Source organism: Salmo salar, chromosome ssa11 (genome assembly GCF_905237065.1).
Source record: "Salmo salar chromosome ssa11, Ssal_v3.1, whole genome shotgun sequence".
Taxonomy (NCBI): Eukaryota; Metazoa; Chordata; class Actinopteri; order Salmoniformes; family Salmonidae; genus Salmo; species Salmo salar.
The window spans coordinates 77,480,607-77,552,695 of NC_059452.1; the positions used below are offsets into that span (position 1 = coordinate 77,480,607).

The following is a 72,089-nucleotide window of genomic DNA, read 5'->3' on the forward strand; positions in this document are numbered from 1 at the left end:
ATCTGGAGTAACTCCACGCTTCAGTGCTCTCTCTAACAGGAAACCCCCACCAGGAACGCAGCCGGCCGTTACTTCAGCTCCTGGTCAACAGGCTGGCCTGGCCGGGAAATAAAACAGCCAGTCAGTCACACTGAGAGGACCCAGAGCTGCCCTCTGCTCCACTACGGTCATATGGCCACTATATGAGTTGGTTTATAGCCAGCCTGCTGCTGCTTAGTTAGAAGGACAGGCTGGCATTATGGCAGGAGATCATGGGTCTCTGGGGTTAGCAGATTCAACAAAGGCAAGTTGTGTCAATATGAAATGACAGACAATGCAGCAGGTCTGCAGATGGTCTGAAGGAACGTGGAAATGCAAATGACACACCCCTTTGATACAAAGCTAATGATGGCATTTTATCAGTTCTCACAGATACTTATTGTAACCTAATATCATATTAAGATGATAATAAGAATTATGATATTGATTGGGTCTATGGATGAGATCCATAGCCAGAACTAGATACAGACAGTCTGTGTGCCACTGCATTTATTTGTATTTTTAACATTGCCTCATTTGTTGTGAAATAAAGTAGCACCACACACTGAAGAAGATAGATTAAAATACACTACATAGAGATAGAGATGGAGCGAGTGTGTGTGTGTGTGTGTACGTCTATGTGAACATGTACGTGGAAATAATTACTCCCTTAAATTTGTATTCAAAAGAGCTGCAGAGTTTCAAATGGAAATGACAGACTATCTCTTCCCAATAACCTGCCAGGCAGCGTTACAGTACTCAGCAACAGTGCAAGGAGATGAAACAACAGAGCTTATTGTTACAGTGCAAAGATTGGTACCGCTTCACAACATTCTCATCAGTTAACTGCGGAATATTGCTGGGAAATACAGTAATAATAAAAGCACCCAGATTAAACTTTGTCCCATATAACGGATATAAATTATAAATAGGCGCATGCTCAGTGAGTCACCCAAATGAAAAATTCTGTAAACATGTCGATCCATCAAAAAGAATACCTAACGACTTGCTGGGGCGCTGTTAATGCAGCCTCAGTAGGCAATTACAAACTTTACAGACCTTAAATATATAACCTATTTTCAGTAATGTTTTATTCCCCCTCCGGTGTACCCCACACAGCCCCTTGTCTTTCTGTCTGATCTCCATTCTCTGGGAAAACTCATGAAGATATTAGATTTATTGTCAATTTGGGGAGTCTGAGGAGAGCTCAACAGCTTGCAATCGATGAGTCGAGGAGACAAGAGGATTTCCCTCTTTCCCACATCCTATATCCAGGTGTTCTGTCTGAAGTTGTGGGGCGCTCCCGGGAAGAAGCTTTGCGTGGCCCTCGGAGTCAGAAGAGGACAGAAAACAAGTGTTGATGAAAAGGAAAATGTTTAATTACTCCCTATGAGAGGCGGCTCTCTGAGTAAATGCCACAGGTTATGATTAAAATGTTCAGACACCAAGTTAACCCATAAAACCTGAGATGTGAATCTTATTCCCTTGTAAAGGAGGGCCTCCAAGTGCCAAGTTCCAGACAGTTGCCAGCTGTGAGTTATGATAGCCAACCTTGACAGTGAAACAAGTAGGATAGTCTGTAGAGATATACCTGTAGTGTTGAGGAATAGAACCTCTTAATTGAGGGAAAATCTAAAGAAACATAAAAGCTATCACTATTTCATACTAATATCACTGTCTGTTATTGTATATAGTTGAACAAATGAAGACTTTTGGTGCCCAGTCCCTGAATACCCACTAATATTAAAATGTTTACTTTGATAAGCACACACAAAATGAATCAATAAAAATTATCACTTGGTAGCCAGGAAAAGTTGAACATGAACAACAGTCAACAACTCTGCGGGGCTGACACACTCTCCACGGGGGCCACTCTCTCCCCCTCAACATAGCCCATGGATAGGAGAGCGAATACACCTGCCTGCTTGTTAGTGAGCCCCAATCAAGTCAGGTACCCCGCAGTGCATACTGACTGAGACTATAAACACTTATAAAAATAGTAAACACACACACACACATGCACACATGCTGACATGGGGGCAAATGATGAGTCAAGCATCAGAGCTCAGATTATCTATAGTTATCACACAAACATCAAACTCCAAGCGGTCTTCCATCCTATAAAACAATCATAGCCAGAAAGCTCAATAATGTTATAGATTATGTCATGGGTGGAGCAATGAAATGTTACACCTCAACCAGTATAGTGAGATGTGGGAAATTGTGACAGGTTTTTGTCAGTGCATGTGGATGGAATCATCAATCATTCTACAAATGTGGTTTTGAGCTGATCCAAACAATGTGTCTATAATGAGATCCTGAGTAGATGTGTGGAAGCTGAGAGCTGCAGGGACAGAGATACAGAGGTTTACAAATGGGAGGAATAGTTGGTATTCATCATGTTGATCATTCTTCTTTTCTACCCTCTCTAGAATCATGAGTGGGCTAAGTGAGAATGGCAGATTTGACAGACCTGAAATTCTTTATTTGTCCTCATGTTTGACAGTGCTACTGCATTGCAAATAAGAGTGGAATGTGTGTGTATGTGCGCGGGTGCGTGCGTGATTGTAAGATAGAGGTAGAGAGAGTAAGACTGATAAGAGAGATGTGTGGCCCCAGATAGAGATAGATTGCTGGACATGGACATTGTCCGTTTGTTTGGTGATGAAGTCATCAGGGACCGCAGTCGTCCACTGTGTCCATTAGAAACTGACAGGCTGCTTTCAAAGAGACACAGTCGACTGGAGATGTAACATTCTGAAAGGAAGAAGGGAGAGGAGGACCTCTAGTGCCTACTGATTTCCCAAAACGGATTAAATATAAATAATGCAAAAATCGAATTTTAAGCAAGCCTACAGTATATGATTTAGCTTACATGTAGCTCAAAAACGTAACTCCCTTCCATACTTTACATAATTTGACTCAGCAATGTACAATATGGATTGGGAAAAGTTGCCCACTGGGAATACCAGGTCGTTTCAACGAGGATAACTGGGTAATATTTGGTTGAGATGTTGATCAATGAGTTTACAACCTATATTCACACACTCAAAAAGACAGCCTAAAGTTTCCAATGTGTTATCACTATGCTTTCAACCATCTAAAAGCACAACTAAATTTCAATAGAAAAACAATGTCAGCTTTTTGGTTTAGTTTCACCCAAATGTCTATCACTGCACTTTTAAACGTTTATAAGCACAGCTAAGTTCAAATGGGAATACAATGTCAGATATATATTTTTTCTTTATAAAGCAGATTATATTAAAGTACTTGGGTGCAAGAGTGATCAATGCCGTTCGAGAGTCTGGGCAGATTATTAAAATCTCCATTCACCAGCTGTCACGTCCTGACCAGTATAAGGGGTTAATTGTTATTGTAGTTTGGTCAGGACGTGGCAGGGGTGTGTTTGTTTAGAGTGTTTCGGGGTTTGTTGGGTTATGTTCTTGTTAGTCTATTTCTATGTTAGTTCTAGTATGTCTATTTCTATGTGGTGTTTGTTGGGTTGACCTTCAATTGGAAGCAGCTGCTCCTAGTTGCTTCTAATTGAAGGTCCTATTTAAGAGGGGTGTTTTTCTATGGGATTTTGTGGGTAGTTGTTCTTTGTATAGCTGTAAGCGTTACAGGACTGTTTATCGTCGTTGTTTTTGTATACTTTTATTTTGGTTTTCCTTCTTTCTGCCAAATAAAAAGAAGAGTATACACATTCCCGCTGTGTTTTGGTCCAATCCCTACGACACCCGGGACACCAGCATTGACCTATGCATGCCATCTTAAACATTATTATTATATTACAGAAGAATAAATGCATAGTTACAGTAACCAAAGAATAGGACTAAATAAAATAAAGCCCCTGTAAGTCCAAGCCCTTGGTTTGCGACAAACAGTACCAGTCACAAGTTTGGACACACCTACTCATTCAAGGGTTTTTCTTTATTTTCCTATTTTCCACATTGTAGTATAATAGTGAAGACATCAAAGTATGAAATAACACATATTGAATCATGTAGAAACAAATAAAAAATATTATATATTTGAGATTCTTCAAAGAAGCCACCCTTTGCCTTGATGACAGCTTTGCACCCTCTTGGCCTTCTGTCAACCAGCTTCACCTGGAATGCTTTTCCAACAGTCTTGAAGGAGTTCCAACATATGCTGAGCACTTGTTGGCTGCTTTTCCATCACTCTGCAGTCCAACTCATCCCAAACCATCTCAATTGGGTTGAGGTCGGGTGATTGTGGAGGCCAGGTCATCTGATGCAGTACTCCATCACTCTCCTTCTAGGTCAAATAGCCTGTACACAGCCTGAAGGTGTGTTTTGGGTCATTGTCCTGTTGAAAAACAAATGATAGTCCCACTAATCCCAAACCAGATGGGATGACGTATCGCTGCAGAATGCTGTGGTAGACATGCTGGTTAGGTGTGCCTTGAACTCTAAATAAATCATAGACAGTGTCATCAGCAAAGCACCCCCACATCCCACCTCCTCCTCCATCCTTCATGGTGGGAACCACACATGCAGAGATCATCCATTCAACTACGCTCTGTCTCACAAAGACACATCGGTTGGAACCAAAAATCTCAGATTTTGATTCAGCACACCAAAGGACATATTTCCAATGTTCATTGCTTGCGTTTCTTGGCCCAAGCAAGTCTCTTCTTCTTAGTGGTGGCCTTTAGTAGTGATGTCTTTACAGAAATTCGACCATGAAGGCCTGATTCACACAGTCATTTCTGAACAGTTGGCGTTGAGATGTGAATGTTACTTGAACTCTGTGAAGCATTTATTTGGGCTGCAATTTCTGAGGCTGTTAACTCTAATAAACTTATCCTCTGCAGCAGAGGTAACTCTGGGTCTTTCTTTCCTGTGGCAGTCCTCATGAGAGAGTTTCATCATAGCGCTTGATGGTTTTTGCAACTGCACGTGAAGAAACATTCAAAGTTCTTCACATTTTCCATATTGACTGACCTTCATGTCTTAAAGTAATAATGGACTGTCATTTCTGTTTGCTTATTTGAGCTGTTCTTGCCATAAAATTTACTTGGTGTTTACCAAATAGGGCTATCTTCTGTATACCACCACTACCTTGTCACAACACAGCTGATTGGCTCAAAAAAATGCAAAACGTTTACTTTTAACAAGGCACACCTGTTAATTGAAATGCATTCCAGGTGACTACCTATGAAGCTGGTTGAGAGAATGCCAAGCATGTCTAAAGCTGTCATCAAGGCAAAGGGTGGCTACTTTGAAGAATCTCAAATATAAAATCGACACTTTTCTGGTCACTACATGTTTCCATATGTGTTATTTCATAGTTTTGATGTATTCAGTATTATTCTACAATGTACATAATTGTCAAAATAAAGAAAAATCCTTGAATGAGTAGGTGTGTCCAAACTTTTGACTGGTGCTGTATACTAAGCTAACATATGGAATTGTTATTTCATAGTTTTGATGTCTTCACTATTATTCTACAATGTAGACGTCACGCTCTGACCTAGGAGAGCTGTGTTTTCTCTGTTTAGTTAGGCCAGGGTGTGATAGGTGGGTGGGAAATCTATGTGTTGTGTTCTATGTTTTGTCCGGGTATGGTTTCCAATCAGAGGCAGGTGTCTATCGTTGTCTCTGATTGGAAGCCATACTTAGGCAGCCTGTTTTTCCTTTGTTTTTTGTGGGTAGTTGTTTTCCGTTTAGTTGTGAGTACCTGACGGAACTGTCTGCTGTCATTTTTGTTTAATTTGTAAGTGTTCATTCTTTCATTAAACATCAAGACGAACATATTCCACGCTGCACCTTGGTCTACTCATTTTGACGCCTGTGACAGTAGATAATAGTAAAAATAAAGAAAAACCCTTTAATAAGTAGGTGTGTCCAAACTTTTGACACATACTGTATACTAAGCTAACATATGGAATTGTTTTAAGATGGTCATACCATGGATAATTTGGTTATTCATTTGGAATTTTAGGACCCCTGTAGGTTTTAAAAATGTTGAATCAACCCGTTTTTTCCTAGGGGGTAGAAATGCATTGAATAACACATTCATAAATGGCAAAGCAGATAATAAGGAATAAGGTTGTGAAGTGTCTGTCCTATATCTAAGAAATAATTTGACCCATATTTAGTCACTTTGGTTATGGTACTTTTTAAACCCTATTCACTTTTGTGCCGAGCAAAACAAGTGAGTGCTAAATGTTCCTGTGTCACGTCCTGACCATAGAAAGCTTTTATTTTCTATGGTAGAGTAGGTCAGGGGGGTTAATCTAGTTTATATTTTCTATGTGGGGTTCTAGTTTAGTTTTTCCATGTTTGGCTGATTTGTATTATTCCCAATTAGAGGCAGCTGGTAATCATTGTCACTAATTGGGGATCATACTTAAGTAGCATGTTTTCCACCTGTGGGTTATGGGATATTGTGTTTATGTGTAGATTCATTGTCATCACGTTTAGTTTATTCTTTATTGTTTTTGTATGTTGCTTAGTTTCACTTTATATTAAAGATGTGGAATGCTACTCATGCTGCGCCTTGGTCCAATTATTCCAACGAACATGACATCCTGAGGGTCTTACCTGTCAATGTCTTCTTAGTTTGTAGCGCAAACGGTTAGGTCTGGACTGTCAGTTTTGTGAGAAGACTTCAAAATTAGGATGTGGGCGTCTGAAAGTTCAGACGACTGACGTAAAGTTTGTGGATGTCGTAAAGCAAAAGAAATGATACTGTTATGTTCACGAAAGTGTTCTCTTTCGACACCCACATTAAAAAGTATTTACAGTTTACTATAGTTTAAATACTGTAGTAAAAAAAAAGAGTTGTCACGGTTGTCGTCGGTGAATGAGGACCAAAACGCAGCAGGTACGTGAATGCTCATCTTGATTTTTAATTACTCTCAAAATGAACATACAAAATAACAAACACGAAACAACGAACGAACGACAATAACAGTCTGACTAGGCACACGGCTAAGCACAGAACAATCCCCCACAAATCACACACACAAACACACCCTAATATATGGGACTCTCAATCAAAGGCAGATAGACAACACCTGCCTTCAACTGAGAGTCCCAACCCCAATTAACCAAACATAGAAACACACACACCAGACTAACCATAGAATACAAACACATAGACCATCAACCAAAAACCCGGAAATACTAAATCAAACACCCTTTACACAAACACACCACTCCGAACCACATAAAACAAATACCCTCTGCCACGTCCTGACCAAACTACAAAAACAATTAACCTTATACTGGCCAGGACGTGACAAGAGTAGTATATATTATAGTATTTACTGTAGTGTTTTTGTGGACTTAACTGTAGTATTTACTTGTGTTTTGTTTTATTTTCTTTGATATAAAAGTGGGGGGGTTTCTCCTTGAACTTACTGGAGAAATACTGAAAGAACAAATCTTCCATATCCTGCAGGTGTCACGGTTGTCATTGGGAAAGGAGGACCAAAATGCAGCAGGATTGTGGATGCTCATCTTGACGTTTTATTTAACTCAAAAATACGAACACCAAAATAACAAACAATGAACTCACGATCAACACAACAGTCTTGTAAGGCTTACTCACGCTAAACAAGAAACAATCTCCCACAAATTACAAACACAAACACCCCCTAATATATAGGACTCTCAATCAAAGGCAAATTGACAACACCTGCCTTCAATTGAGAGTCCCCACCCCAATTAACTAAACATAGAACCAGACTCACTACATTAAACATAGAAATACATGAATATAAAACAGTGCCCAAAAACCCCGGAATACATAACTCAAATGCCCTACTAAATAAAACACCACCCCGAACCACATAAAACAAATACACTCTGCCACGTCCTGACCAAACTACAATAACAATTAACCCTTATACTGGTCAGGACGTGACAGCAGGAAGGTAGGATTGGGTTCTGAACATAGAGTTCAGAGCTTCTGCTCTTTTCAATAACCATGGGGAACCGATTCAGGAAACTAGGCGCAAGTCACGACTTCACAGGAGTAGCATTTGAACATAAACATTTTTTTTTATCAAAATGTGTTTTTTGGCAGAAATGCCTTCTCGAACATGTGCACTTTCATGTGCCTTAATTTCAAATGCCATCTGTAAAAATGAATAAAGTTGTTAAATTAAGGGCCTAGTTGGTTTAGCCAAAGAAAAAGTGAACAACCTTCCTGCTAGCCATGATTGGCTGAGATAATGAGTGGGCTGGACATGCCGAGAGATGCGTTTGGATTTGTCTGCCATATTGCACGTGTCTGTCTATTGGAGCTGGTCAGCATGTCTAGGTAATCTTGTCGAACGCGTCTTTTAAAAAAATGTATTGTGTAGTATAACTGCATAAACCGAATGTCAAGTTAAAGTGTACTGTTAACTAGCTAACGTTAGCTGGCTGTCTCGCTAGCTAACGTTATGTGTATGCTCTCCACTTTCTGAAGGACCGATTTTTGAAATCAGTGGAATTCGAGAATGATAGCTAAGGAGATGGAGAAAACACCAGTCTGGATTACATTGTCAAGGGCATCCATGCATGGCATCAGACAGGAGATGCGTCCAACCATGATGTATACTGGTAAGATAGTCTAGTTAGCTATATTTTCAGACATTACACCCTTCTAATTTTGACAGAAAGTGGTTTCATTTCAAGTGTACTGTTAGCTAAATAACGTTAGCTGGCTGGGTCACTAGCTAACATTATGTGTATGATCTTATTCTTTGTATCTCAGACACATTTGCTTGACTAGATATAGCCATAGAACCTGGTTGGTTAGCTACCTGCAGATTCATGCAGGGTAGTGACGTCATGAGTTGTGATTATGGTCCATTGTTTAGCTAGCTAGCTAACTGTCTTATTAACAAAAGACTCCACTCTAATTTTGACAAAGTATTTTAATTTCAAATTAAAGTGTACTATTAGCTATCTAGTTAACTTTAGCTGGCTGGCTCGCTAACTGACGTTGCGTCATGCGTTGGGATTCATTGTTTACCCAGCTAGCTATCTAGCTACATTTCTTAACAAAGTACTCTCATTTTAGTGTGCCAGAGCACAGAATAACTGATGAATTTTTGAATGCTCAACACCCGTTGAATATGTTCGGTGTCAGTAAACATCGGCAACAAAGCGTAATTCAATTGTTGTTAGCAGCACAGTTATATTCACCAACGCTCTGGATAACATGAAAACTACCTAACCAGCTATGCTTGGGTGAGTAAAATGGTCAGAGTGGGGTGTTCTCTCATTATGTGTCTGAAAGTAGCTAGCCAATGTTAGACAGTTAGCTTGGGTGCTTGACTGTCGTTGTGAGGTCAGAGCTTTTTGAACAACCCTACTTATTGGGCAGAGCTTCCAGTGTGCGCTCTGAATGCGAAACGCTCTGAATTTACGAATGGACAATTTGACAGCACCGTTGCAGTCACCAACGCTCTGGATAACATAACAGCCTAACCAACTCTGATGGGGCAAGTAATGTTCCGTGAGCTGTTCTCTCTCTCTTAGATGTCTGGAAGTAACTGGCAAGTTAGTACAGAACAGTCGGCTCAACCCTTAAAGAGATGGGTGGGGCTAACCCTTAAGAGGGTGTGAACAATGCTGAACGGCTGTAGACAAAGAAGGGCTCTCCAAAAGTTGTACCAAAACATTGAAAGACGGTTTCTCAAAAGTGAGATTACAAGTTGATCAACTTTCAAAGCAGAATTACTTTCCCATTATTTCCTTTAAATGCAGTTTATGATATACTGTACCATTTTGTAACTCTGAGTCTCTACTTTTGTCCAGTGTAAAAAACTGAAATTCAAATGTTGCTACATAAGACAGAATCCAGGTGATGAGTCACATATATGGTCTTTACTTGGCATTAAGGTTTCTCACTTATGGGACACACAAATGGGGATATGGGGGAGGGGAATGGACAGGGTATATGCAAAAATAAATACTGTAGTATTTACTATAGTTATAAAAAGTAGTGATTTTGCAGCCTGTAGTGTTTTTTGAAGACATTTCTATAGTATTTATGTTTTTTTGTGTGGATAACTAGTATCAACTATAGTATTCTACAGTATACTACAAAATTCTATACTAAGTACTACACGTGATCGAAGGATACTGTAGTGCGTAGTATAGTATTCTACAGTACACTACAGTTTCCTACAGAATTCTATAGTAAGTACTGTAGTATTCTATAGTAAACTGTACTATTTTTGTATGTGGGTGGTGGTGACTTACTAGTTTGTAGCTCAAACGGTTCGGGTTGTACAGACAATTTTGTGACAATTTTCTTGTCCGGTAGAAATGTTCTTGTCATGTGTAGAAAACACTGCTTTCACAAGTTCCATGTCATGGAATAGGCACAAGCTTTATATAGGTAGAAAGAGGGGACTGAGCTGCAGCCACTAAAAGAAACAGTATGTCTCTAGCATAAACACACAGGGAGCTAATACATATTCAAAATTACGTCACGTGTGACACATGGGCGCGTTAATCGACTCTAGGGGTATGCACTTTAAATAAAGTTTAAAGTGCTAAATATCATTACACTAAAAAGCATTACACTAAAGACCCAGGGCCACAAGCGTAATGATGAGCTTAGAGGGTACTATGGTGTTGAAGGCTGAACTGTAGTCAATGGACAGCATTCTTACATAGGTATTTCTCTTGTCTAGATGGGATAGGGCAGTGTGCAGTGCAATGGAGATTGCATCATCTGTGGATCTATTGGGGCGGTATGCAAATTGCGACGTGGCTGGTTTTACCTTTACAATCCGTGATTGTCTGAGTCCTTGCCACATACGTCTCGTGTCTGAGCCGTTGAATTGCAGCTCCACATTGTCTCTGTACTGACATTTTTCCTGTTTGATTGCCTTATGGAGAGCATAACTGGACTGTTTGTATTCAATCATATTCCCAGTCACCTTGCCATGGTTAAATGCGATGGTTTGCACTTTCAGTTTTGCCTGAATACTGCTATCTATCCACGTTTTGGTTTGGATCAGTTTTAATCGTCACAGAGGGAACAACATCCCCTATACACTTCCTGATGAATGTCAATATTATTCTCTGAGGCAACCCGGAACATGATTCCAATTGGTCAGACTAACATTGAATAGACCTTAGCACGGGTACTTCCTGTTTGAGTTTCTGCCTATAGGAACAGAGGAGCAAAATGGAGTCGTGATCTGATTTGCAGAAAGGGGGTTGGGAGAGGGCCTTGTAGACATCCCGGAAGGGAGAGTAACAATGGTCGAGAGTTTTTGAAGAGTGAGTAGTGTTGATAGAACTTTGGTAGCATTTTCCTCAGATTAGCTTTATTAAAATCACCAGCTATAATAAATGCTGCCTCATGATATGCAATTTCTAGTTTGCACAAGGCCCAGTTCCTTGACAGCCATCGTGGTATCAGCTTGAGGGGGAATATGCACGGCTGTGACGATAACTGAACATAATTCTCTAAGGAAGTAATGTGGTTGGCATTTGATTGTGAGGTATTCTAGGTCGGGTGAACAAAAGGACTTGAGTTCCTGTACATTACCACAATCACACCATGAGTAGTTAATCATGAAACATACACCTCCACCTTTCTTCTTCCCGGAGAGTTCTTTATTACTATTCGCAAGATGTTTTGTAAACCCGGGTGGCTGTAACAATGGGGAGAGTATATCCAGAGAAAGCCATGATTCTGTGAAACAGAGTATGTTGCAGTCCCTGTGTCATGTCCTGACCAGTGAGAAGGGTCATTTTGCCATAGTAGAATGGTCAGGGTGTGGCAGGGGGGTTGTTTTGTGTGTTTTGGGGTTGGTTTGTTTCTAGGGAAATTTATTCTAGTTTTCTGTTTCTATGTTTCATTTTCCTTGTGTGGCCGAGTATGGTTTCCAATCAGAGGCAGGTGTCTTTCGTTGTCTCTGATTGGAAGCCATACTTAGGCAGCCTGTTTTTCTTTGGGTTTTGTGGGTGTTTATTTTCCATTTAGTGATTGTACCTGACGGAACTGTTGAGCGTTTATTATTTTGTTGTTGAAGTGCATTCATTCAAATCCTAAGATGAGCACTATAAACGCTGCGCCTTGGTCTAATCCTTTCGACGCTTGAGACACCCTGATGTCTCTCTGGAAGGAGATCCTCACGCTGAGCTCATCTACTTTATTTTCCAAGGATTGAACATTAGCGAGTAATATACTCAGAAGCGGTGGATTGTGTGCATGCCTCCTGACTAAAACTATTCTGTGTGTATGTAGGGAAATGTCTTGTGGCAAATGGTAGGCTGTTCATCAAACTTACTACAGTACAGTATCTCATCCAAGGAAAGAAAAAGAAGAGCAAAGGCAATGTGAGTGAATAAAAATCCCACACCACTTTAACTTCAGAGTGTGTCCACACAGCATTGAGTGACAGGTGGGAGTTTGAACTTGTTTGCATTTCAATCCGCCTGTGGTCTTTCTCGGTGCGCCTGAGGAAGTCAGCCTGGGATGTAAATAATGAATAGGGCTTGGCTAAAAGCAACGCTGCTATATTGTGAGAAGCCAGAGCAGCCCTGTTATTAGCTAGGGTAAATAATACATTCCAGTGTGTGGGTTAAACAGAGATGTAATGTTGACCCCCGGGAACACAGGCATGGATACCTGCTGGGAAACACCGTAGGTTTCAGAGAGCCTCCACCTTGCACGTATACTCACACACTACACACTACGGTCATATCAAGCTGAAGTGATTGCAATAATCAGAAGGAATATTCATGCCGTGACCATGGTAAGGTGCATACTGAATAAAGGGGAATATAGTCTGAGACAGAGCCATATATTTATATTTCATAACTCCTCTACATATATGGCTCTGGTCTGAGGCATATATTCTGCAGTGATACTTGAATTGGCTAATCTTCTCATCAATAAGTAAAAACAAATTTTTATATCCTTTGGGTAAAGGTAATTTCACTTGTTTAAACGTGTCAACTATAATCAATGTGTTTTGTGGGAATATTCCAAACTGTGAGACTGCTCCAAACTGAAACAAAACATAAAGTTACCCGCTAAACTTTGAGAGAAAGTGGAGCTGCCACTGCCGCGAGGTGGGTCTTATTTTAGTTGTAAATTAAAGTGCTCATAAGAAGCGGATCTGATCTGAGCCAATGTGATTCGTAGGCAGAAAAGGCCTGTGTGATATCCGGTTTCCACTTTGAATGCACTAACAGCAGTGCATTTTCCCGTCACGGAACATCAATAATAAATGGTATTGTCTAATAGTGGTTAAAGATTCAGACCAACGACCAGACCAGCCTTTATCAATGTGACATCACTTCCTCTGTGTGAAAGAGGGGGAGGGAGGAGGGAGGGAAAGGGAGGGTGATTCATCGTTGTTCCAAGGGGGAAGGTGTTTAGGGTGACACCCACAGGAGACATAAAAGGCAAGCCAAACAGTAAAAAGGTTTACTATAGGTCCCAACTCCATTACTGCAGGGCGGTTTGATTTAATAAGGCCACAGTGACACGGCCATCTTCCTGCTTCTCCTCCACAAGGTTTCACTGAGATTGACTTTGTACAGTCCCAGTGATTAGATTATTCAAAGCCAGCCCTGGTAGGCAGCAGCAGGTAGGCAGCAGCAGCCTTTTGTCAATATCTCACATTGAAAAGGATGGACGTTTGGATTCAAGAAAAAGAAAATGTAGGGACAGAGACAAAATTAAAAATGAATGAGATTTGTAATAATATTTGGAAGATAAATACACAACGTAGAGTTTGAGAGAACTATAAACTAGAGTACTAATGGTCAATAGTGCATTGTAAATAGGAGTTGGATTTCAGTTCAACGTCTGTTAGGATCTGTGGAATGGCACTCCTAAACTCAGAGTGACGTGTTCTACGTTGGCCATGTTTTCATTGGTCTGTACATTGAGTCTGGAGTGGAATACTTGTTATTTGGCCATTGGCCAAGTTGTTCTGCAAGGACTTCTGATTGGTCAACCCCAGGCTAGGGTGGGGGGTTATAAGTGGCATCCTGTGCTTAGTTCTGGGGAAAAAGCTGAGGACCGTGAGACTGAACATCTGACTCTCAGCATAACATCTTGATTTGTCCTCTCTGAATAAACCAATTTTTCTCCCCCTGATTTGCTTTGGAGTTTGTGTTATTGAAGAATAACATAAATTGCTAACAGATTTAATAAAGAAGTTAGGTCCTTAACATTTAGATATATCTACTGACTCCAAGTGAAGAGCCTGTCAGCCAGTGCTGAAAAAAAAGGTCCAGTGTTACCCAACTCTGTGATGATCTGTATTCTGATTGGACAGAGCTTAAAAGAGGCAATCAGCATTTGCTACATCCAGTTTTGGACTTGGTCAGTCCTTGCATCCATAACTCTGTCTATGAATTTGAGACTGGTTACATTTCTCCAGCCCCATCCCTCAGCTTTTTACCGAAACGGGATGAGAAAAAGTGTTGTTATTGTTTCTACTACTGATTGCCACTTTAACAATGTTCAACAAGTTTGATTGAAACAGGAATATAAAGACAGTTATTGACAAGACTACATAGACTAAGGTGGTCATGTTAAAGCAGCATTATCAAGAGTGAACCTGCAAGTAAGCATTAATTGCACTGTGTTGTGTTTTGACCGGCTTACATATCACCAAGGGATCAGGGTTGGTGTTGATCTTTTATTCTCTCATAATGACAGGAAAAACGTTCATGAACAAATGCTTTGCTGCACTAATACGTCAAACTCCTCTCTTCCACATGGGTACAGTGGACAAGGCCAATAACAATAATGTTGTTTCACATAACAATGTAAAGCAAATGCAATGTACAGTTTTACATGTAAATGTACAGTAGCCTATAGGCCTAGGCTAGCAAACTTTCTCAATGACAGGCAGTGTTCCTCTCCTTGTTTGGGCGGCGTTCGGCGTCACCGGTCTTCTAGCCATCACCGATCCACCTTTCATTTTCCATTTGTTTTGTCTTGTTTTCCCACACACCTGGTTTTCATTTCCCTCATTACTTGTCGTGTATTTAACCGTCTGTTCCCCCCATGTCTGTGTGTGAAATTGTTTATTGTCATGTTGGTACGCTTCTGGCTGGTTTGCGCCGGGTTTTGTTTTATACCCGTGCTTTGTGGCAGCCAGTACTTTGTACTTGGTTGTGGTACTTTGTGCTGCCTCACTTGTTCTTTGGGCATTTGTTTTTGTGAAGCGATTGCATTCTGTTAAAATGATTGCCTCAGTAAAATGCTTTGTCCACTCATCTCTGCTCTCCTGCGCCTGACTTCCATGCACCAGCTACACCCACCGTTTGACAGGCAGGCGTTACGTACAGTACAGTACGTGCACTTGCGAACAGTTATGTCGTGTCTCTGACTGATTAAATTATATGACAGGCTATTTTATCAAATCGATTACCGAATGTTTGATTGATTACGTGATTGAATTAAACCATGCAACAACTAACTCTTTAATAACCTAGGGCACCATGGAAGAGTGTTTATAGAGCTGCTGTCTTCCAGATAAACTCTTAAATATCTGAAGATCTTTTATGTCAAAAGCAGTCAATTATTAATCATCACCTTATTCAGTCTCATCTGAATGTCGTAAAATGATTGGTTATCTTCACGAACCCTGGCTAACAAGTTGAATCAGCAATACAAAAATTGGCATAACCTGTTAGGGCTGGGGGGCAGTATTGACACGGCCGGATAAAAAACGTACCCGATTTAATCTGGTTACTACTCCTGCCCAGTAACTAGAATATGCATATAATTATTGGCTTTGGATAGAAAAGGCCCTAAAGTTTCTAAAACTGTTTGAATGGTGTCTGTGAGTATAACAGAACTCATTTGGCAGGCCAAAACCAGAGAAGATTCCATGCAGGAAGTGGCCTGTCTGACAAGTTGTGTTTCATCTTGGCTCTTTTTATTGAAGACTGAGGATCTTTGCTATAACGTGACACTTCCTACGGCTCCCATAGGCTCTCAGAGCCCAGGAAAAAGCTGAACGATATCGAGGCAGCCTCTGGCTGAAACACTTTATCGCGTTTGGCAAGTGGCCGATCAGAGTACTATGGGCTTAGGCGCGTGCCCGAGTCGACCCCATGCTTTATTTTCTTTCGTCTGTTTACCTAAACGCAGATTCCCGGTCGGAATATTATCGCTTTTTTATGAGAAAAATTGCATAAAAATTGATTTTAAACTGCGGTTGACATGCTTCGAAGTACGGTAATGGAATATTTAGAATTTTTTTGTCACGAATTGCGCCATGCTCGTCACCCTTATTTACCCTTTCGGATAGTGTCTTGAACGCACGAACAAAACGCCGCTATTTGGATATAACGATGGATTATTTTGGACCAAACCAACATTTGTTATTGAAGTAGAAGTCCTGGGAGTGCATTCTGACGAAGACAGCAAAGGTAATAACATTTTTCTTATAGTAAATCTGACTTTGGTGAGTGCTAAACTTGCTGGGTGTCTAAATAGCTAGCCCTGTGATGCCGGGCTATCTACTGAGAATATTGCAAAATGTGCTTTCACCGAAAAGCTATTTTAAAATTGGACATATCGAGTGCATAGAGGAGTTCTGTATCTATAATTCTTAAAATAATTGTTATGCTTTTTGTGAACGTTTATCGTGAGTAATTTAGTAAATTCACCGGCAGTGTTCGGTGGGAATGCTAGTCACATGCTAATGTAAAAAAGCTGTTTTTTGATATAAATATGAACTTGATTGAACAAAACATGCATGTATTGTATAACATAATGTCCTAGGGTTGTCATCTGATGAAGATCATCAAAGGTTAGTGCTACATTTAGCTGTGGTTTGGGTTTATGTGACATTATATGCTAGCTTGAAAAATGGGTGTCTGATTATTTCTGGCTGGGTACTCTGCTGACATAATCTAATGTTTTGCTTTCGTTGTAAAGCCTTTTTGAAATCGGACAGTGTGGTTAGATTAACGAGAGTCTTGTCTTTAAAATGGTGTATTGAAGTTTTTGTATTTTTGAGGAATTTGAATAACGCGCCACGGGATTACACTGGCTGTTGAGTAGGTCCCACCTAGCCCATAGAGGTTAATTATTTATTTACTAAATACCTAAATAATCTCACAGAATTACATATACACAGGATGGATCATACATCAATAACTAATCATGTCATAAAAGAAAAAGTCCCTAGCGGACGAAACCGATATGACGGCTGGTTACACAAAGAAAGGGGGTTGGGTTTGAAATAAAGAGCGGGAAGACTGAGGGTCAAAGGGGATTGGGTCTCTATCAGACCGTGAGAAGCTATGCTACCGTAAATACAAAATCTTATGCATTCTAATAACCGCCCATTCGGAAAAGGAAAATGCAAGATATATATTAACACTGAGCTGTGCTTCGATAGATGGGTCGAAGATGGAAGACTGGTTTGCCCAGCAGAGGTCGCCATTGTCCATTGAAGAATCTTTCTGGTCGTAGTGTTGTAGAGCGCATATGTTGTACCCTGTCGTTCTTATTAGGAGAATGTATGTCCTTTACTAGGCCACGCACGTTTACAGCTGCAGCTGCTAACTCGACTTCTAGGACGCATCACTTCTTCTTTAGTGAATAAGAGTTCAAAGTTCATACTGTTTTGCCATAATCTGCTCATGCTGAATTCTGGCTGATCTAGTAGAAATTCATCCTTCCAGCGTGGTGATCGTCACCGCCACGTGATCTGGTCTCATGTAAAATGTGTTATGTAAAGCGTACTGTATATTGAACCATTAGCAACCACAGCTCACGCTGGGGTTTGCTTAGTCTGACGTGAATTGGGTCACGGGGGCTTTTATACTGTTCACTTGGGCGTGGCCACCAAGTGAGCATACTTTACTTATGAAAACAATTCTCTCATTTAGAAGGCTAAAATTACAAATTGTTTCATATTTAAACATTTAAGTTGCACAACAATTCCATATATAACTAGAATGTGTAGAATTCCCAAGATACAATTTATGTTGTCCTGTCATCAGTAATAATGTCCCAGACAACAACTGATCTGATATTATATACTTTAAGTACAAATGGATACATTCAACTGGTTGGATTACAGAAATATTGTTCCATTCTCAACCTTTTGATGTTACTGTTTTTCAAAGCAACTCTCTGTGGTAACAAAGGATTTTCAAAAGTCCAATTTTCTGGAGTGGAGAGAGAAGGGGGAAAGGTATTTATGGGGGGGGTCATAAACCGGTGGGGGGGTAGAGAGGGTTTATGACCCTCACCCAACAGGGCAAAGTCATGACAGCTAACAATACAATATTGCCAAAATAGTACAACAAACAAAAACACATGACATATCTGATAATGACAGGAAAAACGTCCATAAAGAAAATGCTGTGTTGCCCTTATACGCCAACTCATCTGCAAAATACAAAGTTTCAAGTTTCAAGTTTAATGTCACGTGCACAAGTACAGTGAAATGCCTTTCTTGCAAGCAAAAAAAAATACAAAGGGACATGAACAGCCATGCAAGCCCAATGACGACATGTACAGTAGCTAGGTGGCACGTACAGTATTAAAAAATCTACAGAAAAGGTTCATAAATGACTAAAATGCATATATATAGATATATATATATATATCCCAATAAAATGGTGGGAGACCATTATTATACACTGTCAATGACCATATAAACTCAAGAGTGTTTTAATATATAGGATTGATTCTGATTTACATGGGAACATTTTACATAGCTACAGTAGAAAGGGGAGAGGTAAGGGGGGCAGTGGATATTTATGAGGGGGAATACAGAAGGAGAAGGAAGTCTGCAACATTCAACAGGGCACTTAAAACAATCAAATGAATGTACTGTAATATCAGGAACACTTAACATGTGTACCATGTTTATCTTGTGCATATGACCAATACCCTTGGTTTGATTACTTCTACTTAATTGGGTTCTGTCTCCACATTATTCAGTTAATATTGAAAGAACCCCTTAAACGACACCAATCTCTTAGTTACCGCCAATAGATTCATTAGCCTAATTATTTGATGAACTTGTAAATCTCATAGAAGCATAATTCACAACAGTGTGCATGAATGACTAAGCTCGGGCCAGTAACCGAAAGGTTGCTGGATCGAATCCCCGAACTGACAAGGTAAGAATCTGTCATTCCCCGGGCGCCAAAGACGTGGATGTCGATAATGGCAGCCCCCCCGCACCTCTCTGATTCAGAGGGGTTGTGTTAAATGGGGAAGACACATTTCAGTTGAATGCATTCAGTTGTACAACTGATTAGGTTTTCCCCTTTCCCCCTTCATTCATGCCAGTAAAACTAGTGGCAATCTAGAAACCAAAATCAACTCTCAAAACAATGTTTTCATACATACAGTGCAGCAGACCCACCAATATATTTAAAGGATGCAGTTTGTAATTTGCAGTGAATTAGTAAATCAAAGTGATTGCCTTGAGCAGCCTTTACTCCATTTCAATCACACACTAATTACTGTAATTAATGTCTAAAATGCATTTCACTCTCGAGTTGTCTCTACCTCCCACTCTTCCTCCCTCCCTCCCTCCCTCCCTCCCTTCCTCCAATTCTCTTCCCAAAATAACCATGACTTATTCTCTTTCTCCTTCTAAACACAAAAGGAAGACATCTTCTGTCACACAATTTCTGAAAGGTGAGAATTGCACACGTGTGCTTATGCACATGCATGTGCGCGTGCACAACCACACACACAATCACACACACACACACACACACACACACACACACACACACACACACACACACACACACACACACACACACACACAATCACACACACAATCACACACGCACCTACTCACACACCCAGTGTCACTCAAGAAAATTGGTTCTGACAGGCATGACATCGGGCTCCTCGTCTCTCCAGAATTCCTCTAATAAGTGGAAATGAAGTTTAGATTAGAAAATAACTTAACTAAAAGGTTATTCAAATTGGATGACATGCCTGAAAATCCCTGCAACCAGTCTGACGTAACATTGGGGAAGTATACACTCTTACAAAAAAAGGTGCTATCTGGATCTTTAAAAGGTTCTTCGCTGTTCCCATACGAGAACCCTTTTTGGTTCCACGTAGAATCCTTTCCACAGATGGTTCTTCATGGAACCCTAAAAGGTTCCACCTGGAACCAAAAAGAGTTCTCCAATGAAGACAGCCAAATAACCTTTTGGAACCCTTTTTTCTAAGAGTTTAGAATGAGCTTCCCTTGAGATCATCTTAAAAGACCAGGCAGATCACAGCATAAATGTCCTTTTCCTCTATCAAAGGGATAAAGTAATGACATGTCACAGGTTAATAGGGATAAGAGCCACTGGTAACTCCCATTCAGAACACTAATGACCTTATCTAAACATTGAAGTCACATGACCACTTCAAATCTTTCTCCCCTTACCACTATAGGACTAAATGTGCACAGTTGGCAGAGAGTCATAGTCTGCTGCTCATAGCTATCTATTGATTGAGAGCCACCTCTGCCCTCCCTACCAGCCTCCACCACTGCTAACAGGTGGGGCTAACTGAGTCGCTCTGGATAATCTCTCCCTCCATCACGTTCACCCACATCGTGAACTTTCTCTCTCACTGTACACTCTTAGAAAAAAATGTGCTGTCTAAAACCTAAAAGCTGTCCCCTTTGAAGAACCCTTTTTCGTTCCAGGTAAAAACCCTTTTGGTTCCAGGTAGAACCATTTTGGGTTCCAGGTAGAACCCTTTCCACAGAGGGTTCTACATGGAACCCAAAGAGTTCTACCTGGAACCATAAAGGGTTCTACATGGAACCAAAAAGGGTTATCCTATGGGGACAGCCGAAGAACCCTTTTGGAACCCTTTTTTCTAAGAGTGTAGTCCTGGAGGGGCCTCAGAACAAGCAGAGAGAGGATTGGTCAGTCACTCCACACTGGTGTGAGGTAGCTAGCGAGCATGGAGCTCTAACTCTCCGCTCAGCTGTCTTTGATGTGGGACCCGGGGGCACTCTGGGGCCTTGACACTGATGAGGCACGAGGCCTAGGGCAGACATAGAGCACTGTGTGAGGAAAATCAGCAGCCAGGGCGGTGAACCCCATGCCTCCCCAATTTCAAGGGGTAATAAATAAAAGAACAGAGAGTGGAAAATAAACACTCACTGGCGTGGTGTACAGATACACAGGCAAGCACGCACGCACACACATGCACACACACACACACTCAGTGTTAGCTTCCTCTATGCTATCAGTAAACAGTTTGTCATGTTGAGAAAGGGAAGCTGTCCCAGCCTCTGTGTCTATGTGTGTGTGTGTGATGTGCAGGATGAGGGGCAGGAGGTGACTGTGGCCATGGGCTAAATGCTAGGGTCAGAGAGAGGAGTGTGGGTGCATGTACACAGCAGCAGTCTGTTTGTGTTGGTTGGAATGTGTGCTCTCCCCTCATCACTCTCCCCTGAAGCCTTGTTGATAAGAAGATTGGAAATCAACTAATTCTCCATTAGTCTGTTAAAGGGTAGTGTCATCATGCCTCCTGTAGATGTTAATGACCTAACTGGTCCGGTACAAAATGATGGTGATGATATAGAAGATGAGGAAAACAATGTGATGACAATGACGTTGACTTAAATGACAATTATGTCAATGTTAAACACACATAAGAAAAACTGATGTGATGGGTGAAATCAAACAAAATAAACAGGAACACTGAAAGTTGAGTTGAATGTTTCTGTCTAGCCAACTAAATGCAGGCCTGTGACCCACAACTGTTGAAATATTTACACACACACACTTTGGCAGTTCACTGAGGAGAATGTCAGAAATTGCTGCTAGTGGAAACTGCTGAGCAACAAAGCAAACGGTGGGATATCTACTGACCATTGAAACCTAGAGGATAGAAACCTTAGAACCCTGTTCTTGAACCATCTGAATCCCAGGTGACTCTGCAGCACTGTTTAGGATTATCTTTCAAAGAAAAAGCGTTCCACGGAGGAAAAAGTGCTGAACTTCCAGGCTGAGGCAGGGTTCTGGAGCTGTCCAGAGATAAGGACGGAGGGAAGGGGAGAGGATGGAGAGGAGAGGAGTATAGGGTGCACTCGGGAGGCAGGTAGCCTAGCGGTTAGCTTCCCTGTGGCTCAGTTGGTAGAGCATGGTGTGTGCAACGCCAGGGTTGATTCCCACGGGGGGCCAGTACAAAAAAAAAAATGCATGAAATGAAATGTATGCAATCGCTACTGTAAGTCGCTCTGGATAAGAGTGTCTGCTAAATGACTAAAAATGTAAAAATGTAATGCCAGTAACCGAAAGGTCGCTGGTGTAAATCCCTGAGCTGGCAAGGTGTACAAAATCTGCAGTTCTGTCCTTGAACAAGGCAGTTAGCTCCGAACAACAACTGGTCTTCAGGTGCCTATGACGTCGATTAAGGCAGCCCCCCCGGATCTCTCTGATTCAGAGGAATTGGGATAAATGTGAAAGACACATCCTGGTTGAATGTATTTAGTTGTGCAACTGACTAGGAATCCCCTTTCCCCCTTAGAAAAAAAGGTGCTATCTAGAACCTAAAAGGGTTCTTCTGCTGTCCCCATAGGAGAACCCTTTTTGGTTCCAGGTTGGCGGTTTTTGGTTCCAAAAGGGTTCTATGTGGAACCAAAACGGGTTCTCCCTGGAGCTGAAAAGGGTTCTCCTATAGGGACAGCCGAAAACCCTTTTGGAACCCTTTTTCTAAGAGTGTGTGCAGGCATTCAGAATATCATACAGCACAGATAAGCCAGCGCAGGCTGATTTTTGCTTTGAAGGGGATATTGATACACACACACACACACACACACACACAGACAGACAGACAGACAGACAGACAGACAGACAGACAGACAGACAGACAGACAGACAGACAGACAGACAGACAGACAGACAGACAGACAGACAGACAGACAGACAGACAGACAGACAGACAGACAGACAGACAGACAGACAGACAGACAGACAGACAGACAGACAGGCAAAAGCTACTGTGAAAGTTCACTTATTATCTCTTTTTTCTGAAGTGCAATCTGATGTCAACTACCTTCATGTATTTACAGTGTTTATGTGTGTGTGTAAGTATATATGAGGGAATGTGGCATGGCAACCTCTCCACACGCTATTGCACTGTTATGACATTGCCTTGCAGTGGTCCTATAAATATCTCATGGCAGAACACCTGTTCTCAAAGGATACACACACACACATGTACACTCCTGAAAACAGCACAACAAAATGTTAAGATCTGTGAAGACTCATTAAATCAGAGCCAACATCAGGACTGTTTCTGGCGAGAGCCTCGGGTTTTGGTGCTTTGATTTGGTCTTTCTTTTTCTATTTCAAACTGCAAAACTTTTCACTGCCTTTATATAGAGCTGCACCTTTTCTTCAGTTTAAATTTTGATTACGATAGATTTTTCAGATGTTTGACATTTTTTCTCTTTCTGTCAGGTGGATGGGATGAGTGGAAAAACTGAAGTCCCACTGGTAACAGATATCAGGGTTGCTTGGTGGTTTCATCATATTCCACTGACACACCGTGTGGGGGCTATATGAAGTACAGGTATCCATTAAACTTGACCATTACAAGATATTTCACCTCAGTCAGGTTGTGCCTGAGGCCCACCATGGGTGTAAGGCATGATAATGATGGAGGATCACACACATTCTTGACGCACAAGCATATTCACAGACACACCTGCACCCACACCCACACCCACAGTGTTTTGATCTCTATATTGCACATGTTTTCTGCTTGCTTTGATATCTCTTTATCTAAAGCAGGCGTACCTAAAATAGGCATTATTAATCCCTCCCCATTCCTTTGACCTGTGGAAATTTTTTCTCCACGATTTTCTGAGGAATGAGTGCGTTGCTGTAGAATCATGCAGAGGGCATATAGCAGATAGGCAAAATATGTTTCTGACACAAGGTCTGACAAGGTCTGGGAGTTGGCATCTCTGTAAGGTGTATAAGGTCAGTCAGAGCAGAAAAAACACAGCTTGCCATCTATCCACAAGTTAACACTATTAGCACAAACACACCATGCCCAGCGCCAAAGGCCAGAGTTCTAAAAATCCTAATGAAAGTAGTCTTCACCAAAGAAAACTAAAGGTAGACTCTGACCTGGCATCAGTTAATAGGAGCTAACCCCCCCATCAGGGGAACTTTACCTGGCTTCTAGACAGAACCAGAATCCATCTATAACTGGACCTGACTGCCAACTGAAGGACTCCATGATTCAGAATATATGCTGGAGGCCAAAGGACAACACATTGCTTATCACTGTTTGTTCTTGTTGTTTTTCATTAATTGATTTGAGTAAAAATTCCTTTTTGAGTAAGTGACTTTTTGCAAAGAAGCCAAGACAAGAGACTTGATGCTGAATTGACCCTGTTGTTGTGAATTATAGATGTGCCAAAATAATCAACTAAAACATTCTCTTCTGAGGCCTCATCCCCATCAATACTTTAGTTTCCATCAGAATAATAGCTGTAATGTTTTTTAAGGGATTGTCGCAATGATTTATATTTAATATGCAACAGCGGCAGCATGAGGATAGTACAGTGCTTCTCAGCAATGTGTTCTTTATAGCAGATACATTGAAGAGGAGCGGAAACAAAAGCCAATAGAAAACCAGGGGCGCTCCTAGGATTTGAAGACATTGGGGGCTTGGCACAGAGCCAGTAGTTATTTTTCAGGTAACTTCACCTTCTCACCTGCCACCGCAGACACTGTCAGTACTCAATTACAGTAGCTACTGTGGGTCTCTCAACTCTGGAACACTCTTAACTCTGGAACATTCTCTACTCTCTACTCTGGAACACATACATCTACAGGGTATTGCCAAAAACCTCCATACCACTCAACAACTTCAAACATAGACACTGACCTGTCCAATGGGCCACACTGATTAAAGAATCCCAGTACTCAAACACCCTCACCCTCTCTTTCTCACACACACACACACACACACACACACACACACACACACACACGGTGCAGGAAGTAGAATCCATTGAGCAGATTTAAATGTTAGTCTGCTGTTTTCTCACCCCTCCTCTGCCTCTCTCTATCGCTTTCTCTGTGTCTGCTGTTGCTGTCTGTTGCATCCTAAGATGCTGGGTTCTTTTACTGAAGCGTGCTTATAATAAACGGAACAGATTTATTTCATGTTCTCCTTAATACATTCCTTAATACAACCATGTCAGGTAACCTAGTGGTTAGAGCATTGGGCCAGTAACCAAAAGGTTGCTGGATCAAATCCCTGAGCTGATGAGGTAAAAACCTGTTGTTCTGCACCTGACCAAGGCAGTTAACCCACTGTTCCTGGTAGGCTGTCATTGTAAATAAGAATTTGTTCTTAACCTGTTATGGCTAGGGGGCAGTATTTTCACAGCCGGATAAAAAACGTACCCGATTTAATCTGATTATTACTCCTGCCCAGAAACTAGAATATGCATATAATTATTAGCTTTGGATAGAAAACACTCCAAAGTTTCTAAAACTGTTTGAATGGTGTGATGGCTGGGCTATCTACTGAGAATATTGCAAAATGTGCTGTGAGTATAACAGAACTCATTTGGCAGGCCAAAACCTGTATAGTGTCTTGAACGCCGAACAAAACGCCGCTATTTGGATATAATGATGGATTATTTTGAACCAAACCAACATTTGTTATTGAAGTAGCAGTCCTGGGAGTGCATTCTGACGAAGACCACCAAAGGTAATGAAACTTTTGTAATAGTAAATCTGATTTTGGTGAGTGCTAAACTTGGTCGGTGTCTAAATAGCTAGCCGTGATGGCTGGGCTATCTACTGAGAATATTGCAAAATGTGCTTTCACCGAAAAGCTATTTTAAAATCGGACATATCGAGTGCATAGAGGAGTTCTGTATCTATAATTCTTAAAATAATTGTTATGTTTTTTGTGAACGTTTATCGTGAGTAATTTAGTCAATTCACCGGATGTTTGCGGGGGGTATGCTAGTTCTGAACGTCAAATGCTAATGTAAAAAAGCTGGTTTTTGATATAAATATGAACTTCATTGAACAAAACATGCATGCATTGTATAACATAATGTCCTAGGGTTGTCATCTGATGAAGAGGAATTTGCTAACAATTTACTAAATTACTCACGATAAACGTTCACAAAAAGCATAACAATTATTTTAAGAATTATAGATACAGAACTCCTCTATGCACTCGATATGTCCGATTTTAAAATAGCTTTTTGGTGAAAGCACATTTTGCAATATTCTAAGTACATAGCCCAGCCATCACGGGCTAGCTATTTAGACACCCGGCAAGTTTAGCCTTCACCAAAATCAGATTTACTATTATAAAAGTTTGATTACCTTTTGTTGTCTTCGTCAGAATGCACTCCCAGGACAGCTACTTCAATAACAAATGTTGGTTTGGTCCAAAATAATCCATCGTTATATCCGAATAGCGGCATTTTGTTCGTGCGTCCCAGACACTATCCGAAATGGTAAATCAGGGTCGTGCGCATGGCGCAATCGTGACATTCCATTACCGTACTTCAAAGCATGTCAACCGCTGTTTAAAATCAATTTTTATGCCATTTTTCTCGTAAAAAAGCGATAATATTCCGACCGGGAATGTCCATTTAGCTAAACAGAGGAAAGAAAACAAAGCTTTCGGTCGACGCGGGCACGAGCCTGAGTCTCACAGTACTGTAACCAGCCACTACCCAAACGCGCTACTTTGTTTCAGCCTGCAACGCCACGATTCAGCGTTTTGCCGCCTTCTGAGAGCCTATGGCAGCCGTAGGAAGTGTCACGGGACACTCTTCAATAAACAGAGACAAGAAGAACGACACCTTGTCAGACAGGCCACTTCCTGCATGAAATCTTCTCAGGTTTTGGCCTGCCAAATGAGTTCTGTTATACTCACAGACACCATTCAAACAGTTTTAGAAACTTTGGAGTGTTTTCTATCCAAAGCTAATAATTATATGCATATTCTAGTTACTGGGCAGGAGTAGTAACCAGATTAAATCGGGTACGTTTTTTATCCAGCCGTGAAAATACTGCCCACTAGCCCCAACAGGTTAACGCATAACACATTTCTCAGTACACCACACTCCTCCCCGGAAATTCTCACTTCCTCTGAAAACATCCTTGATGAACATTATGGGTTTTCCAAAACAGTTTTTCACATATCAACTCATATACAACCCGTTTACAGATCCAATCGGTCTGGAGGCCTTCTGACCCTTTTTGGCCTCTCATGATGCTCTGGACCCTCAGGCTCACTGCCTGGCACAATCTGTGTCTCTGTATGCGTGCCCGTCACAGTCGTAGTGTCCATGTCCCAATCAGAGATGTTCCACTCTGACACATTCAGCTCTTCTCTTTCATTGTGTTGCATCATCATTTGAGCCACATGCTTCTTAGACAATAGTTCCTCAGTCTGCACCAAGTAGGTTACAGGACCAAGTACCCTTTTCACAACCACGGGTACCCATTTCTATCTCTTTTCTCCCTGGTAATCTCGGACAACCACTGTTTTTCCCGATTGAAAAAAGTCCTGATGACTTGTCCTTCTCTAGAGCCTGCTGCGCGATTTGAAGCTGCATGATACAGAGCCGACTGGATGTGTTTCACCCCATTCAACTGAAAGAATGTCTCCATCTTGTTTGACACCAGCTGCGACCCATTGTCTGAAACAGACTCCTCAAGTAACCCATAGGCTGAGAACATTCCACAGAGTGTCTCTACCGTGGCTGTAGCTGAAGTATTACTCATACACTTTACTTCTGGCCAGCGTGAGTATGCATCCGGAACTACTAAGAACTGGTGCTTTCCCTTTTCAGCAAAATCAATATGGATGCGCTGCCAGGGCCTCTCAGGCCATTTCCAAGGATGCACTAGCGCAAGGTTCGGCATACACTATCGGTCACATGTTTTAGAACACCTACTCATACTTTTTCTTTATTCTTACTTACTATTTTCTACATTGTAGAATAGTAGTGAATACATCAACACTATGAAATAACACATGGAATCATGAAGTAACCAAAAAAGTGTTAAACAAATCAAAATATATTTTATATTTGAGATTCGTCAAATAGCCACCCTTTGCCTCGATGACAGCTTTGCACACTCTTAGCATTCTCAACCAGCTTCACCTGGAATGCTTTTCCAACAGTCTTGAAGGAGTTCCCACATATGCTGAGCACTTGTTGGCTGCTTTTCCTTCATTCTGCGGTCTGACTCATCCCAAACCATCTCAATTTGTTTGAGGTCGGGGAATTGTGGAGACCAGGTCATCTGATGCAGCACTCCATCACGCTCCTTCTTGGTAAAGTAGCCCTTACACAGCCTGGAGGTGTGTTGGGTCATTGTCCTGTTGAAAAACAAATGATAGTCCCACTAAGCCCAAACCAGAAGGGATGGTGTTTTGCAGCAGACTGCTGTGGTAGCCATGCTGGTTAAGTATGCCTTGAATTCTAAATAAGTCACAGACAGTGTCACGAGCAAAGCACGACCACACCATAACACACACCATAACACCTCCTCCTCCATGCTTTACGGTGGGAAATATACATGCGGAGATCATCCGTTCACTCACCACCCTACCTCTCACAAAGACACAGCGGTTGGAACCAAACATCTCCAATTTGGCTCCAGACCAAAGGACACATTTCCACCGGTCTAATGTCAATTGCTCATGTTTCTTGGCCCAAGCAAGTCTCTTCTTATTATTGGTGTCCTTCAGTAGTGGTTTCTTTGCAGCAATTCGACCATGAAGGCCTGATTCACACAGTCTCCTCTGAACAGTTGATGTTGAGATGTGTCTGTTACTTGAACTCTGTGAAGCATTTATTTGGGCTGCAATTTCTGAGGCTGGTAACTCTAATGAACTTATCCTCTGCAGCAGAGGTAACTCTGGGTCTTCCATTCCTTTGGAGGTCCTCATGAGAGCCAGTTTCATCATAGCATTTGATGGTTTTTGCAACTTTCAAAGTTCTTGAAATGTTCCGTATTGACTGACCTTCATGTCTTAAAGTAATGATGGACTGTCGTGTCTCTTTGCTTATTTGAGCTGTTCTTGCCATAATATGGACTTGGTCTTTCACCAAATAGGGCTATCATCTGTATACCACCCAACCTAGTCACAACACAACTGATTGGCTCAAATGCATTAAGAAGGAAAGAAATTCCACAAATTAACTTTTAAGAAGGCACACCTGTTAATTAAAATGCATTCCAGGTGACTACCTCATGAAGCTGGTAGAAAATAGTAAAAATTAAGAAAAATCCTTGAATGAGTAGGTGATCTAAAACTTTTGACCGGTAGTGTATGTCGATTAGACTGACACACCTGGCATCTCCTTACCATGTCTTCTATGTCTGAGTCTAACCTGGGCCACCAAAAGTGGCTCCTTGCAAAAGCTTTCATTTTTACCATGGTGGTTTTTACCATAATTTTATAACATATTTGACTGGATTTTTCTAGATTTTTTTGTTGTTATTCTGTCTCTCACTGTTCAAATAAACCTACCATTAAAATTATAGACTGATCATTTCTTTGTCAGTGGGCAAACGTACAAAATCAGCAGGGGATCAAATAAATGTTTTCCTCACTGTAGGTAAGTAAAGCCAGATATGTTCTGAGCTCAGTCACCATAGTTGGCACTGGAGCCTTTGCTATGGCTTCAGTCTTGTCCTGCACTGGATGTAGCCTCTGTTCGTCTATCCTGTGACCTGAGTAAGTGACACTGGACTGAAAAAATGCACACTTGACCCTGTTTACTCTTAACCCACGCTCTTGCAGCCTCTGTAACACTGCTTCTACATTCTGTAAGTGGTCCTCTGTCAATTTCCCTGTGATAAGAATATCATCCAGAAGGCACACAACCCCAGCTAAGCCCTGTAAGGCCTGGTCGATAATACGCTGGAATATAGCTGCATACTCCATAAGGCAGTCTATTCTTCTGGTAAAAACCCTTCAACGTGTTTATAGTCAGGAAATGCTTTGACTCTTGATCTACTTCCACTTGCTGGTAGGCCTGTGTAAGGTCTAACTTTGTGAACCATTTACCCCCACGCTAGAGTAGAAAACAAGTCCTGGGTCTTTGGTAAGGGGTACCGGTCCACATCAACCCATGCATTAACAGTCACCATATAATCATGACATGTTCTGACACCCCCGTTTGTCTTTGGAATGCAAACTATAGGTGCTGCCCATTCACTGGATTCTATGGGTGTGATCCCTCCTTGTTTTTCTAGCTCTGTAAGCGGTTTGTCTACTGCCTCTCTGAGTGCATAAGGCACAGGTCAAGCCTTACAAAACTTTGGAACAGCTTTCTCTGACACTTGAATTTTGGCTTTATTAACTCCCTTTACTACACCCATTTCACCACTAAACACCTCAGCATATTTATCGCACTGCTGCGCAACTGGGTGTGACAGATGGTTCACATTGACCAATCTAATTTAACCTGAATCCAGTTTCTCCCAATTAGCGTAGGACCCTTACATTCTCACACTAATAGGGATAGTGTTAACACCTGAGCACCACATTTCACTTTAAGCTCCAGCTTTCCCAATAACTGAATGGGCTGAGCTGAGTAAGTTCTCAAAACAACATCACATGGTTGCAGTTTATACTTCTTAAATCTGCTGTTGTACAGCTTCTCTGAGATAATAGATATGGCAGCCCCAGTATCTACTGCCATCTTTATCTTTTCCCCATTACATCTCACCATGACCATGTACGGTTAACATACTCACGATCAATACACACAGTAAAAAGTCCTAAGTCCTTTTCTGACTGGTGATTTCCGACTGTGCTGGACACTGAAGGCAATAGCTGGATTAGTGTGCTGTGAAATTCACAGGTCTGCTGTGAATTTCCTGTCCCCAAACAATGAAAACAGGGCTTTGACGTCTCCCTCCATCCACTGTTTCTCCCTTGAGGATCCGGGTTGATGCCCCTCCCGTTTTGTGGTCAACTGATCGGTTCTCAACTGAGACGGTGTCTGCTGGAATTTAACATCTTGCCCCGCAGCTCCATACTGGCAACTCCATAAACTAGGTCCCTCAGCTGAACCTCTAGTGCAGCCCCAAACTCACCTGTAGCCGCCAGTTCCTTTAGTGATGCTATATACACAGCTAATGTCTCTCACGCCAACTGTTTCCTATTCCAAAAAACATACGTCTCGCTCAACACGTTCCGTTTTGGTGCATACAAGTCTCTCAGACCTGAAATGATCTCCTGGAAGCTAGCCTCTCCCGGCGCTAGCAAATCTTTCAGCAGCGTAAACATCTTTGAACCCACGACTGATAGAAACACTGCTCTTCTTCGGTCGTCAGCTAACTCGTTGGCCTCAAAAACTGCAAAAATCGCTCCTCATATGTGCTGAAGCTGTCGTTCGCCTCCTGGAAACACAAACCGGTCTCACTACTTAAAAGTGCCATGGCTCTCATTAGCCCACGCGCCTTTACTTCCCAGATGACCAGCTACTTTACTAGTACAAACTAACTTTTTAGCTTGTTGACTCGTTGGGTCATCAGTAGTCAGAGGATAAAAAAAAAATCCGTTATCCTCGTCACCAGTTGTTGAATCTTAAGACGCTGGGTTATTTTACTGAAAACTCCGAAGCGTGCTTATAATAAACGGAACAGATTTATTTAATGTTCTCCTTAATACATTCCAGTCGACCATTCTCTACAGCTGTCACGCCCTGACCTTAGAGAGCCTTTTTTATTCTCTATTTTGTTAGGTCAGGGTGTGACTTGGGTGGGCATATCTATGTTTCTATTTCTTTGTTGGCCTAGTATGGTTCCCAATCAGAGGCAGCTGTTTATTGTTGTCTCTGATTGGGGATCATACTTAGGCAGCCCTTTTTCCCACCTGTGATTGTGGGATCTTGTTTGTGTGTAGTTGCTTTCTGCACTGCATGTAGCTTTACGTTCGTTTTCGTATTTTGTTGTTTTCCCCGGTGTCATTGTTAATAAAATAAAATGTACGCCTACCACGCTGCATGGCGGTCTTATTCCAACAACGGACGTAACAACAGTGTCTTCAGCCCAACTCACAAATGTATCATTAAACTTTACCTGCCCTTGCATCTTGTAATCCAATCACTTCAATGCCAGAACGGAAACCCTATTATCATTTGTTAATTCAAATAACTATGCTTACAAATACCAATGGCTCCTTGCAACCATTTTAAATCTAAACTCATTAACACATAATACATTTCTTAATACACCACACTGTCTCTTAGTCTTCTATTTTTCTGTCTCTTGTCTACCCTCCTCTCTCGCCCTGTCTTGGTTGTAAAAACTGTCAAAGTAAACAATTGTTTTAATAGTAATTTCTCAGGCTTTTCCAGCTCACCTGCAAATTCTTTGTAAACATGTTTTCTCACTACCATGTTTCTCACTACCATTGTAACCATGTCTTTTTCACTACCTGTGTTTCACTGGTTACTATTTTTGCAAATAAATATAACTAATTAGAATCTATAGAGCAGCTTGAAGTGATACAGTCTACTATGTGCTCAACATACCTCTGTTCTCTCTTCATCTGTCCTCTTCTATCACTTTGTCTGTATTGTCTGTTGCCGTCACAGGTTCTTGTTTGTTACTCTCCTTTGTCTATCCTCTTTTGTTATGGCCTGTTCTGTTCTTCTGGTGTCTACTCCATCATATCCCACTCTTCTGTTGCTATTTCTGTGTCTTGTATAGTGTGGTGTGTCTCTCCATAATATCCTCCTTTTCTGTTTCTATCTCTGTGACCTGTCTGGTGTCGCTCTCCATCATATCCTACTCTTCTGTTGCTATCTCTGTGTCTTGTCTGGTGTCACCCTCCATCATATCCTACTCTGTTCGTGTCTCTGTGTCATCTCTGATGTGTTTCTCTCCATCATATCTTATTCTACATGTTGCTGTCTCTGTGTCTTGTCTGGTGTCTCTCTCCATCATGTCCTACTCTTCTGTTACTCTTTGTGTCTTGTCTGGTGTCCCTCTCCATCACATCCAACTCTTCTGTTGCTGTCTCTGGTTCTTGTCTGGTGTCTCTCTCCATCATATCCTATTCTTCTGTTGCTGTCTATGTGTCATGTCTGGTGTCTCTCTCCATCATATCCTATTCTTCTGTTGCTGTCTCTGTGTCTTGCCTGGTGTCTCTCTCCATCATATCCTATTCTTCTGTTGCTGTCTCTGTGTCTTCTCTGATGTGTCTCTCTCCATCATATCTTATTCTGCATGTTGCTGTCTCTGTGTCTTGTCTGGTGTCTCTCTCCGTCATGTTCTACTCTTCTGTTGCTCTCTGTGTCTTGTCTGGTGTCTCTCTCCATCATGTCCTACTCTTCTGTTGCTCTCTGTGTCTTGTCTGGTGTCTCTCTCCATCATGTCCTACTCTTCTGTTGCTCTCTGTGTCTTGTCTGGTGTCTCTCTCCATCATGTCCTACTCTTCTGTTGCTCTCTGTGTCTTGTCTGGTGTCTCTTTCCATCACATACAAATGTTCTGTTGCATGTCTGCTGTCTCTCTCCATCATATCCTATTCTTCTGTTGCTGTCTCTGTGTCTTGCCTGGTGTCTCTCACCATCATATCGGACTATTCTGTTGCTATCTCTGTGTCTTGTCCGGTGTGTCTCTCTCCATCATATCCGACTCTTCTGTTGCTATCTCTGTGTCTTGTCTGGTGTCACCCTCCATCATATCCTACTCTGTTGGTGTCTCTGTGTCTTCTCTGATGTGTCTCTCTCCATCATATCTTATTCTGCATGTTGCTGTCTCTGTCTCCGACAAACAGTCAAACAGGCAAAGCGTCAATACAGGACTAAGATCGAATTGTACTACACCGGCTCCGACGCTTGTCAGATGTGGCAGGGCCTGCAAACTGTTATAGACTACAAAGGGAAGCACAGCCGAGAGTTGTCCAGTAACACGAGCCTACCAGACGAGCTAAATAACTTCTATGCTCGCTTCGAGGCAAGTAACACTGAAACATGCATGAGAGCATCAGCTGTTTTGGACGACTGTGTGTTCACGCTCTCCGCAGCCAATGTAAGACTTTTAAACAGGTCAACATTCACAGGGCCGCTGGACCAGACAGATTACCAGGACATGTACTCTGAGCATGCGCTGACCAACTGGGAAGTGTATTCACTGACATTTTCAACCTATCCCTGTCTCAGTCTGTAATACCAACATGTTTCAAGCATGCCCAACAACACTAAGGTAACCTGCTTAAATGACTACAGACACGTAGCACTCATGTCTGTAGCCATGAAATGCTTTGAAAGGCTGGTCATGGCTCACATCAACACCATTATCCCAGAAACCATAGACCCACACCAATTTGCATACCGCACCAACAGATCCACAGATGATGCAATCTCTATTGCACTCCACACTGCCTTTTCACACCTGGACAAAAGGAACACCTATGTGAGAATGCTATTAATTGACTACAGCTCAGGATTCAACACCATAGTGCTCTCAAAGCTCATCACTAAGCTAAGGACCCTGGGACTAAACACCTCTCTCTGCAACTGGATCCTGGACTTCCTGACGGGCCACCCCAAGGTGGTAAAGGTAGTTTACAATAGATCCGCCACGCTGATCCTCAACACGGGGGCCCCTCAGGGGTGCGTGCTAAGTCCCCTCCTGTAGTCCCTGTTCACTCATGACTGCACGGCTTGGCATGACTCCAACACCATCATTAACCTGTTAGGGCTAGGGGGCAGTATTTGCACGGCTGGATAAAAAAATTTACCCGATTTAATCTGGTTACTAATCCTACCCAGTAACTAGAATATGCATATACTTATTATATATGGATAGAAAACACCCTAAAGTTTCTAAAACTGTTTGAATGGTGTCTGTGAGTATAACAGAACTCATTTGGCAGGCAAAACCCTGAGACATTTTCTGACAGGAAGTGGATACCTGATGTGTTGTATTACCTTTAAACCTATGCCATTGAAAAACACAGGGGCTGAGGAATATTTTGCCACTTCCTATTGCCTCCACTAGATGTCACCAGCCTTTACAAAGTGTTTTGAGTCTTCTGGAGGGAGATCTGACCGAACAAGAGCCATGGAACGATGATGGCCCATTAGACACCTGGCGCGCGAGTTCATGTTGGGTACCCTCGTTCCAATACGTTATAAAAGAGAATGCATTCGTCCACCTTGAATATTATTCATGTTCTGGTTAAAAAAGGCCCTAATGATTTATGCTATACAACGTTTGACATGTTTGAACGAACGTAAATATATTTTTTCCCCTCGTTCATGAAGTGAAGTCCGGCGGGTTTAGATCATGTGCTAACAAGACGGAGATTTTTGGACATAAATGATGAGCTTTTTTGAACAAAACTACATTCGTTATGGACCTGTGATACCTGGAAGTGACATCTGATGAAGAGAATCAAAGGTAATGGATTATTTACATAGTATTTTCGATTTTAGATCTCCCCAACATGGCGGCTAGTCTGTATCGCAACGCGTATTTTTCTGGGCGCAGTGCTCAGATTATTGCAAAGTGTGATTTCCCAGTAAGGTTATTTTTAAATCTGACAAGTTGATTGCGTTCAAGAGATGTAAATCTATAATTCTTTAAATGACAATATAATATTTTACCAATGTTTTCTAATTTTAATTATTTAATTTGTGGTGCTGACTTGAATGCCGGTTATTGGAGGGAAACGATTTCCTGAACATCAACGCCACAGTAAAACGCTGTTTTTGGATATAAATATGAACTTGATAGAACTAAAAATGCATGCATTGTCTAACACAATGTCCTAGGAGTGTCATCTGTTGGAGATTGTAAAAGGTTAGTGCATAATTTTAGCTGATTTTATGGTTTTGGTGACGCCTGTCTTTGAATTGGCACAACATTACACACAACTCTTGTAAATGTACTGTCCTAACATACTCTAAATTTATGCTTTCGCCGTAAAACCTTTTTGAAATCGTAAAACGTGGTTAGATTAAGGAGATGTTTATCTTTCAAAGGGTGTAAAATAGTTGTATCTTTGAAAAATTTGAATTTTGACATTTATTTGGATTCAAATTTGCCGCTCTTGAAATGCACCTGCTGTTGATGGAGTGCACCACGGGTGGGACGCTTGCGTCCCACCTAGCCCATAGAGGTTAACTTCGCTGATGACACAACAGTGGTAGGCCTAATCACCGATAACGATGAGACAGCCTATAGGGAGGAGGTCAGAAACCTGACCATGTGGTGCAAGGACAACAACCTCTCCCTCAACGTGATCAAGACAAAGGAGATGATTGAGCACTACAGGAAAAGGAGGACCAAGCACACCCCCATTCTCATCGACGGAGCTGTAGTGGAGCAGGTTGAGAGATTTAATTTCCTTGGTGTCCACATCGCCAAAGAATTTGCACGGTCCAAGCACACCATGACAGTCGTGAAGAGGGCATGACAAAACCTATTCCCCTAAGGAGACTGAAAAGATTTGGCATGAGTCCTCAGATCCTCAAAAGCTTCTACAGCTGCACCATCGAGAGCATCCTGACCGGTTGCATCACTGCCTGATATGGCAACTGCTCAAACTCCGACCACAAGGCACTACAGAGTGTAATGTGTACGGTCCAGTACATCACTGGGGCCAAGCTTCCTGCCATCCAGGACCTCTATACCAGGTGGTGTCAGAGGAAAGCCCTAAAAATTGTCAAAGATTCCAGCCACCCTAGTCATAGACTGTTCTCTCTGCTACCGCATGGTCCAAGAGGCTCCTAAATAGTTTCTACCCCCAAGCCAGAAGACTCCTGAACAGCTAATGAAATGGCTACCCAAACTATTTGCATTTTTTATGTATTTTCTTAAAACTGCATTGTTGGTTAAGGGCTTGTAAGTTAGCATTTCACTTTAAGGTCTACACCTGTTGTAGTCGGCTCATGTGACAAATACAATTAGATTTGATTTGATTGTCTGGTGTCTCGCTCCGTCATATCCTATTCTTCTGTTGCTGTCTCTATGTCTTGTCTGGTGTCTCTTTCTGTCACAGATCCCTCTGGAACTTTCATTGCGCACACCCGGCTCCTATTCACACTGATTGTATTTGTATATATGTGCCCTTTGTTCACCATGGTCTTATCGATTATTGTTACAATGTCCGTTGGTGTGTGTGAGTACCTGTGCTGTGTGTTTTGACTTTCGTGCCATTGTGGATTGCACAGATGATTACGGGTCTCGTCCCATGTGTTAATCATTGTGCGTGTGTTATTTATTCGAGGTACTCCTCGCTCATTTTGTTTTGGATTTCTACCCTGTGTTTTGTTACGTGTTTGTTTGGTCTTCGTCCCCGTGCCGTAATTTGGACGTAATAAAAAAAACTATTACGCATTCCTGCGTCTGTCTCCCGAATCTCTTCATACCAGCGTGACACTCTCCCTCGTCTACTCTGTTGCTGTCTCTGTGTCTTCTCTGGTGTGTCTCTCCAACATGAATCCTAAATACAGGTACCATTTTCTTTTGTTAATCTCTGCAGGTTTGTCATCTAATTTATTGGAACATGGTGGAGATAGACGCAACCTAGCTCTCGAAAAACCTTTTAATCCATAGGGTTTTCAGATTTTAGCTTTGCCCACAGTTGGCTGCATGTGAACTACAATTTCGATGCTATGTTTTAATGTTTAGAAACGTCAATAATCATTGCTTGCAAAAAGTTTTTTCAAAACATATGCTGATATGCCCTTTATTTTCATATCAGAGAGAATTAATAATATTATTTCAAAAAAATATATACACTTACTTCAGCAAATTTGCACAGATGTCTCCAGTTGACGAACTACACTTTCTCCCAAGTTAAGCTTACACACAGGTGTTCGGAGCATGCCAGATAGCTAATTAGCACATGTGGCTGCCTATGTCTTTCTTCTGTCATCCGTAAACAAGCGCTGTAACAAGGAGATATGGCCCTGTGCGAACATTAACCCTAACCCTACAGTATAAAAGTGTGTAATAATTTAAACTTCGGGATTTTGGCAATTAAACCCTTTATCTAATTCCCCAGAGTCAGATTAACTTGTGGATATCATTTTTATGTCTCTGCGTGCAGTTTGAAGAAAGTTGCTAACTACCATTACCGCAATGACTGGAAGTCTATATTATCAGCTAGCATGCTAGGAGATACCATAGATTTCCAGTCATTGCGCTAACGCTAGTTAGCATTGGCTCACAAAAGAAGCCTAACTTCCTTCATATTGGATGCAGAGACTTACACATAGTATCCACGAGTTCATCTGACTCTGGGAAGTAATGGATTCATTGCCAAAATCCCGAAGTATCCCTTTAACCTTTTGTTTTTGGAAAATGATTTCTCGCTGATATGAAATATACATTCCTTATGTTTCCAAAACTGGACTGCAAGCAATGCTTTTTTTAGATTGAGCATCGGGGCTCTTAACAAAACTCCCCCAAACAGAAGGTGCTATCGTCATTAGTTAGCATCTATGAATGGTTTGCATGCAACCATGCTTTAAGGCAGTACATTTTTCTAAATCCAGGTTGAGGCTTTCTACCCGCAGGAACATGGAGCACTCCGTGTTCCAAAAATGACATTATTTTTCCTTTACATTGCATGATACCATTTGAAGAGCTACAGTATTACACCACTCATATAAGGAGTGGAGAAGCCTTATGCAGTATCTACTATTACTGCCCTACCAAGCAAAAAGGCAGTAACTGCTTATAGTGTGGAACTGAGAAAAATAGCTTTTATTTACCTTGGATTCACAGTACCTTTATGCAGTTACTGCTAACATGACCCCCATGTATTTAATGTAGCAAAAATGACATTAACTAATTTTCGACCAAATGAACAGTTACTGCCTTTTTGCTTGGTAGTGCAGCATACACCTGTCTACTCCTGGAGTAGCTCCCTGTCAGAGAGACTGTGATTAGAGGGTTAGGCCCTGGACCAGTGGTAGGGCAGGGGTGAGTGCTCTCACTTTCAAGCACACTCACTACCTCTATCCGTCTCTCTCCAGGTGCTACAAAGACTGAATATTCTATGGACCTCCAGAGCCTTTTGACCAAACTACCTGCGATCAATCCAGAGCACAGAGCAGTAAGCTTCACTCTTAATAGTATACTTGACGCACCATGTAAACCTCCTTCACTATGGCAGTCTACCTGTGTGCTGGCATAGCATATTATCCAGGGCCAATGTTTGGATTTAATTTACTCTGTACTCACTTATGCTCTCTCCTCCCTGTAAAAGTCTCCCAGACACCCTATTGTCAGCTATCCGCAGACCGTTCCCTGAGGAAGGCTTTCAATGGCCACATTTTGGGGATGACCAAATGCAATAAAGTTTTGTATATAAATAATAACTTTTTGATAGCATGTTTGTCACGTTGGTCTTCATATTTTTACTAACTTCTGTGGAAACATCAAGACAAATACACTAAGAGCTTATGATTCAAAAGGTCTAAAATAAATGAAAGTCTTATGTCCAGGGTGAATACATTTTTATTCATGTATAAGATACACATCACACGTGTGCCATCTAAAATATAAATTCCAGACAAGATTACAGAATTGAATAAGTAAAAAAAGTGAATATGCAGTCAATCGGTGCCTGCGTCCGTAACAGTTTGTATGAATTTGAGTGGTTACATACAATACATGTTAGAATGGCTTCGAGACAGGAAGAGAGAGACTGCTGCTGTACTCCCAGGTAAGGCTCTTGCTTCCAGTACCACTGAAGGCCCCAGTATTCAGTCAAGCAGCTTGTCAAAGCATGCAGTGGCCTGATAGGGAGATGCATTAAGTACCTTTCATGTGGTGAAGCGACTGCTGTGCAAGGTATTGGGCAACAGCTTTCTTCCCGGGCCCGAATTTACAAAGCATCTCCAGTGACCTAGGACCAGCTCCCTCTTGTCAATGCAATCACCATTGTGATCTAAAAGGCTAAACTGATCCTAAATCAGCACTCCTACTCGAAGGTGCTTTGTGAATACAGGCCCTGTTCTGTCAGAATGCTGCTTTCTAGTGATCTAACTCCATCACCACCTGAAATGCAACAACACCAGAAACATGAAGTCAGTAACTATGCTAACAAATAAAAGACTCAGGTAGACTCATGGGGCGGCAGGTAGCCTAGTGGTTAGAGCGTTGGGCAAGTAATCGAAAGGTTGCTAGATTGAATCCCCGAGCTACAAGGTATAAATCTGTTGTTCTGCCCCTGAACAAGGGGCATCCCTGGCCTGCACCTCATCCCCCCTCCCCCGCTTTTCAATAAATACCTTAGTTACCTTGTCCTTGTCTGAGTCTTCTCTTGGGTTTACCCGCTCCGCCACACGTAACAGTAACATATCATACAAAATGGGTGAACGACATCCACAAATTAATACATACCATACAAAATGTAAAATAGCATACTAAATGGAGAGTCTCGGATTTAAATACAGAATAATACCAAATGCTCTGAGACCAGGTTGGACAGGCTGCTCTCCTGCTGTTGTGGTTATGTTATTGGGAGGGAGTGGCCAGTTCCGGAGGAGCGTGGATAAATAGAGTGGGGTGGTGGTGATGGAGTACTCTACACAGTAAAGCGCAATAGTTAAACTCCCATGGACTCAAATTTAAGTTTAAATGTAACTCCAATTGCTATTTTACTGTTTTCAGTGTCATTTTGAATTAACCTCTTGGGGCTATGTGGGACGCTAGCGTGCCACCCGTGGTGCACCCTATCGACAGCAGGTGCATTTCAAGAGCGGCAAATTTGAAACCAAACAAATGTCAAAATTCAAATTTTTCAAACATACAACTATCTTACACCCTTTGAAAGATAAACATCTCCTTAATCTAACCACGTTGTCCGATTTCAAAAAGGTTTTACGGCGAAAGCATAAAGTTAGATTATGTTAGGAGAGTACATTGACAATAGCTGTGTGTAATGTTTTGTCAATTCAAAGACAGGCGTCACCAAAACCATAAAACCAGCTAAAATGATGCACTAACCTTTGACAATCTCCATCAGATGACACTCCTAGGACATTATGTTAGACAATGCATGCATTTTTAGTTCTATCAAGTTCATATTTATATCCAAAAACAGCGTTTTACTATGGCGTTGATGTTCAGGAAATCGTTTCCCTTCAATAACCGGCAGTCAAGTCAGCACCACAAATTAAATAATTAAAATTAGAAAACATTGGTAAAATATTATATTGTCATTTAAAGAATTATAGATTTACATCTCTTGAACGCAATCGACTTGCCAGATTTAAAAATAACCTTACTGGGAAATCACACTTTGCAATAATCTGAGCATTGCGCCCAGAAAAATACGCTTTGCAATACAGACAAACGGCCATGTTGGAGAGATCTAAAATCGAAAATACTATGTAAATAATCCATTACCTTTGATTCTCTTCATCAGATGTCACTTCCAGGAATCCCAGGTCCATAACGAATGTAGTTTTGTTCCAAAAAGCTAATCATTTATGTCCAAAAAGCTCCATGTTGTTAGCACATGATCTAAGCCCGCCGGACTTCACTTCATGAACGAGGGGAAAAAATATATTTACGTTCGTTCAAACATGTCAAACGTTGTATAGCATAAATCATTAGTGCCTTTTTTAACCAGAACATGAATAATATTCAAGGTGGACGAATGCATTCTCTTTTAAAACGTATTGGAACGAGGGTACCCAACATGACCTCGCAAGACAGAGTCTAATCGGCCATCACCGTTCCAAGGCTCTTGTTCGGTCAGATCTCATAGTAGAAGACTCAAAACACTTTGTAAAGGCTGGTGACATCTAGTGGAAGCAATAGGAAGTGCCAAAACATTAATCAGCCCCTGTGTGTTTCAATGGCATAGGCTTAAAGGTAATTCAACACATCAGGTATCCACTTCCTGTCAGAAAATGTCTCAGGGTTTTGCCTGCCAAATGAGTTCTGTTATACTCACAGACACCATTCAAACAGTTCTAGAAACTTTAGGGTGTTTTCTATCCATATATAATAAGTATATGCATATTCTAGTTACTGGGTAGGATTAGTAACCAGATTAAATCGGGTATGTTTTTTTTATCCAGCCGTGAAAATACTGCCCCCTAGCCCCAACAGGTTAACAATCAACTCCAATAGAGTACATTTATCTCTTGGTTTAACTTCCTTTGAGTTATAAGGGTGTAAAGCCTTATTTGAACATTTCTTAATATGATATGTTTTATACCAGAGCTACGAGACATGCTTCAAAATCGCTAAGCAGCTAACTTCGAAGCAGTGTGCCAATGCATGTATCACTTTATCAGAAGAATGTCATCAATGATGTTTGAAGCTTAGTTGGATCACGTGCTTTTCAAACTGTGTGATCCCAATGATTTCGCCATGGTTCCGGTGCTTTCTTAAACTGCAAGCTTCTTTCAAACACTGACCTTACAAGTATAGTTAGGATTTTGTACATGTAGTTTCACCTGACGGATAGCTTAGCAGGTAGAATAGGGAACTATTGAACATTCAGTTGCACTAGGGTATGAGGTTGAATCCAGTTGAAGGCACACTATTTAGGAAATTGTAAACTACACTTTGTGCATTCTTGTTCAAATAATTAGTTTTATTTAGAATAGTATAGGCTGAAGAATCCCAAATAATGCCATAAATTCTGTTTTAAAAAAAATTGTAAACTTGAAGTGAAAAAAGAGAAGCATGATGTAAGATGTGAACCTGTTATTCCAACTGATTATAGGCCAATAACATCCATTGTGAAAAAATATGTATATATATATATATATATATATATATATATCTCTTACAACACGCTGCTATTTATTGCAGATGTCACTAATGTCGAACCGATAATGAAGCTCAGAAAACTGAACAGTTTTTCGCCACAATTTGGTGTCGGCTCTGAAGTCTTCAGAAAGCCTTGGTTTTGTGGTGGCTAATTTCCGCATTACCAAATGAGGAGAGTTACAAACTTCACACACCAGTCAGAGTTATACTTAAACTACATCTTTAATAATAAGAGCTTTGCAAAACGCTGTGACAACACAAAAGTACAAAGATCTTTTATAGCCAAGATACACCCCTCTCAACGTACATGACGAACCACAGATCTTAGGAACAGTTCACAAAGGGACTTTATATTTGAGAAAGGAGTATCCCTTAGCCAGATAACATTCGCTTTAAATTATCATTCAGTTTGGTCCCTATGACGAGGTTCTAATCTCACTCCTGGTACTTCATAGTACAAAAACACCAACTCATCCAATGGCATATATCAATTGTCAACTGTAGATACTCCCATCTCAAGTAAACCCCCTCTTGATCCCACTCCTGGACAAGCTCACTGAGGGGAGTGACTTGCGCACAGACATTGTGGAGGCAAATAATTGTTTCCCCATTAATCACACCATCCCTTCACATGGTTTAAGAATAGGTAAAGACACATTCACATATGAAGACAATGCTCCATTCTATCCTCTTCCCTTTCTGATATTCTGCATTGCACCAGGGATATGTAAAAGACAAGCCTGACCTCTCCCCTCTCTGGGCCCCAAGTGACTGAGCCCAAGCTAAGGGAATAGTGTCACTGCCAACACCAGAGTCCAAAGGGATACATTCTAATGACAAGTATCTCACATAAGCATATTATGCAAATAAAACATCTTAATTATCTATGTTACCCAACTGATTCTGATTAATCTGCCACAGTTTCCAATCACTAAATGTGTCACATTATGGTGGTTTGCAATGTGATATCCAATCTCTTTTGGAATCCAACGTGCGGGAAGATATGCAGCACTTTTACATCACCCACAACTTGCATTTAGAACACCTATCATAGTAGGGAAGACAATACAGTAAATGGAAACATCTATCTCACTAATGGGTGCTCTACATCCAACCACTTACAGATTGAATTAGTTTAGAAAAATTTATGCTTCTTATTTTTGTGTAGCATAACATAAAAACAATCAATGTACATGCAAAAACACAGATATTGAAACAAACAATTTAAAAATGTGTACCTGCAACAGGGTACACTGGGTAATGTGACAATGAGGCCACTCCCACATCTGTGGATAACTCCATATATTTAACTTTTAATGGTGTTAAAAGTAATCCATCCCTGTCAAGTCCACTAATCAAAACTAACTCCAGGGAGCGTATCACTTTCTTGAAGGATAAATAACTCCCAGTAGAATCAATTTAACCCAAATGTTTTTAACACTGTGATTTCAACTATATTTGATTGACTGTGTAACTTTTTAGAGGTAACTTTGGAAAATCCAGAACAAACAGGTGTGAGGAGGGGTTGGCTAGAATTTTATCCATCTCAAAACACAATGATGATAGCCTGGCAGGCTGGCACGTTTGAAAGATGAGGAGAGTGGGTTTGAATAGAAGAGAAACACTTTAGAAAATAGGATGCATGATAGGCTGAATAACAAAGCCCAGCCCTGGGTCCAGAGAAATGGGTGATTCACTTAGAGCATTTGAGTGGAGCCAAGGCTATTCTCTATCCCACTTAATTTACTGCCACAGGGGCTGCACTGCTACAAGTTACACTTTAAAGTAAAGAGCTGAAAGCTGAGAGTGCAGCATCCTTCCACAAAAGAGCAAAGATCAGGTCAAACAGGTGGGTTAGTAGTACTTATAGCATGAGAGAGAGTATCACTGGATTTAATCATGTGAAGACGTAATTTACTAATGTAAACAGTAATTTTTTTCAGCATGAATTGGATATGCTGCTTTCTGAATATGGAAACACTCATTCTAATTAAATACGTAAACTTGGTCTCTAAGACATTTAGTATATGTTTTCTTCATCTCAAGAAACATTGCCATTACTTTATTTATTCAAAACAACGTGGGATAATCTTAAAATTATTATAAAAATGGTGTGTTCACACCAGTGCCTTTTATTGTGGAGGCCCAAATTAAATGAAACAACAGTTACTGGGATATTACCCATGCATATTAGTTACTCCCAGCTCATTTCCTCTTACCAAAAAGTGTAGTTGGATAAGACCAATCTTATAATAATAATTTGGTGGCTTGTTATATTTGTCATATTTCACACGTGAAATACACTGACTATACAAAACATTAAGGACACCTGCTCTTTCCATTACATTGACTGAACAGGTGAGCACGTGGTCCCGTCTGGCTCAGTTGGTAGAACATGGTGTTTGCAACACCAGGGTTGTGGGTTCGATTCCCACGGGGGACCAGTGCGGAGAAAAAATGTATGAAATCTATGCATTCACTACTGTAAGTTGCTCTGGATAAGAGCGTCTGCTAAATGACTCAAATGTAATGTAAAACTATAATCCCTTATTGATGTCACTTGTTAAATCCACAATCAGTGTAGATGAAACGGAGGAGACAGGTGTAAAAATGTTTTTTAATCCTTGGGACGTGTATATGTGCCATTCAGAGGGTGAATGGGCAAGACAAAATATTTAAATGCCTTTGAACAGGGTATGGAAGGTGTTCCTAATGTTTGGTATACTCAGTGTACAACTGTGTATTATGCAGTGTACAAGTGTGTATTATGCATGTGTGAATCGGGAATGTATTTTATGCATATCCCATCTCCCCTTGAGACAACCTCGGAGAGTGGAGTCACTGCCAAGGTCAGTCATTATCAGTGGTAACCCTGGAGCAATTAGGGTTAACCTGTTATGGCTAGGGGGCAGTATTTTGACGGCTGGATAAAAAACGTACCCGATTTAATCTGGTTACTACTCATGCCCAGTAACTAGAATATGCATATAATTATTGGCTTTGGATAGAAAACACTCCAAAGTTTCTAAAACTGTTTGAATGGTGTCTGTGAGTATAACAGAACTCAAATGGCAGGTCAAAACCTGAGAGATTCCTTTACAGGAAGTGGCCTGTCTGACCATTTCTTGAACTTCTTTGCCATCTCATTCAATTACAAAGGATCTCTGCTCTAACGTGACACTTCCTACGTCTTCCATAGGCTCTCAGAGCCCGAGAAAAAACTGAATGTCGTCATCCCAGCCCCAGGCTGAAACACATTATCGCCGTTCTCAAGTGGCCGATCAAGGGACTGTGGGCTTAGGCGCGTGCCCTGGCCGCCCCCGTCTTTGTGATTTTTCCTCTGTTTGAAGAAAAGGAGATTCCCGGTCGGAATATTATCGGTTTTTTACGAGATAAATTGTATAAAAATTGATTTTAAACAGCGGTTGACATGCTTCGAAGTACGGTAATGAAATATTTAGATTTTTTTTGTCACGAATTGCGCCATGCGCGCGACCCTGATATACCATTTCGGATAGTTTCTGGAACGCACGAACAAAACGCCGCTATTCGGATATAACGATGGATTATTTGGGACCAAACCAACATTTGTTATTGAAGTAGCAGTCCTGGGAGTGCATTCTGACGAAGACAACAAAGGTAATAACATTTTTGTAATAGTAAATCTGATTTTGGTGAAGGCTAAACTTGCCGGGTGTCTAAATAGCTAGCCCGTGATGGCTGGGCTATGTACTTAGAATATTGCAAAATGTGCTTTCACCAAAAAGCTATTTTAAAATCGGACATATCGAGTGCATAGAGGAGTTCTGTATCTATAATTCTTAAAATAATTGTTATGCTTTTTGTGAACGTTTATCATGAGTAATTTAGTAAATTGTTAGTAAATTCCCCGGAAGTTTGCGGGGGTATGCTAGTTCTGAACGTCACATGCTAATGTAAAAAGCTGTTTTTTGATATAAATATGAACTTGATTGAACAAAACATGCATGTATTGTATAACATAATGTCCTAGGTGTGTCATCTGATGAAGATCTTCAAAGGTTAGTGCTGCATTTAGCTGTCTTCTGGGTTTTTGTGACATTATATGCTAGCTTGAAAAATGGGTGTCTGATTATTTCTGGCTGGGTACTCTGCTGACATAATCTAATGTTTTGCTTTCGCTGTAAAGCCTTTTTGAAATCGGACAGTGTGGTTAGATAAAGGAGAGTCTTGTCTTTAAAATGCTGTGAAATAGTCATATGTTTGAAAAATTGAAGTTTTTGTATTTTTGAGGAATTTGTAATTCGCGCCACGCCTATCATTGGATATTGGAGCAGGTGTTCCGCTAGCGGAACGTCTAGATGTAAGAGTTAAGTGCCTTGCTCAAGGGCACCAATAGAGTATTCACCTTGGCCAGCTCTGGGATTCAAACCTGCAACCTTTCAGTTACTAGCCACTGTCGCTCTAACCACTAGGCTACCTGCCGCCAGCATCGGCCAACGTGGGGCTCGAATCCACAACAAGTTCCTAACGTTCAAGGACACTGAAGCTGTGCGCCAGAGATAACTTATCCCAGCTATGAAAGCTGCCAGAGAGCGTGGAAACATTGCTTACATCCTCTTTGACAGGCTTATTGTCCAGCCTCCCTCCCAAAAGCCGGGGAGTAGTCAAGTTTTCGGATCAGTAGCTTCAGCCCAACATCAGATACATACACACACACACACACACACACACACCAACATGTGCCTGATTGACTGACTATGTTTTTGTTTTATAGTTTTTTGCTCCGTATGATGTCTTCCTCCGATCACCTACCCAGGAATCAAATAAACTGAAATGTATTTATAAAGTCCTTTTTACATCAGCAGATTTCTAAAGGACCTAGCCTAAAACCCCAAAGAGCCAGCAATACAGATGTAGAAGCACGGTGGCTAGGAAAAACTCCATAGAAAGTCATGAACCTAGGAAGAAACCTAGAGAGGAACCAGGCTCTGAGAGATGGCCAGTCCTCTTCTGGATGTGCCAGGGGGAGATTATAAGACTAGCCATTAAAGTCGATCATTCTTCAAGATGCTCAAATGTTCATAGATGACCAGCAGGGTCAAACAGTGGTTGCAGAGAGTGCAACAGGTCAGCACCTCAGGAGTAAATGTCAGTTGGCTTTTCATAGCAGACCATTCAAAGGTTGAGAGAGCAGGTGCGGTAGAAAGGGAGGGAGAGAGAGAGAGAGAGAGGAGAGGGAGAGGGAGAGAGAGGGTCGAACAGCAGGTCCGGGACAAGGTAGCATGTCCGGCGGACTGGTCACAGGTTCCATAGCCGCAGGCAGAACAGTTGAAACTAGAGCAGCAGCACGACAAGGTGGACTGGGGACGGGGACAGCCAGGAGTTGTCAGGCCAGGTGGTCCTGAGGCATGGTCCTAGGACTCAGATCCTCCGGGAGGGAAGGGGAGAGAGAGAGAGTGTGAGAGAGAGAGAGAGAGAGATGGGAGAATTAGAGGGAACAAATTGTCTGTTCAACCAGTTAACACACAGTTCAAAACCCAAAGACACCCCCCAAGACACACAATCAGGGGTATCTTCACAGTCCCCAACAGAGGCTGGGAGACACAAAATACTGTGTAGAGCAATAATTTCATGGAATTCTCTTCCACCTCAGGTAACTCAGGCAAGCAATAACATCAGTTAAAAAAACCCGGATAAAACAACACCTCAAGGAACAACGCGGACTGTGAAGAGACACACACACTAACAAACACACAATACACCCACCCACATAATATTCTTAGTATTCTTATCTTTTCCTTTTTTTAAATAGTCATGTTGTTCTCTGCAGTGTTCTTAGTTTAAATTAGTTTTGCTGTTCCTCTCCATTAGTGTTGTGTATTATGCCATGTTCTATGTTTTGTGTGGACACCAGGAACAATAGCTGCTGCTTCTTCAACAGCTAATGAGGATCTGAATAAAAATCATAAAAACAACATATTTGCCTCATCTCCCCCTCTGTAAATAAATGTTCCTTACTTTTCACTTCCTCTGTTAATGCAATGCATTAATTACATCTGCAGTTTGACGGAGGTGTTACCCAACAGTAAGCTGATCATTAGCAAGCTCAATTAAGACAACACAGGGCTCTGCTCAGGGACCAAGGGGCCTTAGTGCTCAAGCTCCTCACTACTACACTAACACTCTGCATCAAAGACACAATGGGAAAAAGGATGAAACAAAGGATCCTGCATAAGTAAAGATGAAGAGTATACAATTAGCATTCATACAATTAGGGACAATAATCCCTGTGCCAGTGATAGCTTTCAGTTTCACCATGCATTTCATTAAATCTTCTTCTGTTTCTCAGACCTGCTGTGGTGCTGATGAGGAGTGTACAGGGAGGAAGTGACACTGCATAATGAACAGAGGCGATCCGTCATTCAGGGCAGGTGGAGCAGAGCCTCACCCATTTTGCAAGTTATTTTGGCATTAATATGGGTCACATATCAATGTAAAAATGTTTATTGCGTTAATAAAGCTGCATACAAACATGGTCTATTTTTTGCTTCTTAAGTATGGCAGCTCCAAAATGCAATTGTTTCAGCCTAGCTCAGTGCTTTCTGTGGTGGAGGGGAAGCCAACGGAAAATACAGAGCGTAGGGGTTGGTAATCTTCTCTAGTTGCGCCGTGGTTGGTTCAGTGTTCTGTCACTCATGGGGACACTATGCAAAATGTGCTGCCAAAGATTTACATTACAAGTGCCCATCCAAGAAGGCTCAAGGTCATTGGCCACAGATAAAATGACGTCAAATCACTTTATATCTACCGTAACTTTGATTGAACTAATCATGTCAACATCATACTTTCAAAATCTTTCAAAGTCATTATCATGAAACACATCGACAATCAACTGGCAAATCCTTTTCAATCCTTGTCATATGAAGAAAAATTACAAATAAAAAGTATCGGTGCTCATCGCCCATTAACAAAGTAAATGTTGCAAATTCAACAATGAGTGGTTTGAAAGGAATCAGTGGCTAACTGCAAGTGTTGCAAAGCAATCACTAGCCTGCTATTCGGTGGAGAGGGTGTGGTCCAAGTCTGGGATTGAGGGTCTCTTTTCCAAGCTTAAAAGGATAAACATTTACACTCATCACCACCTCTTTTTAGAGCTCTGACCTGAAAATTACTGACTTCATGATTTAACGTTGTTTTTTCAGAGTTAACTCCCAGTTGCCTTGAATGCACCATACATCCAGAGAATGCCAGACTTTGATTACAAAGTTTCATGACAACATTTGCCCACAAGAAGGACTGCTGTGACACCTTTCTATTCAAGTCAGCACACAAATGTCTTATATGCTGCTGCATACATTATGTAATATGCCAGGGATATATACAGTATATACTGTAGCTAAGAAAGTAATACTAAGTTCATGTTGGGTAGTATTCTGTTAGTAGCCCATGTGCCTCAGCCTAATAATTTGATCCCCTTCCTCCTCATATTTAGCCTACTGATCTGACTTGGTGGTGCACATGTAGCCTATAGCCTGTTTTAGAGAAATGTCATCACCGAACATTGTAAGAGCTTTCATTGTCTGCTTATATGACCCCTTTATTTATTCTACGGTTCTGACTTGGTGTACAGGGAGAATACTGTAAGAATGGCCCATGTTCTGAATTCTATCGCTGTACATTTCAAAAGTTATGTTGACTACGTCCGTCTTAGCTTGCTCATTAATGTCTTAATTGAAATTACGGCTTGTCTCTTATCCACTCATCGTTCCCTTATGCCATAGTTTGTACATCTCAATTGTCAGTAGAAACCACATTTGTTTAAGCAAGTCAGCCATATCAGCTGTGTTTTTTAAAAAGGCAGTAAATGAGGCTGAAGGAACTGTTTCGCTGCCAGACAAGGCTCCACTGAAAGTCAGGTGGAGCGGTGGTAGGGACTCACTCCATGATGCTGAAAAGAAAGTTCTGCTGTTGGGACAGCTTTATGTGAGCCCTAACAGTTTGTGGGCACCGTTTGTCACCGTTTTAGTGCAATTAATGTATTGTTTAGTGTTGTGTTGTGTTGTGTAGTGGCTTTGATGCCATGCATCTAATTGTTGGAGTTTGCCCCACCAAGATTTACATGCTAAAATCGCCACTGATAATGGACCCTATAAACAGCTCGAATTAACATGATACAATTACATTTGATCATCCTCATTAGGCAGGGAGGAGAACATTAGCAAAGAAAGGTTTGGGTTACCTACCCAAAGTTAGAGTCTCTCTTGAATGGCTGCTGAATGTTCTGAAAGCTTTAAGACAAGTTCAAGTTAGTACAATATTTTAGCCATCACTTGTTATGAATACTTGCTCCTTGGAATTATAATGGTCAACTGTAGTAATTTAGTAAGGAATTTTTTTTTTTTACTTCTTTATCATGCAGAGAGCCAGACCAATCCAAGGCCATACCGAAGCACTGATGTTTGATCAGAATGTAAAAGTTTCTCAAAGGCTTTAGTCCATAATGATAACATTTTCAAAAGCTCACAATAAAGTTTTATAAATTAACATGGTGAATCAGATGCTCTGTCCAATAGTGTTACTAGGTGATTTGTGGGCCTAAAAAGTGGAGACCATCAATGCATGCTCTGTCCTTGACACCCATTTCGTTTCAAACAAATAAAGGGAAGTGAACAAGTGCACACTTTGGGAGAAAGGAGAGATTATGCAACCATAGAGGGAGGTAAGTGTAGCATTCAGACGTGTAATTACATCACGTCCAAGAATGTTTCACACATTTGCAACGCTGCAACAGGATGCACCTTCCTTTGGCAGTGCACAGCAGTCCAAATGAAATTACACAAACCAAATGGCCTTTTCTAAACAGTGTTGTTGTTTTTGCCATTAGGAGCAGGATGGGACATCTGAGTATGCTTCTGTCCTCCATTACCAGGGACTGTGCTGTAATTGACCCGCGCACGCGAGCACACACAGTCTTGTACAGCTAACCTTGTAGGGACACACAATTCAGTCCCATTCAAAATCATATTTTCCCATAACCCTAACCTGTACTCTTACCCAAACCCTAAGACTAACCTTAACCCTAACCCTAGCTCCTAACCCTAATCCTTAAACTAACCCTAGCTCATAACCCTAACCTTTAATGTAATTATAACCCTAACAATAATTCTAACCTTGACCCTAAACCCCTTAGAAATAGCATTTGACCTTGTGGGGACTAACAAAATGAATGTCTCCAGTTGGTCAAATTTTTGTTTGTTTACTATTCTGGAATAGTTAAACACATCCACACACACACACACACACACACACACACACACACACACACACACACACACACACACACACACACACACACACACACACACACACACACACACACACACACACACACAAACACTCAGCTCCCTCTGCGCACACGCACACGCACACACACAGCTCCCTCTGCCATCACATACACATTCAGCCAACCATGCGCCCGTCCAAGAAGGATTTAACTCAGGGATAAAGAGAAGGAGCTACAGTATCTGTCCAAGCACCTGCTAAAGCAAACATACTCATCCCCAGCACATAAATTCTCTCCTTTATTCAAAGAAAAAATACAAAACACGCAGTAATTGAAATTGACACAGAGGATATAGATATAGTCTTGTTAGAGCTCATTAAGAGCACCATACTGAACAAGTGATCTCCTTTCAATGTCATCCATTCCACCTCAAGCTAAGCCTACACTAAAACACAAATACATAAGAGGAGTTGGCAGCAGCACAATCTCATTGAACCCTTTAGAACCCATAGCGACCGTCAACAGACTTTCTTCAAATTACTATAGCAGCAGCAAACGGCCTTGGTTTTAGGGTAGTAGATGCCCACACAGTGGAGCTCATAGGATGAGTTGGATATTTGTTTACATAGCCAGCTAACGCATTGCTTGTTTTGTCCTGTTTGGAAACTGTCCCAGCTTCTTAACTAATCAGTTAACATTGGTGAACTCTGTAGTTAATCTGTCAGGCAAGAAAGCAAGAGTTGATTGGAGGAGAGAGAGAGACAGAGTGTGTGTCTGTGTCTGTGTGTCTGTCTGTGTGGAATGGGAGGCGTGTAACTATCACACAATTTATTATGGAAACCCATTATTAGGAAAAGAGTATGTGTATGGTTGAGAAAAAGATAGACAGTGTGAGAGGGAGAGCGAGATTATGGTCCTGACCTCCTCTCCTCTCCCTCTGTTACTCTCGGTTAGTGAAAGTGAGGGAAGCAATTTGGAGAGTCAGGGCTCAGCAGCAAAAGGCAGGGAGTAGCAATACCATGCTATTGTTTGAGGATAGTACACAACAACAAAACACTTTTATCATGGCAACTGGTTTGATACGCTGCTGCCATCTTTTGGACAACATCTAACTTAGACCTAGAATCCTATCTCAATGAATGGCCTTTCTCTTGCATTTCAAAGATGGAACACATAAAATATAAACTTTTTTTTATATTATCTTTTTCAAAATCCAATGTGTTATATTCTCCTATATTCATTTCACATTTCCACAAACGTCAAAGTGTTTCCTTTCAAATGGTATCAAGAATATGCATATCCTTGCTTCAGGTCCTGAGCTACAGGCAGTTAGATTTGGGTATGTCATTTTAGGCAAATATTTTTAAAAAAAGGTTATGATCCTTAAGAGGATAAATGATTAAACTTGGTACATTTTGAGTGAGTAATTTAGTCAAATGTACTACGGTTGAAATACTCTAGGGTTGTTTTGTTGTGTTGTGTGTTAATAGTTTTTTTTTTCTAGTGAGTGGCTTTACACAATGGTAGACAAAATTTGTGTTATTCCTATTGACATGAATTTAGTGTCATTAACGAACTGTCTGTGCTCATTAAAAGTAAGTTAACTTGTAATTGTTATTTGTTTTTGAGCTATTTCTGTATGTTTGAAATGTGTGAGAAAATTAGTTTAATCTTGAATATTCTCATTAATCTACAGCAGCATTCTAGAATTTTATTGGGGTCTAAAGGGTTAAAAGAGAGTAGGGAAAAGAAGTCTCAGCAGCTGTGACTGGGCTGCATTCCGTCTCGATTTCTACAGGTGTTTCATCACAGGTCAACTCTGACGAGCAGCATAGAAAAATTAAATCAACAGCTTTTTTAATCCGCAAATGGTGGCTTTTTACGATGGGCTGTGTACTTTGTGTACTGTACTTAGTGCCACTGCACCACAGAGGCAATGAATAACATAAACTGCTGTTACAAGTACACATCAGGAATATGGGAGGAAAATAAAAGTCCTCTGAGTACTCTGGCTCCTGGTGCGAGAAGTTCCAGCAGGAGATCTATAAAAGCACAATGGCAGCTCCTTGCCTATTGTTTATGTAATCAGGAAATAAGTCTTTAATGTTTACAGTCAGAGGAACCATTAGCCAATGACGTTTTTACAGTAAGGGAGAAAGTCTTCAAATGACACACACTTTCAGTTTACAAGGCCTGTTAAACTCAGCCACACTTGTACACAAACACGTACAGTGCACATACACGAAAGGGGGACCTTCCCACTGGGCACAGATGTCAGTTCAACGTCTTGTTTTGAGTTACAGTACATTTGTTTGAGCTGTCAAATAAAGTGAATTCAACATGAAATCAACAAAAATGTCACCATGTCAGTGGTTAAAAATTGGGTGTAAAAAATACAAAATTCCCTTACGTTGATGACTTTTTGCAAATCCGATCAGTTTTCCACGTTTATTCAATGTCATCACATTGCATTTTTGGGTTGAAGTGACCTAACTCATCAAACTCTTTAATTAATAACTTCACAGTCTACCCTCAAGTAATTTATTTCCTGGAGCAACAATAATTGATTTCAGCTTACAGAGGAATAAATCACCTCTCTAACTGTTACCGGCTGCAATGTTAGACTATCTGCAAATGGTCCCATATCTCCAGTTTTGTGATTGTCATTGCTACACATACACTCGGAAATAGCCCATCCCAAGAGTATCTTTCAAGTGTGTCATCCATCATAATTCTTGAGAAATGTAGCATCAACCAACAATTCAAGTATTTCATGAAGACTAGATACTTTAGAGGAGACAGCAAACAATATGCACTTTTGTCCTCAGCCTACAGGATTTATAAATACATTAGCTCGAAGGAAGACACGACTCTCAGAATAACAGACAGAATAGTGAATCAGTGACGTACAAAGGTGTGCGTACGCACACACAAATACACAAACACACACACACACACATACAGTTGAAGTCGGAAGTTTACATACACTTAGGTTGGAGTCAATATAACTACTTTTTTAACCACTCCACAAATGTATTGTTAACAAACCATAGTTTTGGCAAGTTGGTTAGGACATGTACTTTGTGCATGACACAAGTAATTTTTCCAACAATTGTTTACAGACAGATTATTTCACTTATAATTCACGTTATCAGAATTCCAGTGGGTCAGAAGTTTACGTACACAAATTGACTGTGCCTTTAAACAGCTTTGGAAATTCCAGAAAATGATGTCATGGCTTTAGAAGCTTCTGATAGGCTAATTGGCAACATTTGAGTCAATTGGAGGTGTACCTCTGGATGTATTTCAAGGCCTACCTTCAAACTCAGTGCCTCTTTGCTTGACATCATGGGAAAATCTAAAGAAATCAGCCTAGACCTCAGAAATAACTGCTCCAAAACCGCAATAAAAAAGCCAGACTACGGTTTGCAACTGCACATCGGGACAAAGATCGTACTTTTTGGTCCTCTGGTCTGATGAAACAAAAATAGAACTGTTTGGCCATAATGACCATTGTTATGTTTGGAGGAAAAAGCGGGAGGCTTGCAAGCCGAAGAAACCATCCCAACCATGAAGCACGGGAGTGGCAGCATCATGTTGTGGGGGTGCTTTGCTGTAGGAGGACTGGTGCACTTCACAAAATAGATGACTAATGAGGAAGAAAAATTATGTGGATATATTGAAGCAACATCTCAAGACATCAGTCAGGAAGTTAAAGCTTGGTCGCAAATGGGTCTTTGAAATGGACAATGACCCCAAGCATACTTCCAAAGTTGTGGCAAAATGGCTTAAGGACAACAAAGTCAAGGTATTGGAGTAGCCATCACAATGCCCTGACCTCAATCCTATAGAAAGTTTGTGGGCAGAACTGAAAGAGCGTGTGCGAGCAAGGTGACCTACAAACCTGACTCAGTTACACCAGCTCTGTCAGGGGGAATGGGCCAAAATTCTTGTGGGAGGCTTGTGGAAGGCTACACTAAATGTTTGACCTAAGTTAAACAATTTAATGGCAATGCTACCAAATACTAATTGAGTGTATGTAACCTTCTAACCCACTGGGAATGTGATGAATGAAATAAAAGCTGAAATGAATCATTCTTTCTACTATTTTTCTGACATTTCACATTCTTAAAATAAAGTGCTGATCCTAACTGACCTAAGACAGGGAATTTTTACCAGGATTAAATGTCAGGAATTGTGAAAAATTGAGTTTAAATGTATTTGGCTAAGGTGTATGTAAACTTCCGACTTCAGCTGTACACACATCCCCAGTTCCAAGTAAGGTGGGGGCTGAATCCAGCCACTTTGTGTGCCTGCTATCTAGGCTACAGCAATGGATGTTAGGCCCCTCAGTAAGGGCTGCTTCTCATCGGAGGCATCTCATTTCCCTGTGGACATGGTTTAGAGTTAGCAGACAGGTCTGAGCCTGATGGAGGAGTGAGGCAGAGGTAGGCTGACCAAGGTCTCCCCTGCTGCTGGTGGTTATTGATTTCTACTCATGGGGGGCCTAATTGGGAATCAGTGACAGAGAGAGAGGTGAAGCCAGTCTTTGGAGTGATATTAGCCGTTTCTCTGTTATTTTTCTCCACCCACACAGTGCCTAGCTACACTGTCAGCATCCCTCAGGATGCTCACTGTGCCAAAGGCTGATGCCACTGGATTATCGTAAATGCTTACAGGTTAAACATAATAAATGCAGCTTTTTTATCCCGCCTCTTAATGGACTAAACACAGGGACCTCTCCTGCTCACGCAGGCAGCTTCTGAAGCGTGCCCCCGACATGACCCTGTCTTAATTAGCCTAGCCATTAGTGCCTCGGCCAAGCAACAAACCATTTGCAACCATCAAACGCAGCGATCAAAGCCCGCAGACGAGCAAAGGGGAAGAGGTTATTCATTATGTTTGATTACTCAATAAAGAAAAATCTAAAGGCAACGATAGGGCCCATATGCAGAACAGAACAGAGCATGGGGGGAAATTATAATTGAATAAACCTGCAGAAAGCAGAGGTGTGGTGGAGGGAAGCAGGACAGCTAGCTACATGTGAGGAATAATTTGTTCTTGGATAATTAGGTTTTTCTTTTCACCTTTTTTTGTGTTACTCGTTTGCAGTGTGATTATGATGTGTAATCGACATGATGATTATCTTAATGATGCAAAATCATTCAAATTGCAGGTAGTTTGAGGCCGTTTGAAGAGGGAAAATGTATTTGTATTACATTATTCTAATCTCAAATACTGTCACCCTGATCTGTTTCACCTGACTTTGTGCTTGTCTCCACCCCCCTCAAGGTGTCGCCCATCTTCCCCATTATCCCCAGTGTTCCCTGTGTTCTCTGTTCTCTGTTTGTCTGTTGCCAGTTTGTTTTGTCTCGAAAGTGCTTTTTCCCGTGCTCCTGTCTGTCAATAGTTCCTGTTTTCTAGTTTCCCGGATTTGACCATTCTGCATGCTCTGAGCCTGCCTGTCATTCTGTACCTTGCCATACCACCCTGGCTTACTGACCTCTGCCTGCCCTGACCCTAAGCCTGCCTGTCATTCTGTACCTTGCCATACCACCCTGGCTTACTGACCTCTGCCTGCCCTGACCCTGAGCCTGCCTGTCGTTCTGTACCTTGCCATACCACCCTGGCTTACTGACCTCTGCCTGCCCTGACCCTGAGCCTGCCTGTCGTTCTGTACCTTGCCAAACCACCCTGGATTACTGACCTCTGCCTGCCCTGACCCTGAGCCTGCCTGCTGTTCTGTACCTTTTGGACTCTGCTCTGGACTACTGACCTCTGCCTGCCCTTGACCTGTCGCTTGCCTGCCCCCCTGTTTTTGTAATAATCTTTTGTTAATTCGAAACTGTCTGCATTGGGGTCTTCTCAAATTCATGCAAATTCGTCTGACTACCCACTGGTCACAGACCTCAGTTCAACATCTAGTTTAGATTTACATTTGGTTGACTTGTCAACTAACGTGAATTTAACATAAAATCAACCAAAAATGTCTCCATGTCATTGGATTTAGGTTAAAGGTATACTTCGGGATTTTGTCAGTGAGGCCCTTTATCTACTTCCCAGAGTCAGATAAACTCATGGATATCATTTTTATGTATCTGTGTCCAGTACGACGGAAGTTAAAGGTAATTTCCCTAGCCAATGCTAACTAGCGTTAGCGCAATGATTGGAAGTCATGCTAACACTAGTTAGCATTGGCTCGCAAACTACCTACCTTAATACTTTTTAGTTTTTATTTAACCTTTTTAACTAGGCAAGTCAGTTAAGAACACATTATTTTTTTACAATGACGGCCTATCAAAAGGGATTACAAATTAAAATATAGGACATACCACATGAGAGACACCACAACACTACATGAAGAAAGATCTAACACAACATATCATGGCAGTAACACATGACAACACAGCATGGTAGAAACACCACATGACAACATGGTAAAAACACAACATGGCAGCAGCACAAAACATGGTACAAACATTATTGGGCACAGACAAAGGCAAAAAGGTAGGTACAACAATACATCACGCGAATCAGTCACAACTGTCAGTAAGAGTGTCCATGATTGAGTCTTTGAAGAGATTGAGATAAAACTGTCCAGTTAGAGTGTCTTTTGCAGCTTGTTCCAGTCGCTAGCTGCAGTGAACTGAAAAGATGAACGACCCAGGGATATGTGTGCTTTGGAGACCTTTATCAGAATGTGACTGGCAGAACGGGTGTTGTATGTGGAGGATGAGGGCTGCAGTAGATATGTCAGATAGGGGGGAGTGATGCCTAATAGGGTTTTATAAATAACCATCAACCAGTGGGTCTTGCGATGGGTATATAGAGATGACCTGTTTACAGAGGAGTATAGAGTGTAGTGATGTGTCCTATAAGGAGCATTGGTGGTAAATCGGATGTCCGAATGTTAAAGAACATCTAGCCGCTTGAGAGTACCCTTACCTGCCGATCTATAAATTATGTATCCGTAATCTAGCATGGGTAGGATGGTCATCTGAATTAGGGTTAGTTTAGCACCTGGGGTGAAAGAGGAGTGATCATGATAGAGGAAACCAAGTCTAGATTTAACCTTTGATATGTGCTGAGAGAAGGACAGTATACCAACTAGCCATACTCCCAAGTACTTGTATGAGGTGACTACCTCAAGCTCTAAACCCTCAGAGGTACTGTAGTAATCACAACGGTGCTGAGAGGGGCATTATCTTACCAAACCACAAGACCTTAGTTTTGGAGGTGTTCAGAACAAGGTTAAGGGCAGAGAAAGCTTGTTGGGCACTAAGAAAGCTTTGTTGTAGAGCGTTTAGCACAAAATCCGGGGAGGGGCCAGCTGAAAATAAGACTGTATCATCTGCTGGATGAGAGAGCTTCCTACTGCCTGTGCTATGATGTTGATGTAAATTGAGTGTGGGACCTAGGATCAAGCCTTGGGGTACTCCCTTGGTGACAGGCAGTGGCTGCGACAGCAGATGTTCTGACTTTATACACTGCACTCTTTGAGAGAGGTAGTTAGCAAACCAGGCAAAGACCCATCAGAGACACCAATATTCCTTAGCCAGCCCACATGAATGGTATGGTCTACCGTTTAAAAGCTTTGGCAAAGTCAATTAAAAATATAAGCACAACACTGCTTAGAATCAAGGACAATGGTGACATCATTTAGGACCTTTAAGGTTGTAGTGACACATCCATAACCTGAGTGGAAACCAGATTGCATTCCAGAGAGAATACTATAGACGTCAAGGCAGCCAGTCAGTTGATTAAGTTTTCAACACTTTTGATACTGGACAAAGAGACATAAAAATGTCATCTGACTCTGGGGATGTAGATAAAGGGCCTCATTGCCAAAATCCTTAAGTATCTCTTTAAAAGTTGAGTGAAAAAAAGATAATGCCCTTACGCTGATTACTTTTTGCAAATTGAATTAGTTTTCCACGTTGTTTTAACTTTATCATATAGATTTTTGGGGTTGAAATGAAGTGGAAACAACATTGATTCAACTAGTTTTTGTCCAGTGGGTCGTTTTGGGCTACTTCTTTGGCATCTGTTTAGTCTGGTATGGACGATACCTTTAAATCATTCTCATCATACATGTAGCAAAACACCATTGATGTAGATGTCATGAAATGTAATGCGGTAAATATGTGAGGGAGAAGCAACAGAGACGATAGCCGCTATAGAATAAGGCTCCATCTGATAGAAGATGAAGGGGCATTACCCTCACTCAAGGACATAGTCTGGGTGTCCATCATTTGAATTTCCTCCCTTCCTCCGCTTTGTACTGTGTGTCCTGCCTCCATGGCAACAACCATAGTAAATCAAAAGAGATATCAGCGGCCGGCTGAATAGGCGGTGAATGCAGCTGGGAGAGAGAGAAAAAGTAGTACATTTCGTAGTTCCTGCTTTACAAAAGAGAAAAAGGGCGCTAATGCAGGAGATGGGAGAATGGAGAGGTTTATAGAGACCCAGAAAAACAAGAAAAGAAACAAAGAAAAGAAGAAGAAAAACTACAACAACATTGAAAGGTATTAAGTTACGGAATTCATTAACCACGCCTCATTGGGAGATATTGTTGGATTGTTCAGTAATTGAGAGAGATCCTTCTTTCTGGGTTATCCTATGAAGGAGTGGGCGGGTGACCTGGGGGGCCGATAGGGACCTCTGGAGCCAGCCCTGGCACTCACTGAGCTAACGTCTGTGACAGTGATGAAGTGATTCCATAAAACAATAAATTTTCTATGAATTACTGACTAAGAGAATTCAGACACCAGGCTTTTTGTAGAGGCTGGCCTGTGGCCATCACAGCCACCTATAGAGCTGCTGTATCTCCCCATCACAGCCACCTATAGAGCTGCTGTATCTCCCCATCACAGAACTGTGTGTCATGGATTATAACTCTGGACTTGCGCCATGAGCTTATACAGTACGTGTTGAGTAATCATCTAAGTAATGGAGTCTTGAACAAAGTGTCATGAAATGAGGGTGCTTTAAGTGAAGGTTAGTGGTTAGATGACTTGAATCTTAGAGGTTAGAGTGCTGTATCCTAAAACTGAGGATCAAAAGGCAGCGGTTAGAGGCTTTTGATTACTTGCTTTAGGGGATTCGAGCCTAGACGGCTACAGAATGTTATTGAAGGAGTTTTGACTCCTTTTGGCTCGGTCTGTTGAAGTGGAAAAATGAGAGAAGGTAATACTCATGACGATCAACTTGCTGGCGCCGAGGCCCAGCATGAGGACTCAAAACATTGTTTGGATGGATGACCATATATTTACATCTCACGGGAGAGAGAACCTTCGCTGTGGAAGTCCTGGGGTCACTGACACCTGGAGAGGTATGAAAACTTTTGCTATTTTCTATTGTACTCTACGTTCTACAGATCTCTTGTTACAGGAAAACTGTGTTATTCTGTTCGTCAGACAATGCTCAGTTCAAAGAGAAACGGCACAGAGGTGCACTCCTATCATACAGTTTCGAGGTGTGGTGATTAGATTAGAATCTGAGTGTGTTGTTCCTGCCTTGTGTTTTCACTAGCAAAGAAATGTGAATTCAGGTTGGGGGTGAATTCTGCTTGAATTTGGTTAAAAGGGCAGGAATTCGCTCGTACTTCGAGAACTTAGCAAGCTCCTGTGTGAATCTAACACACATTGTTTTTTCTCTTTGACATTAATCTGAACTGTAGACACGTGTAACCATGTTAAGTCTTATTGCCTAGTTATTTAAAGGTTAAATAAAAATAAATAAAATATAAAGTCTTATTTAGTTCATATTCTCAAATCAAATAAAATCCAATTTTATTGGTCACATACACATGGTTAGCAGATGTTAATGCGAGTGTAGCGAAATGCTTGTGCTTCTTGTTACAACAGTGCAATAATATCTAACAAGTAACGTCTAACAATTCCCAAGAACTACCTACTACACACAAATCTAACAAGCGATCTAACAATTCCCCACCAACTACCTAATACACACAAATCTAAAGGGGTGAATGAGAATATGAACATATAAATATATGTTCATATCGAGCGGCATAAATATATGTTCATATCGAGCGGCATAGGCAAGGTGCAGTAGATGGTATAAAATACAGTATATACAGGTGATATGAGTAAAGTAATGTATCATGTATTTCATGTACACTGTAATTCTTTCATGACTAATATATCCTATTAGTTCGATTGAGTAAATGCATTCCTCGTTTTACAGAGTAATTATTCGATTGACTATCGGTAAATATTATTTACACTACACATAGCCTATGCTTGGGTTCCACCTCGACATCCCTGATCTACTTGACTCAATAAATGAATGCTAGAACATTGGTCACCATAATAAGCTATTGTAACTAGCCTCTTAACACTTGCATAATGGTGCAATTTAAACACATGTTCATTATAGTCATACTGAGTGGTGATGCAAGGCTCGCCACCTTGACTAGATCCTTGCATTTATTCACATAACAATGGAGTCAGATTGATGAATGTAGTTTGCCGATTGATTTTACCCAGTATCAGTTTTTTTCATGACAACTTAGACTCAATGCCATACATACAGACACAGGTAATGGAATAATTATGTACTGTAACTTTGTAACTCTTGCACAAACCTAACACCGGATCAAAACTTTTCAATCTTTTTTATTTAGCATGCAAATAACCTTGTGGATTTGGTCATTACATTTGTCCTTTATTAATTATTATTGCAGGGGTCTGAGGGGATGAGGCATTGGGGTCATTATGCGGCAATTGCTTAAAGTTTAAGGTCTATTTCACAGTTGAGCGGCCCAGTGAACCCGGCTGTGCCTTCTTTGTTTGTGACTGGGGTGCCAAGTCTGGTGCCGGGAGAGGATTTGTAGAGGGTGAGTGACATGGTACAGTTCTGGGTCCGTTCACTAGGAGAGAAATTACAATGAGCCTGAACTAATAAACTGAAAATGTTGCGCTCAGTTGAGACAAAGTCTGCTGTTCATGGCCTCATTGGGCTGGGTGACTAACCATTATAGATACTGTACTTGCCTGAAGAGAACAATATGAATATCAACATTGTTAATTCAAAGACATTTTGTGGAGTGGAGAAAACCTCTCTCTTTTTGATCGCTTCCAAATGAGCTGAAATGAGTAGAAAGGGATGTAAGTGAATGGAACATGTAAAAGTGAATTAAGTGAAAAGACAAAAGACCACTAACCAAAGGTCATTATCAATTAGAGATCATTTGATGACATCCTGCATGAATGATTCTCTCACAGGCAGAGTGTAAATGGATTGAGTATGAATAGATGAAACAGGGCCTGTCACATTAACTCCTGTGGACAGACATGCTGCAAGCTTCAGCTGATAGCCGGTCATATCTGATAAAAAGCCTCACATCACAGCCAATTACACGCTACACTAACTTTGCTCCTCAACTCAACCTGCACATCGATACAGGTGTGTGTGTGTGATGGGACTCAAACATACCATGTATAACCCATTTAAAAATATATATGTTTTATCATCTCATACCAGATAGGTCAGTGCAGTGAAATGTTGTTTTACAGGGTCAGCCATACAGGAGTTATAGCCAAGGCAGCAGCTACTCTTCCTGGGGTCCAGCAAAATGAAGGCAGCTCATACAATTTTAAAAACATAACAATACATTCACAGATTTCACAACACACTGTGTGCCCTCAGGCCCCTGCTCCACCACATATCTACAGTACAAAATCCATCTGTGCGTGTGTGTATAGTGCGCATGTTATTGTGTGTGTGTGTGTGTGTCGCTTCACAGTCCCCGTTATTCCATAAGGTGTATTTTTATATATTTTTTTAATCAAATTTTACTGCTTGCATCAGTTACTTGATGTGGAATAGAGTTCCATGTAGTCATGGCTCTATGTGGTACTGTGCGCATCCCATAGTCTGTTCTGGACTTGGGGACTGTGAAGAGACCTCGTGGCATGTCTTGTCTTGTGGGGTATGCATGGGTTGTACACTATATATACACACTATATATTTTGGGGGTAAATATATATATATCCATATACATACACGCATGCATACATATACACATAAACATACCTATGTAGATATACATACTTTTTTAAGAATATACCTTTATTATTCCCCGCAAACCCTACCACCCTTCACCCCAATTGGAGTAAACTAATAACACTTAGGCTTCTACCTTCAGTTTATATATCTTATACACATTTTACAGACAATCTGTTTTACAATAGTTATATTTTGTTTGTTTTTAGTCCTTCCTGTATTTCTGATGTCCATCCAGTTTGATTTCTATTTGTAACTGTGCTATTTCACAAAAGTTCTGAACCTATATACATTTTACAGACCCTGTATGTTTTACATTGGTTATCTTGTTCTTAGTCCCACTGTAACGGTCGTCGTACGTAGTGGACCAAGGCACAGCAGGTTGAGTGCTCATAATGACTTTATTTAACACTGAACAAACAAAACAAGAAAACGATCGAACGAACAGGATTGCAGGCTAAACACACAGCTATGCACAACAAATTCCCACAAAGGGACAGGTGAAACAGGCTACCTAAGTATGACTCTCAATCAGCAACAACGATGTACAGCTGTTCCTGATTGAGAGCCATACCAGGCCAACAAAGAAATACACAAAATAGACAGAGCACAGAAATACGAAATATAGAACATAACCCAAAAACCCGGAATACTCTAACCAAACACCCCTCTACATAAACACATATACTAACAAACCCCGAACCACATAAAACAAATACCCCCCTTCCACGTCCTGATCAAACTACAATAACAAATAACCCCTTTACTGGTCAGAACGTGACAGTACTCCCCCCCCCCCAAAAGGTGCAGACCCCGGAGGCACCTCACACAAAAAATAAACACAAATAAACCCCCCAAACTAAAGGGAGGGAAGGGAGGGTGGCTGCCGTCACCAACGGTTCCCGTGCTACACCCCCCCTTCCCAATACTCCTACTATGGAGGTGGCTCAGGCTCTGGCCTTAGTCCCCCACCTAACCTGTCCACCCCCACTGAATACCTCTGGCTGAGGCACGTTGCTGTAGACCTTGGGCTGAAGCGCTTCGCTGTAGACCTCGGGCAGAAGGACGACTCTGGGAACTCCGGACTGTAGGGCGACTCTGGGAACTCCGGACTGTAGGGCGACTCACTCGGCTCCGGAATGTAGGGCGACTCACTCGGCTCCGGACTGTAGGGCGACTCACTCGGCTCCGGACTGTAGGGCGACTCACTCGGCTCCGGACTGTAGGACGACTCACTCGGCTCCGGACTGTAGGGCGACTCACTCGGCTCCGGACTGTAGGCCGTCTCACTCGGCTCCGGACTGTAGGGCGACTCACTCGGCTCCGGACTGTAGGCCGTCTCACTCGGCTCCGGACTGTAGGCCGTCTCACTCGGCTCCGGACTGTAGGCCGTCTCACTCGGCTCCGGACTGTAGGCCGTCTCACTCGGCTCCGGACTGTAGGCCGTCTCACTTGGCTCCGGACTGTAGGCCGTCTCACTCGGTTCCGGACTGTAGGCCGTCTCACTCGGTTCCGGGCTGTGGGCCATCTCTAGACGGGGCATTGTCGCCGGACACTCTGGACGGGGCACTGTTGCCGGACACTCTTGACGGGGCATTGTTGCAGGAAGCTCTGGACGAGGCACTATTGCCGGAAGCTCTGGACGAGGCACTATTGCCGGAAGCTCTGGACAAGGCACTATTGCCGGAAGCTCTGGACGGGGTACTGTTCTCGGAAGCTCTGGACTGGGCTGACGCACTGGAAGCCTGATGCGTGGGGCTGGTAGTGGAGGTACCAGACTGGAGACACGCACCCCAAGGCTAGTGCGAGGAGCAGGAACAGGACGAGTTGGACTGGGCTGACGCACTGGAAGCCTGGTGCGTGGGACTGGCTTTGGATACGCCAGACTGGATACACGCACCTCAGGGCTAGTGCGAGGAGCAGGAACAGGACGAGTTGAACTGGGCTGACGCACTGGAGGCCTCGTGCGTGGGACTGGCTTTGATGTGCCAGACTGGAAACACGTACCTCAGGGCTAGTGCGAGGAGCAGGAACAAGATACACTGGGCCGTGAAGGCGCACTGGCGGTCTTGAGCGCAGTACTAGCACCACCCTTACTGGCTGGCAAATGTGTGGTGCCTGCACCGCGCACACCGGCCTGTGAAAGATATAATTTATTTAAAATATGTAGTTCCCAATGATAGGACAATAAATACATTTAATGTATAAATCATTTTAAAACTGTTCCACCATGATAGGACAATAAATAAATAAATAAGACGTATAATTCAATATAAAAGGTATATCCATCATCTGAACAACATTGAAAGCTCTCTCACACCCCCGCTCACAGCAATACATTGGTTCTGGGATATGCAACCATTTAATTTCTCACTCAACGCCACACTTTCCCAAACATAACAAATAAAATAAAAAATAAACACACACCACACCATCCACACATACTGTGCCTTCTGCTTACTGAGTTTTTATCTTTACCATGTTGAATTAGTGCCTGTATGTTCCAATTAGTTATATTAGAAGATATATAGAAAGCTATATTTTTTTATTGTATTGTTACAATCCATAACTGGGCTAAAATTATGTTTCATTTTTTTCGTTGTCTATGAGAACTTTGTAATTTTTCAAATAACCTGTCTGGGCTAGGGGGCAGTATTTTCACGGCCGGATGAAAAATGTACCCAATTTGAACAGGTTACTACTCTGGCCCAGAAACTAGAATATGCATAGTATTAGTAGATTTCGATAGAAAACACTCTGAAGTTTCTAAAACTGTTTGAATCGTGTCTGTAAGTATAACAGAACTCATATGGCAGGCAAAAACCTGAGGAACAATACAAGCAGGAAATTAAAATCTTGTGGCTGTACTATTTTCAAGTCATTGCCAATGGAACACACAGTGACTAAGGATTCATTTTGCACTTCCTAAGGCTTCCACTAGATGTCAACAGTCTTTAGAAAGTTGTTTGAGGCGTCTACGATGAACAGAGACCGAATGAGAAGGCAGGGAAGTTGGTCACCCAGGGAAGGACATCACTTCATTGGTGCGCATTCATGAGGGAGGATCCTCTGTTCCAAAACGTTTTTCAACCCATTGGTCTGACTCTGACAAAACGGCACAGCTCATTGACAAATCAATACTTGTTTTACAGTTTGAAATATTACTGAATCTTCAGGTTCTAAAGGCCCTAAAGATTGATGCTATACAACGTTTGACATGTTTGAACGAACGTAAATAGATTTTTTTTAACTTTTCGTCGTGACATTGTCCGCGCTTCCTACATTCGGAGTAGCTGAACTGAACGCGTAGCTGAACTGGACATAAATTATGAACTTTATCGAACAAAACAACATTTGTTGTGGACCTGGGATACCTGGAAGTGCCTTCTGATGAAGATTATTAAAGGTAAGAAAATATTTCTAATGCTATTTATGCATTTAGATGACTCCAAAATGGCGGCTATCTGTATTGCGTAGTGTATTTTTCTGAGCACATTACTCAGATTATTTCAAAGTGGGCTTTCCCAGTAAAGCTTTTTTGAAATCTGTCAATGCAGTTGCATTCAGGAGATGTTAATCTATAATTCTTTGAATAACAGTTTAATATTTTATCAACGTTTATAATGAGTATTTTTGTATATTGTAGTGATGATTCACCGGCAGTTTTGGGGGAAATACATTTTCTGAACGTTACGCGCCAATGTAAAATGCTGTTTTTAGATATAAATATGAACTTGATAGAACCAAAAATGCATGTATTGTCTAACATAATGTCCTAGGAGTGTCATCTGATAAAGATTGTCAAAGGTTAGTGCATAATTTTAGCTGGTTTTCTGCTTTTGGTGACGTCTGTCCTTGCATTGAAAATGGCTGTGTGTCATTTTTTGTCTATGTACTCTCCTAACATAATCTAACTTCATGCTTTCGCCGTAAAGCCTTTTTCAAATCGGACAACGTGGTTGGATTAAGGAGATGTTTATCTTTCAAATGGTGTAAAATAGTTGATTGTTTGAGAAATTGAAATTATTAGATTTTTGCTATCTTGTCAAGCAATCCCGTTACCGGGATGAGAACGGGAAGGGGGTCCCCTAGAGGATAACCATGGAGTAGTCTTTGTGTCTCTGAACAACTGGTTATCAATATATAGTTTATCGATGACGAGAGCTACTCGTTTCCCTTTTAATCTATTTTCTTTGAAAATTGGATACAGAACTTTACGCCATTCTGCAATTTCCTTCGGGAACTGATCATTCATGCCAATTTTGGTCCCAGCAAGTCTTTTACCCAGGCCTTTAACCTCTCTAGGGTAGGTGGCACCAAATCGTCCCACCTACGTAACAGCCAGTGTAATCCCGTGGCGCGTTATTCAAAAACCTCAAAAATGCAAAAACAAAATTTTTTTCAAACATATTACTATTTTACACCATTTTAAAGACAAGACTCTCATTAATCTAACCACACTGTCCGATTTCAAAAAGGCTTTACAACGAAAGCAAAACATTAGATTATGTCAGCAGAGTACCCAGCCAGAAATAATCAGACACCCATTTTTCAAGCTAGCATATAATGTCACATAAACCCAAACCACAGCTAAATGCAGCACTAACCTTTGATGATCTTCATCAGATGACAACCCTAGGACATTATGTTATACAATACATGCATGTTTTGTTCAATCAAGTTCATATTTATATCAAAAACCAGCTTTTTACATTAGCATGTGACTAGCATGTGACTAGCATTCCCACCGAACACTGCCGGTGAATTTACTAAATTACTCACGATAAACGTTCACAAAAAGCATAACAATTATTTTAAGAATTATAGATACAGAACTCCTCTATGCACTCGATATGTCCGATTTTAAAATAGCTTTTCGGTGAAAGCACATTTTGCAATATTCTCAGTAGATAGCCCGGCATCACAGGGCTAGCTATTTAGACACCCAGCAAATGTAGCACTCACCAAAGTCAGATTTACTATAAGAAAAATGTTATTACCTTTGCTGTCTTCGTCAGAATGCACTCCCAGGACTTCTACTTCAATAACAAATGTTGGTTTGGTTCAAAATAATCCATAGTTATATCCAAACAGCGGCGTTTTGTTCGTGCGTTCAAGACACTATCCGAAAGGGTAAATAAGGGTGACGAGCATGGCACAATTAGTGACAAAAAAAATCTAAATATTCCATTACCGTACTTCGAAGCATGTCAACCGCTGTTTAAAATCAATTTTTATGCCATTTTTCTCATAAAAAAGCGATAATATTCCGACCGGGAATCTGCGTTTAGGTAAACAGACGAAAGAAAATAAAGCATTCGGTCGACTCAGGCACGCGCCTAAGCCCATAGTACTCTGATCGGCCACTTGCCAAAAGCGATAATGTGTTTCAGCCAGAGGCTGCCTCGATATCGTTCAGCTTTTTCCCGGGCTCTGAGAGCCTATGGGAGCCGTAGGAAGTGTCACGTTAGAGCAAAGATCCTCAGTCTTCAATAAAAAGAGCCAAGATGAAACACTTCTCAGACAGGCCACTTCCTGCATGGAATCTTCTCAGGTTTTGGCCTGCCATTTGAGTTCTGTTATACTCACAGACACCATTCAAACAGTTTTAGAACCTTTAGGGTGTTTTCTATCCAAAGCCAATAATTATATGCATATTCTAGTTACTGGGCAGGAGTAGTAACCAGATTAAATCGGGTACGTTTTTTATCCGGCCGTGTCAATACTGCCCCCTAGCCCTAACAGGTTAACCATTATTTTATCTTTAAAGGAAGCAAATTTGGCAACGATTGGGCATTCATATCTTTGCCCTCTCTGTCCGAAAAGGTGTACACGTTCGAGTTGGATTTTGTTGATAGCTTCTCGTGGAATCTGAAGCGCTGTAAGGAGGAACTCTCTAACTACAGATTCAGGAACTTCTCCTTCTTTCTCTTGGATACCTGTAAGTACCAGATTCTCTCTCATGGATCTAGTCTGTATGTCAAGTAAGCCTTCTCTCAGAACGGTGTTCTCCTTTTTAAGTCCATTCACTTCGGTTTCAATCTTATAGACTGTCCCTTTTAGCTTGTGTGTTTCCTTCTCCATTGTCACAGTTTTTTCATCACTCATCTCGAGGCTTGACTTCAACTCTTTTATATCCTTACTGACTAATTCAAGTATACCCAGTTTGTCATTTATTGATTTTAACAGATCGGTAACGACCTTTTCAATTCCCGGTGGTGAAAATATTAAATTGTCTGTGTCTGTAGAAGAGTCACGTTTTTGTTTAGAAAACAGTTCCCCTGTCTTACTCTCCGTCATGTTTGGTGTTGCTTGTTTTCGTAATATTTGTCGATAAATGTGTCTAGTCTTAAAATGAGTTTTGTGTTATTATCCAGATTGAAGGTTATCACCCACCAGATTGTGTAGTGCTAATATTTTGTCTAACTTGCCGATATTGAATATTACGTTTTTATCTTGAGGTGCTCTACATAACTTTGTTCAGTCTGCCATTACCTTTCTCAGTCCCGCCTCCTCCTTTCTACACATGATTAGCAGATGTTATTGCGGGGTGTTTCGAAATGCTTTTGCTTCTAGCTTCGACAGTGCAGTAATATCTAACAAGTAATATCTAACAAATTACACAACATATACCCAATACACACAAATCTAAATAAGAACGAATTAACACTATATACACTACCGTTCAAAAGTTTGGGGTCACTTAAAAATGTCCTTGTTTTTGAAAGAAAATCCGATTTTTTGTCCATTAAAATAACATCAAATTGATCAGAAATACAGTGTAAACATTGTTAATGTTGTAAATGACTATTGCAAGAAACAGAAGATCTCGTACAATGCTGTGCACTACTCCCTTCACAGAACAGCGCAAACTGGCTCTAACCAGAATAGAAAGAGGAGTGGGAGACCCCAGTGCACAACTGAGCAAGAGGACAAGTACGTTAGAGTGTCTAGTTTGAGAAACAGACGCCTCACAAGTCCTCAACTGGCAGCTTCATTAAATAGTACCCGCAAAACACTAGTCTCAATGTCAATAGTGAAGAGTCGACTCCGGGATGCTGGCCATCTAGGCAGAGTTGCAAAGAAAAAACATATTTCAGACTGGCCAATAAAAAGAAAAGATTAAGATGGGCAAAAGAACACAGACTGGACAGAGGAACTCTGCCTAGAAGGCCAGCATCCCAGAGTCGCCTCTTCACTATTGACGTTGAGACTGGTGTTTTGCGGGTACTATTTAATGAAGCTGCCAGTTGTCATGGCCATCCCAATCTCCAGACCTGAACCCTATTGAAAACCTCTGAAATGTGATCAAGAGGAAGATGGATGGTCACAAGCCATCAAACAAAGCCGAGCTGCTTGAATTTCACAGTGGGTGCGAGACCTGGAGAGGCTTACAAGCCACAGTGTCTCGCACCCACTGTGAAATTTGATGGAGGATCGGTGATGATCTGGGGGTGCTTCAGCAAGGCTGGAATTGGGCAGATTTGTCTTTGTGAAGGATGCATGAATCAAGCCACGTACAAGGTTGTCCTTCTGCTCTGACAATGTTCCCCAACTCTGAGTATTGGTTTTTCCAGCAGGACAATGCTTCATGCCATATAGCCAGGTCAATCAAGGTGTGGATGGAGGACCACCAGATCAAGACACTGTCATGGCCATCCCAATCTCCAGACTTTAACACCCTTGAAAACCTCTGGAATTTGATCAAGAGGAAGATGGATGGTCACAAGCCATCAAACAAAGCCGAGCTGCTTGAATTTTTGCTCCAGGAGTGGCATAAAGTCACCCAACATCAATGTGAAAGACTGGTGGAGAGCATGCCAAGATGCATGAAAGTTGTGATTGAAAATCAGGGTTATTCCACCAAATATTGATTTCTGAACTCTTCCTAAGTTATTCATTTTGAAACAACACAATACTAATGTTATATGAAGATATTTTCTTTGCATTATTCGAGGTCTGACAACACTGCATCTTTTTTTAGTTTTTTTGACCAGTTGTCATTTTCTGCAAATAAATGCTCTTAATTACAATA

At 41.3% G+C, this 72,089-nt stretch overlaps 1 long non-coding RNA gene across 1 annotated transcript; it reads left to right on the top strand.

The window, feature by feature from the left end:
* The first annotated feature begins 37,251 nt into the window (after window positions 1–37,251).
* On the top strand, window positions 37,252–49,192 carry LOC123725257 (uncharacterized). The gene is made up of 3 exons (XR_006757761.1): window positions 37,252–37,472; window positions 39,003–39,082; window positions 49,094–49,192. It is a non-coding gene; the product is annotated as an uncharacterized lncRNA (long non-coding RNA).
* The last annotated feature ends 22,897 nt before the right edge of the window (window positions 49,193–72,089 follow it).